The sequence below is a fragment of the Cavia porcellus genome, unplaced genomic scaffold (genome assembly GCF_034190915.1).
Source record: "Cavia porcellus strain 051 isolate PalLab524CR breed Dunkin Hartley unplaced genomic scaffold, mCavPor4.1 scaffold_19, whole genome shotgun sequence".
NCBI lineage: Eukaryota > Metazoa > Chordata > Mammalia > Rodentia > Caviidae > Cavia > Cavia porcellus.
This window is the reverse complement of record NW_026947502.1, coordinates 68,776,505-68,848,593: the sequence shown is the minus strand read 5'-3', so window position 1 is coordinate 68,848,593 and position 72,089 is coordinate 68,776,505.

Sequence of the window (72,089 nt, the reverse complement as noted above, 5' to 3'; positions counted from 1 at the left end):
TGACCTCCCCTTGCTGACCAACCCATGGTGCTTTTCTCTATCGTACATTGTTACTCATGCCTATACTAATTCAGACCCTCCGATTCACACCACCCCATGATGTTTTTCTCACTCCTACTAGTGAATGTAATTTTACAAACCTATACAATGTGCACCACCCGCGATGTTTTTCAGAAACCTATCCTACATTGCCACTGCGTGTTTCCTGACCTCCCCATGCTGACCACTATGTGGTGCTTTTCTCCATCCTACATTGAAACTCACTGCCTATCCTAATTCAGACCCTCCGATTCGCACCACCCCGTAATGTTTTTCTCACTCCTACTAGTGAATGTAATGTTACACACCCATACAATGCGCACCACCCCGCTTTTTTTTTTCAGAAAACTATCCTACATTGCCACTGCATGTTTCCTGATCTCCCCATGCTGACCACCCCGTTGTGCTTTTCTCCATCCTACATTGCCACTCCCTTCCTATCCTAATTCAGATCCTATGATTCACAGAACACCGTGATGTTTTTCTCACTCCTAATATTGAATGTAATGTTACACACCCATTGAATGCGCACCACCCCGCACTGTTTTTCAAAAACCTATCCTACATTTCCACTGCATGTTTCCTGAACTCCCCACGCTGACCACCCCGTGGTGCTTTTCTCCATCCTACATTGACACTCACTGCCTATCCTTATTCAGACACTCCAATTCACAGCACCCCGTGATGTTTTTCTCACTCCTACTAGGGAATGGTCTGTTAGAAAACCTTACAATGCGCACCAGCCCGCTATGTTTTTCAGAAACCTCTCCTACATTGCCACTGCATGTTTCCTGACTTCCCCATGCTGACCACCCCGTGATGCTTTTCTACATCCTACCTTGCCACTCACTGCCTATCCTTATTCAGATCCTATGATTCACACCACCCCGTGATGTGTTTCTCATTCCTACTTGTGAATGAAATGTTAGAAACCCATACAATGTGCACCACCCCATGATGTTTTTCAGAAACCTATCCTAGCTTTCCCCTGCTTGTTTTTTGACCTCCCCATGTTGACCACCCCGTGGTGCTTTTCTCCATACTACATTGCCACTCACTGCGGATCCTCATTCAGATCCTCCGATTCACACCACCACTTGATGTTTTTCTTACTCCTACTAGTGAATGTAATGTTACTCACACATACAATGCGCACCACCCCGCGATGTTTTTCAGAAAGGTATCCTACATTGCCACTGAATGTTTCCTGACCTCCCCATGCTGACCACCCCGTGGTGCTTTTGTCCATCCTACATTGCCACTCCCTGCCTATCCTAATTCAGATCCTATGATTCACAACACCCCGCGATGTGTTTCTCACTCCTACTAGTGAATGTAATGTTACACAACCATACAATGCGCACCACCCCGCGATGTTTTTCAGAAACCTATCCTGCATTGCCAACGCATGTTTCCGGACCTCCCCATGCTGACCACCCCTTGGTGCTGTTCTCCATCCTACATTGCCACTCGCTGCCTATCCTAATTCATACCATCCGTTTCACACCACCTCGTGATGTTTATCTCACTCCTACAAGTGAATATAATGTTACACACCCATACAATGCGCACCACCCTGCGATGTTTTTCAGAAACCTATACTACATTGCCACTGCATGTTTCCTGACCTCCTCATGCTGACCACACCGTGGTGCTTTTCTCCATCCTACATTGCCTCTCACTGCGTATCCTAATTCCGATCCTTTGATTCGCACCACCCCGTGATGTTTTTCTCAATCCTAGTAGTGAATGAAATGTTACACACCCATACAATGCGCACAACCCCTGGATATTATTCAGAAAGCTATCTTACATTGCCACGGCATGTTTCCTGGCCTCCCCATGCTGACCACCACGTGGTTCTTTTCTCCATCCTACATTGCCACTCCCTGCCTATCCTAATTCAGATCCTATGATTCACACCACCCCGTGATGTTTTTCTCACTCCTACTACAGAACGTAATGTTACACACCCATACAATGCACACCACCCCGCGATGTTTTGCAGAAACCTATCCTACATTGCCACTGCATGTTTCCTGACCTCCCCATGCTTACCATACCGTGGTGCTTTTCTCCATCCTACATTGCCACTCACTGCCTATCCTAATTCAGACCCTATGATTCACAACACCCCATGATGTTTTTCTCACTCTTACTAGTGAATGTAATGTTACACACCCATACAATGTGCACCACCCCACGAAGTTTATTTTTAGAAACCGATCCGACATTGCCACTGCATGTTTCCTGACCTCCCCATGCTGACCACCCCATGGTGCTTTTCTCCATGCTACATTGCAACTCACTGCCTATCCTAATTCAGACCCTATGATTCACACCACCCCGTGATGTTTATCTCACTCCTACTAGTGAAGGTAAAGTTACACACCCATACAATGCGCACCACCCCGCGATGTTTTTCAGAAACCTATCCTACAGTGCCACTGCATGTTTTCGGACCTCCCCATGCGGACCACCCCACGGTGCTTTTCTCCATCCTACATTGCCACTCACTGCCAATCCTAATTCAGACCCTATGATACACACCACGCCGTGATGTTTTTCTCACTCCTACTAGTGAAGGTAATGTTACACACCCATAAAATGCGCACCACCCCGCGATGTTTTTCAGAAACCTATCCAATATTGTCACTGCATGTTTCCTGACCTCCGCATGCTGACCACCCCGTGGTGCTTTACTCCATCCTATATTGCCACTCTCTGCGTATCCTAATTCCGATCCTTTGATACACACCACCCCGTGATGTTTTTCTCACTCCTACTAGTGAATGTAATGTTACACACCCATACAATGCGCACCACCCCTGGATGTTATTCAGAAGCTATCTTACATTGCCACGGCATGGTTCCTGGCCTCCCCATGCTGACCACCCCGTGGTTCTTTTCTCCATCCTACATTGCCGCTCACTGCCTATCCTAATACAGACCCTATGATTCACAACACACCGTGATGTTTTTCTCATTCCTACTAGTGTATGTAATGTGAGACACCCATACAATTTGCACCACCCCACGAAGTTTTTTTATAGAAACCGATCCTACATTGCCACTGCATGTTTCCTGACCTCCCCATGCTGAGCACCCCGTGGTGCTTTTCTCCATCCTTCATTGCCGCTCACTGCCTATCCTAATTCAGACCCTATGATTCACAACACCCCGTGATGTTTTTCTCACTCCTACTAGTGAATGTAATGTTACACACCCATACAATGTGCACCACCCCACGAAGTTTTTTTTTAGAAACCGATCCTGCATTGCCAATGCATGTTTCCTGACCTCCCCATGCTGACGACCCCGTAGTGCTTTTCTCCATCCTACATTGCCACTCACTGCCTATCCTAATGCAGACCATATGATTCACACCACCCCGTGATGTTTATCTCACTCCTACTAGTGAATATAATGTTACACACCCATACAATGCGCACCACCCTGCGATGTTTTTCAGAAACCTATACTACATTGCCACTGCATATTTCCTGACCTCCTCATGCTGACCACCCCGTGGTGCATTTCTCCATCCTACATTGCCTCTCACTGCCTATCCTAATTCAGATCCTATGATTCACACCACCCCGTGATGTTTTTCTCACTCCTACTAGAGAACGTAATGTTACACACCCATACAATGCGCACCACCCCGCGATGTTTTGCAGAAACCTATCCTACATTGCCACTGCATGTTTCCTGACCTCCCCATGCTGACCACCCCGTGGGGCTTTTCTCCATCCTATATTGCCACTCACTGCCAATCCTAATTCAGACCCTATGATTCACACCACCCCGTGATGTTTATCTCACTTCTACTAGTGAATATAATGTTACACACCCATACAATGCGCACCACCCCGCGATGTTTTTCAGAAACCTATCCTACATTGCCACTGCATGTTTCCTGACCTGCCCATGCTGACCAACCCGTGGTGCTTTTCTTCATCCTACATTGCCGCTCACTGCCTATCCTAATTCAGACCCTATGATTCACAACACCCCTTGATGTTTTTCTCACTCCTACTAGTGAATGTACTGTTACACACCCATACAATGTGCACCACCCCACGAAGTATTTTTTTTTATAAACCGATCCTACATTGCCACTGCATGTTTCCTGACCTCCCCATGCTGACCACCCCGTGGTGCTTTTCTCCATCCTACATTGCCACTCACTGCCTATCATCATTCAGACCCTATGATTCACACCACCCCGTGATGTTTACCTCACTCCTACTAATGAATATAATGTTACACACCCATACAATGCGCACCATCATGCGATGTTTTTCAGAAACCTATACTACATTGCTACTGCATGTTTCCTGACCTCCTCGTGCTGACCACCCCGTGTTGCTTTTCTCCATCCTACATTTCCACTCACTGCGTATGCTTATTCAGACCCTCCATTTAACACCACCCCGTGATGTTTTTCTCACTCCTACTGGTGAATTTAATGTTACACACCCATACAATGCGCACCACACCGCAATACTTTTCAGAAACATATCCTACATTGCAACTTCATGTTTCCTGACCTCCCCATGCTGACCACCCCGTGGTGCCTTTCTCCATCCTACATTGCTAATAACTGCCTATCTGAATTCAGACTCTATGATACAAACCACGCCGGGATGTTTTTCTAACTCCTACTTGTGAAGGTAATGTTACACACCCATACAATGCACACCACCCCGCGATGTTTTTCAGAAACCTATCCTACATTGCCACTGCATGTTTCCTGACCTCCCGATGCTGACCACCCCATGGTGCTTTACTCCATCCTACATTGCCACTCACTGCGTATCCTAATTCCGATCCTTTGATTCACACCACCCCGTGATGTTTTTCTCACTCCTACTAGTGTATGTAATGTTACACAACCATATAATGCGCACCACCCATGGATGTTATTCAGAAAGCTATCTTACATTGCCAGGGCATGTTTCTTGGCCTCCCCATGCTGACCACCCCGTGGTGCTTTACTCCATCCTACATTGCCACTCACTGCCTATCCTAATTGAGACCCTGTGATTCACACAACCCCGTGATCCTTTTCTCACTCCTACTAGTGAATGTATTGTTACACACCTATACAATGCGCCCCAGCCCGTGATGTTTTTCAGAAACCTATCCTACATTGCCACTGCATATTTCCTGACCTCCTCATGCTGACCACCCCGTGGTGCTTTTCTCCATCCTACATTTCCACTCACTGCCTATGCTTATTAAGACCCTCTGATTCACAACACCGCGTGATGTTTTTCTCACTCCTACTAGTTAATGTAATGTTACACACCCATACAATGCACACCACCCCACGATGTTTTTGAGAATCTTATCCTACATTGCCACTGCATGTTTCCTCACCTCCCCATGCTGACCACCCCATGGTGCTTTTCTCCATCCTACATTGCCACTCACTGCCTATCCTAATTCAGTTCCTATGATTCACACCATCCCGTGATGTTTTTCTCACTCCTACTCATGTAATTAATGTTACACACCCATACAATGTGCAACACCCCGCGATGTTTTTCAGAAACCTATCATACGTTGCCCCTGCATGTTTCATGACCTCCTCATCCTGACCACCCCGTGGTTATTTTCTCCATCCTACATTGCCACTCTCTGCCTATCCTTATTCAGACCCTGCGATTGACACCACCCCTGAAGTTTTTCTCACTCCTACTAGTGAATGTAATTTTACACATCCATACAATGCGCACCACCCCGCGATGTTTTTCAGAAACCTATACTACATTGCCACTGCATTTTTCCTGAAATTCACATGCTGACCACCCCGTGGTGCTTTTCTCCATCCTACATTGCCAATCATTGTATATCCTTATTCAGATCCTATGATTCAAACCACCCCGTGATGTTTTTCTCACTCCTACTAGTGAATGTCATGTTACACACCCACACAATGCGCACCACCCCACGATGTTTTTCAGAAAACTATCCTACATTGCCACTGCATGTTTCCTGACCTCCCCATGCTGACCACTCCGTGGTGCTTTTCCCCATCCTAAATTGCCACTCACTGCCTAACCTAATTCAGATCTTATGATTCACACCACCCCGTGATGTTTTTATCTCTCCAACTAGTGAATGTAATGTTACACACCCATGCAATGCGCACCACCCCGCGATGTTTTTCCGAAAACTATTCTACATTGCCACTGCATGTTTCCTGACTTCCCCATGATGACCACCCCGTGGTGCTTTTCTCCATCCTACATTGCCACTCACTGCCTATCCTTATTCAGCCCCTCCTATTCACACCACCCCGCGATGTTTTTCCGAAACCTATGCTACATTGCAACTGCATGTTTCCTGACTTCCCCATGCTGACCAACCCGTGATGCTTTTCTGCATCCTACATTGACACTCACTGCCTATCCTTATTTAGGCCCTCCAATTCACACCACCCCTGCTGTTTTTCTCACTCCTACTAGTGAATGTAATGTTACATACCCATACAATGCGCACCACCCCTCGATGTTTTTCACAAACCTATCCTACAGTGCCACTGCATGTTTCCTGACCTCCACATGCTGACCACCCCGTGGTGCTTTTCTCCATCCTAAATTGCCACTCACTGCCTATCCTAATTCAGACCCTATGAATCACACCACCCCGTGATGTTTTTCTCACTCCTACTAGTGAATGTAATGTTACACACCCATACAATGCGCACCACCCTGCGATGTTTTTCAGAATCCTATCCTACATTGCCAATGCATGTTTCCTGACCTCCTCATGCTGACCACCCCATGGTGCTTTTCTCCATCCTACATTTCCACTCACTGCGTATGCTTATTCAGACCCTCCGATTCACACCACCCATGATGTTTTTCTCACTCCTAGTAGTGAATGTAATGTTACACACCCATACAATGTGCACCACCCCGCAATACTTTTCAGAAACCTTTCCTACATTGCCCCTGCATGTTTCCTGACCTCCCCATGCTGACCACCCTGTGGTGCTTTTGTCCATCCTACATTGCTACTCACTGCCTATCTGAATGAAGACCCTCTAATTCACACCACCCCGTGATGTTTTTCTGACTCCTACTAGAGAATGTAATGTTACACAACCATATAATGCGCACCACCCTGCAATGTTTTTCAGAAACCTATACTACATTGCCATTGCATGTTTCCTGGCCTCCTTATGCTGACCACCCCGTTCTGCTTTTCTCCATCCTACATTGCCGCTCACTGCCTATCCTAATTCAGACCCTATGATTCACAAAACCCCGTCATGTTTTTCTCACTCCTACTAGTGAATGTATTCTTACACACCCATAAAATGTGCAGAACCCCACGAAGTTTTTTTTTTAGAAACCGATCCTACATTGCCACTGCATGTTTCCTGACCTCCCCATGCTGACCACCCCGTAGTGCTTTTCTCCATCCTACATTGCCACTCACTGCCTATCCTAATTCAGACCCTATGATTCACACCACCCCGTGATGTTTATCTCACTCCTACTAGTGAATATAATGTTACACACCCATACAATGCGTACTACCCTGCGATGTTTTTCAGAAACCTATACTACATTGCCACTGCATGTTTCCTGACCTCCCCATGCTGACCACCACGTGGTGCTTTTCTCCATCCTACATTGCCTCTCACTGCGTATCCTAATTCCGATCCTTTGATTCGCACCACCACGCGATGTTTTTCTCACTCCTACTAGTGAATGTAATGTTACACCCCATACAATGCGCACCACACCTGGATATTATTCAGAAAGCTATCTTACATTGCCACGGCATGTTTCCTGGCCTCCCCATGCTGACCACCACGTGGTTCTTTTCTCCATCCTACATTGCCACGCCCTGCCTATCCTAATTCAGATCCTATGATTCACACCACCCCGTGATGTTTTTCTCACTCCTACTAGTGAATGTAATGTTACACACCCATACAATGCGCCCCACACCGTGATGTTTTTCAGAAACCTATCCTACATTGTCACTGCATGTATCCTGACCTCCCCATGGTGACCACCCCATGGTGCTTTTCTCCATCCTACATTGCCGCTCACTGCCTATCCTAATTCAGACCCTATGATTCACAACACCCCGTGAAATTTTTCTCACTCCTACTAGTGAATGTAATGTTACACACCCATACAATGTGCACCACCCCACGAAGTTTTTTTTTTAGAAACTGATCCTACATTGCCACTGCATGTTTCCTGACCTCCCCATGCTGACCACACCGTGGTGCTTTTCTCCATCCTACATTGCAATTCACTGCCTATCCTAATTCAGACCCTAAGAATCACACCACCCCGTTAGGTTTATCTCACTCCTACTGGTGAATATAATGTTACACACCATTAAAATGCGCACCACCCCACGATGTTTTTCAGAAACCTATCCTACAGTGCCACTGCATGTTTTCGGACCTCCCCATGCTGACCACCCCATGGTGCTTTTCTCCATCCTACATTGCCACTCACTGCCTGTGCTAATTCAGACCCTAGGATACACACCACGCCGTGATGTTTTTCTCACTCCTACTAGTGAAGGTAATGTTACACACCCATACAATGGGCACCACCCCGCGATGTTTTTCAGAAACCTATCCTACATTGCCACGGCATGGTTCCTGGCCTCCCCATGCTGACCACCCCGTGGTTCTTTTCTCCATCCTACATTGCCGCTCACTGCCTATCCAATACAGACCCTATGATTCACAACACACCGTGATGTTTTTCTCATTCCTACTAGTGAATGTAATGTTAGACACCCATACAATGTGCACCACCCCACGAAGTTTTTTCATAGAAACCGATCCTACATTGCCACTGCATGTTTCCTGACCTCCCCATGCTGCCCACCCCATTGTGCTTTTCTCCATCCTACATTGCCACTCACTGCCTATCCTAATTCAGACCCTATGATTCACACCACCCTGTGATGTTTATCTCACTCCTACTAGTGAATATAATGTTACACACCCATACAATGCGCACCACCCCACGATGTTTTTCAGAAACCTATCCTACATTGCCACTGCATGTTTCCTGACCTCCTGATGCTGACCACCCCGTGGTGCTTTTCTCCATCCTACATTGCCGCTCACTGCCTATCCTAATTCAGACCCTATGATTCACAACACCCCGTGATGTTTTTCTCACTCCTACTAGTGAATGTAATGTTACACACCCATACAATGTGCACCACCCCACGAAGTTTTTTTTTTTATAAACCGATCCTACATTGCCACTGCATGTTCCTGACCTCCCCATGGTGACCACCCCGTGGTGCTTTTCTCCATCCTACATTGCCACTCACTGCCTATCCTAATTCAGACCCTATGATTCACACCACCCCGTGATGTTTACCTCAGTCCTACTAGTGAATATAATGTTACACACCCATACAATGCGCACCACCCTGCGATGTTTTTCAGAAACCTATACTACATTGCCACTGCATGTTTCCTGACCTCCTCGTGCTCACCACCCCGTGGTGCTTTTATCCATCCTACATTGCCGCTCACTGCCTATCCTAATTCACACCCTATGATACACACCACGCCGTGATGTTTTTCTCAATCATACTAGTGAAGGTAATGTTACACACCCATACAATGCGCACCACCCCAAATGTTTTTCAGAAACCTATCCTACATTGCCACTGCATGTTTCCTGACCTCCCCATGCTGTCCATCCGTGGTGCTTTTCTCCATCCTACATTGCCACTCACTGTCTATCCTAATTGACAACCTATGATTCACACAACCCCGGGATCCTTTTCTCACTCCTAATAGTGAATGTATTGTTACACACCTATACAATGCACCCCACCCCGCGATGTTTTTCAGAAACCTATCCTACATAGCCACTGTATATTTCCTGACCTCCTCATGCTGACCACCCCGTGGTGCTTTTCTCCATCCTACATTTCCACTCACTGCCTATGCTTATTAAGACCCTCTGATTCACAACATCGCGTGATGTTTTTCTCACTCCAACTAGCGAATGTAATGTTACACACCCATACAATGCGCACCACCCCACGATGTTTTTGAGAATCTAATCCTACATTGCCACTGCATGTTTCCTGACCTCCCCATGCTGACCACCCCGTGGTGCTTTTCCCCATCGTAAATTGCCACTCACTGCCTAACCTAATTCAGATCTTATGATTCACACCACCCCGTGATGTTTTTATCACTCCTACTAGTGAATGTAATGTTACACACCCATACAATGCGCACCACCCCGCGATGTTTTTTCTGAAAACTATTCTACATTGCCACTGCATGTTTCCTGACTTCCCCATGATGACCACCCCGTGGTGCTTTTTTCCATCCTACATTGCCACTCACTGCCTATCCTTATTCAGCCCCTCCTATTCACACCACCCCGCGATGTTTTTCCGAAACCTATTTTACATTGCAACTGCATGTTTCCTGACTTCCCCACGCTAACCAACCCGTGGTACTTTTCTGCATCCTACATTGACACTCACTGCCTAACCTTATTTAGGCCCTCCGATTCACACCACCCCTGATGTTTTTCTCACTCCTACTAGTGAATGTAATGTTACACACCCATACAATGCGCACCACCCCACGATGTTTTTCAGAAAACTATCCTATATTGCCACTGCATGTTTCCTGACCTCCCATGCTGAACACCCCGTGGTGCTTTTCTCCATCCCATGTTGCCGCTCCCTGCCTATCCTAATTCAGATCCAATAATTCACACCACCCCGTGATGTTTTTCTCACTCCTACTAGTGAATGTAATGTTACACACCCATACAATGTGTAGCACCCCGTGATGTTTTTCAGAAACCTATCCTATATTGCCAGTGCATGTTTCCTGACCAACCCATGCTGAACACCCCGTTGTGCTTTTCTCCATCCTAGATTGCCATTCATTGCGTATCCTAATTCCGATCCTATGATTCACACCATCCCGTGATGTGTTTCTCACTGCTACTAGTGAATGTAATGTTACACACCCATACAATGCGCACCACCCCGCGATGTTTTTCAGAAACCTATCCTACATTGCCACTGCATTTTTTCTGACCTCCCCATGCTGACCACCCCGTGGTGTTTTTCTCCATCCTACATTGCCACTCACTGCCTATACTAATTCAGACCCTATGATTTACACCACCCCGTGATGTTTTTCTCACTCCTAGTAGTGAATGTAACGTTACACACCCATACAAAGCGCACCACCCCGTGAAGTTTTTCAGAAACCTATCCTACATTGCCACTGCATGTTTCCTGACATCCCCATGCTGTCCACCCCGTGGTGCTTTTCTCCATCCTACATTGCCACTCACTGCCTATCCTAATTCAGACCCTATGATTCACACCACCCCGTGATGTTTATCTCACACCTACTAGTGAATATAATATTACACACCCATACAATGCGCACCACCCCGCGATGTTTTTCTGAAACCTATCCTACATTGCCACTGCATGTTTCCTGACCTCCCCATGGTGACCACCCCGTGGTGCTTTTCTCCATCCTACATTGCCGCTCACTGCCTATCCTAATTCAGACGCTATGATTCACAACACCCCGTGATGTTTTTCTCACTCCTTCTAGTGAATGTAATGTTACACACCCATACACTGTGCACCACCCCACGAAGTTTTTTTAAGAAACCGATCCTACATTGCCACTGCATATTTCCTGACCTCCCCATGCTGACCACCCCGTTGTGCTTTTCTCCATCCTACATTGCCACTCACTGCCTATCCTAATTCAGACCCTATGATTCACACCAGCCCGTGATATTTATCTCACTCCTACTAGTGAATATAATGTTACACACCCATACAATGCCCACCACCCCGCGATATTTTTCAGAAACCTATCCTACATTGCCACTGCATGTTTCCTGACCTCTCCATGCTGACCACCCCGTGGTGCTTTTCTCCATCCTACATTGCCGCTCAATGCCTATCCTAATTCAGACCCTATGATTCACAACACCCCATGATGTTTTTCTCACTCCTACTTGTGAATGTAATGTTAGAAACCCATACAATGTGCACCACCCCACGAAGTTTATTTTTAGAAACCGATCCTAAATTGCCACTGCATGTTTCCTGACCTCCCCATGCTGACCACCCCGTGGTGGTTTTCTCCATCCTACATTGCCACTCACTGCCTATCCTAATTCAGACGCTATGATTCACACCACCCCGTGATGTTTATCTCACTCCTACTAGTGAATGTAATGTTACACACCAATACAATGCGCACCACCACGCGATGTTTTTCAGAAACCTATCCTACATTGTCACTCCATGTTTCCTGACCTCCCATGCTGACCACCCCTTGTGCTTGTCTCCATCCTATATTGCCATTTACTTCCTATCCTAATTCAGATCCTAAGATTCACATTACCACGGGATGTTTTTCTCACTCTTACTAGTGATTATAATGTTAGAAAGCCATACAATGCGCACCACCTAGCACTGTTTTTTCAGAAACCTGTCCTACATTGCTACTGCATGTTTTCTGACCTCCCCATGTTGACCACCCCGTCGTGCTTTTCTCCATCCTACATTAGCACTCACTGCCTATTCTCATTCAGACCCTCTGATTCACACCACCCCGTGATGTTTTTCTCACTCTTACTAGTGAACGTAAGGTTACACACCCATACAATGCGCACCACACCCTGATGATTTTCCGAAACCTATCCTACATTGCCACTGCATGTTTCCTGAACTCCTCATGCTGACCACCCCGTGGTGCTTTTCTCCATCCTACATTGCCACTCACGGCCTATCCTAATTCAGACCCTCCGATTCGCACCACCCCGTAATGTTTTTCTCACTCCTACTAGTGAATGTAATGTTACACACCCATACAATGCGCACCACACGGCACTGTTTTTCAAAAACCTATCCTACATTTCCACTGCATGTTTCCTGACCTCCCCACGCTGACCACCCCGTGGTGCTTTTCTCCATCCTACATTGACACTCACTGCCTATCCTTATTCAGACACTCCAATTCACAGCACCCCGTGATGTTTTTCTCACTCCTACTAGGGAATGGCCTGTTAGAAAACCTTACAATGCGCACCAGCCCACTAGGTTTTTCAGAAACCTCTCCTACATTGCCACTGCATGTTTCCTGACTTCCCCATGCTGACCACCCCGTGATGCTTTTCTACATCCTACCTTTACACTAACTGCCTATCCTTATTCAGATCCTATGATTCACACCACCCCGTGATGTGTTTCTCATTCCTACTTGTGAATGAAATGTTAGAAACCCATACAATGTGCACCACCCCATGATGTTTTTCAGAAACTTATCCTAGCTTTCCCCTGCTTGTTTTTTGACCTCCCAATGTTGACCACCCCGTGGTGCTTTTCTCCATACTACATTGCCACTCACTGCGGATCCTCATTCAGATCCTCCGATTCACACCACCCCTTGATGTTTTTCTTACTCCTACTAGTGAATGTAATGTTACTCACACATACAATGCGCAACACCCCGCGATGTTTTTCAGAAAGGTATCCTACATTGCCACTGAATGTTTCCTGAACTCCCCATGCTGACCACCCCGTGGTGCTTTTGTCCATTTTACATTGCCACTCCCTGCCTATCCTAATTCAGATCCTATGATTCACACCACCCCGCGATGTGTTTCTCACTCCTACTAGTGAATGTAATGTTACACAACCATACAATGCGCACCACCCCGCGATGTTTTTCAGAAACCTATCCTGCATTGCCAACGCATGTTTCCGGACCTCCCCATGCTGACCACCCCTTGGTGCTGTTCTCAATCCTACATTGCCACTCGCTGCCTATCCTAATTCATACCATCCGTTTCACACCACACCGTGATCTTTTTCTCTCTCCTCCTAGTGAATGTGACGTTACACACCCATAAAATGCGCACCACCCCGCGATGTTTTTCAGAAACCTATCCTACATTGCGACTGCATGTTTCCTGACCTCCCCATGCTGACCACCCCGTGGTGCTTTTCTCCATCCTACATTGCCACACACTGCCTATCCTAATTCAGATCCTATGGTTCACACCACCCCGTGACGTTTTTCTCACTCCTTCTAGTGAATGTAATGTTACATACACATACAATGCGCACCTTCTCGCGATGTTTTTCAGAAACCAATCCCACATTGCCACTGCATGTTTCCTGACCTCCCGATGCTGACCACCCCGAGGTGCTTTACTCCATCCTACATTGCCACTCACTGCCTATCCTAGTTCAGATCCTATGATTCACACCACCCCGTAATATTTTTCTCACTCTTACTAGTGAATGGCCTGTTCGAAACCCTTACAAGGCGTACTACCCCGCGATGTTTTTCAGAAACCTATCCTACATTGCCCCTGCATGTTTCCTGACCTCCCTATGCTGACCAAGCTGTGGTGCTTGTCTCCATCCTACATTGATATTCACTTCCTAACCTAATTCAGATCCTAAGATTCACACCACCTCGGGACGTTTTTCTGACTCTTACTAGTGAATATAATGTTAGAAATCCATACAATGCGCACAACCCCGCGATGTTTTTCAGAAACCTATCCTACATTGCTACTGCACGTTTTCTGACCTCCGCATGCTGACCACCCCGTGGTGCTTTTCTCCATCCACATTGCTGTTCACTTCCTATCCTAATTCAGATCCTAAGATTCACACAACCTCGGGATGTTTTTCTCACTCTTACTAGTGAATATAATGTTAGAAAGTCATACAATGCGCACCACTCCGCGATGTTTTTCAGAAACCTATCCTACATTGCTACTGCACGTTTTCTGACTTCCCCATGCTGACCACCGTGTGGTGCTTTTCTCCATCCTACATTGCCACTCACTGCCTATCCTCATTCAGACCCTCTGATTCACACCACCCCGTGATGTTTTTCTCACTCCTACTAGTGAAAGTAATGTTACACAACCATACAATGCGCACCACCCCGCGATGTTTTTCAGAAACCTATCCTATATTTCCACTACATGTTTCCTGACCTCCCCATGATGCCCACCCCGTGGTGCTTTTCTCCATCCTACATTGCCACTCACTACCTATCCTAATTCAGATCCTATGTTTCACAGCAGCCTGTGATGTGTTTCTCAATCCTACTAGTGAATGTAATGTTACACACCCATACAATGCGCACTACCCCGCGATGTTTTTCAGAAACCTATTATACATTTCCACTGCATGTTTCCTGACCTCCCCTTGCTGACCAACCCATGGTGCTTTTCTCCATCCTACATTGTTACTCATGCCTATACTAATTCAGACCCTCCGATTCACACCACCCCATGATGTTTTTCTCACTCCTACTAGTGAATGTAATTTTACAAACCTATACAATGCACACCACCCGCGATGTTTTTCAGAAACCTATCCTACATTGCCACTGCGTGTTTCCTGACCTCCCCATGCTGACCACTATGTGGTGCTTTTCTCCATCCTACATTGACACTCACTGCCTATCCTAATTCAGACCCTCCGATTCGCACCACCCCGTAATGTTTTTCTCACTCCTACTAGTGAATGTAATGTTACACACCCATACAATGCGCACCACCCCGCTTTTTTTTTCAGAAAACTATCCTACATTGCCACTGCATGTTTCCTGATCTCCCCATGCTGACCACCCCGTTGTGCTTTTCTCCATCCTACATTGCCACTCCCTTCCTATCCTAATTCAGATCCTATGATTCACAGAACACCGTGATGTTTTTCTCACTCCTAATATTGAATGTAATGTTACACACCCATTGAATGCGCACCACCCCGCACGTTTTTCAAAAACCTATCCTACATTTCCACTGCATGTTTCCTGAACTCCCCACGCTGACCACCCCGTGGTGCTTTTCTCCATCCTACATTGACACTCACTGCCTATCCTTATTCAGACACTCCAATTCACAGCACCCCGTGATGTTTTTCTCACTCCTACTAGGGAATGGCCTGTTAGAAAACCTTACAATGCGCACCAGCCCGCTATGTTTTTCAGAAACCTCTCCTACATTGCCACTGCATGTTTCCTGACTTCCCCATGCTGACCACCCCGTGATGCTTTTCTACATCCTACCTTGCCACTCACTGCCTATCCTTATTCAGATCCTATGATTCACACCACCCCGTGATGTGTTTCTAATTCCTACTTGTGAATGAAATGTTAGAAACCCATACAATGTGCACCACCCCATGATGTTTTTCAGAAACCTATCCTAGCTTTCCCCTGCTTGTTTTTTGACCTCCCCATGTTGACCACCCCGTGGTGCTTTTCTCCATACTACATTGCCACTCACTGCGGATCCTCATTCAGATCCTCCGATTCACACCACCCCTTGATGTTTTTCTTACTACTACTAGTGAATGTAATGTTACTCACACATACAATGCGCACCACCCCGCGATGTTTTTCAGAAAGGTATCCTACATTGCCACTGAATGTTTCCTGACCTCCCCATGCTGACCACCCCGTGGTGCTTTTGTGCATCCTACATTGTCACTCCCTGCCTATCCTAATTCAGATCCTATGATTCACACCACCCCGCGATGTGTTTCTCACTCCTACTAGTGAATGTAATGTTACACAACCATACAATGCGCACCACCCCGCGATGTTTTTCAGAAACCTATCCTGCATTGCCAACGCATGTTTCCGGACCTCCCCATGCTGACCACCCCTTGGTGCTGTTCTCCATCCTACATTGCCACTCGCTGCCTATCCTAATTCATACCATCCGTTTCACACCACCTCGTGATGTTTTTCTCTCTCCTCCTAGTGAATGTGACGTTACACACCCATAAAATGCGCACCACCCCGCGATGTTTTTCAGAAACCTATCCTACATTGCGACTGCATGTTTCCTGACCTCCCCATGCTGACCACCCCGTGGTGCTTTTCTCCATCCTACATTGCCACACACTGCCTATTCTAATTCAGATCCTATGGTTCACACCACCCCGTGAAGTTTTTCTCACTCCTTCTGGTGAATGTAATGTTACACACACATACAATGCGCAACATCCAGCGATGTTTTTCAGAAACCAATCCCACATTGCCACTGCATGTTTCCTGACCTCCCCATGCTGACCACCCCGAGGTGCTTTACTCCATCCTACATTGCCACTCACTGCCTATCCTAGTTCAGATCCTATGATTCACACCACCCCGTAATATTTTTCTCACTCTTACTAGTGAATGGCCTGTTCGAAACCCTTACAAGGCGAACTACCCCGCGATGTTTTTCAGAAACCTATCCTACATTGCCACTGCATGTTTCCTGACCTCCCTATGCTGACCAACCCGTGGTGCTTCTCTCCATCCTACATTGATATTCACTTCCTAACCTAATTCAGATCCTAAGATTCACACCACCTCGGGATGTTTTTCTGACTCTTACTAGTGAATATAATGTTAGAAAGCCATACAATGCGCACAACCCCGCGATGTTTTTCAGAAACCTATCCTACATTGCTACTGCACGTTTTCTGACCTCCGCATGCTGACCACCCCGTGGTGCTTTTCTCCATCCTACATTGCCACTCACAGCCTATCCTCATTCAGACCCTCTGATTCACACCACCCCGTGTTGTTTTTCTCACTATTACTAGTGAGAGTAATGTTACACACCCATACAATGCGCACCACCCCGGGATGTTTTTCAGAAACCTATCCTACATTGCCACTGCATGTTTCCTGACCTAACCATGCAGACCACCCCATGGTGATTTTCTCCATCCTACATTGCCACTCCCTGCCTATCCTAATTCAGATCCTATGATTCACACCACACCGTGATGTTTTTCTCACTCCTACTAGTGAATGTAATGTTACACACCAATTCAATGCGCACCACACTGCGATGTTTTTTAGAAACCTATCCTATAGTGCCACTGAATGTTTCCTTCCCGCCCCATGCTGTCCAACCTTGGTGCTTTTCTCCATCCTGCATTGCCACTCACTGCCTATCCTTATTCAGACAGTCCGATTCACAACAGCCCGTGATGTTTTTCTCACTGCTACTAGTGAATGGCCTGTTAGAAACCCATACAATGTGCACCCCCCCGCTTTTTTTTCAGAAAACTATCCTACATTTCCATTGCATGTTATCTGCCGTCCCCATGCTGCCCACCCCGTGGTACTTTTCTCCATCCTACATTGCCACTCACTGCCTAACCTTATTCAGATCTTATGATTCACACCACCCCGTGATGTTTTTTTCACTCCTACTAGTGAATGTAATGTTACACACCCATACAATGCGCACCACCCCGCGATGTTTTTCAGAAACCTATCCTACATTGCCACTGCATGTTTCCTGACCTCCCCATGCTGACCACCCCGTGGTGCTTTTCTCCATCCTACATTGCCACACACTGCCTATCCTAATTCAGTTCCTATGAATCACACCACCCCGTGATGTTTTTCTCACTCCTACTAGTGAATGTAATGTTACACACACATACAATGCGCACCACCCCGCGATGTTTTTCAGAAACCTATCCTAAATTGACACTGCATGTTTCCGGACCTTCCCATGCTGAGCACCCTGTGGTGCTTTTCTCCATCTTACATTGCAACTCACTGCCTATCCTAGTTCAGATCCTATGATTCACACGAACCCGTGATATTTTTCTGACTCCTACTAGTGAATGTAATGTTAGCAACCCATACAATATGCACCACCCCGCGATGTTTTTCAGAAACCTATCCTACATTGCCACTGCATGTTTCCTGACATCCCCATCCTGACCACCCAGTGGTGCTTTTCTCCATCCTACATTGACACTCACTGCCTATCCTTATTTAGACACTCCAATTCACAGCACCCCGTGATGTTTTTCTCACTCTTAATAGTGAATGGCCTGTACGAAAGCCTTAAATGCGCACTACCCCGCGATGTTTTTCAGAAACCTATCCTATATTGCCACTGCATGTTTCCGGTCCTCCCCATGTGGACCACCCCGTGGTGCTTGTCTCCATCCACATTGCTGTTCACTTCCTATCCTAATTCAGATCCTAAGATTCACACAACCTCGGGATGTTTTTCTCACTCTTACTAGTGAATATAATGTTAGAAAGTCATACAATGCGCACCACCCCGCGATGTTTTTCAGAAACCTATCCTACATTGCTACTGCACGTTTTCTGACTTCCCCATGCTGACCACCGTGTGGTGCTTTTCTCCATCCTACATTGCCACTCACTGCCTATCCTCATTCAGACCCTCTGATTCACACCACCCCGTGATGTTTTTCTCACTCCTACTAGTGAAAGTAATGTTACACAACCATACAATGCGCACCACCCCGCGATGTTTTTCAGAAACCTATCCTATATTTCCACTGCATGTTTCCTGACCTCCCCATGATGCCCACCCCGTGGTGCTTTTCTCCATCCTACATTGCCACTCACTACATATCCTAATTCAGATCCTATGTTTCACAACAGCCTGTGATGTGTTTCTCAATCCTACTAGTGAATGTAATGTTACACACCCATACAATGCGCACCACCCCGCGATGTTTTCAGAAACCTATTATACATTTCCACTGCATGTTTCCTGACCTCCCCTTGCTGACCAACCCATGGTGCTTTTCTCCATCCTACATTGTTACTCATGCCTATACTAATAAAGACCCTCCGATTCACACCACCCCAAGATGTTTTTCTCACTCCTACTAGTGAATGTAATTTTACAAACCTATACAATGCACACCATCCGCGATGTTTTTCAGAAACCTATCCTACATTGCCACTGCGTGTTTCCTGACCTCCCCATGCTGACCACTATGTGGTGCTTTTCTCCATCCTACATTGCCACTCACTGCCTATCCTAATTCAGACCCTCCGATTCGCACCACCCCGTAATGTTTTTCTCACTCCTACTAGTGAATGTAATGTTACACACCCATACAATGCGCACCACCCCGCTTTTTTTTTTCAGAAAACTATCCTACATTGCCACTGCATGTTTCCTGATCTCCCCATGCTGACCACCCCGTTGTGCTTTTCTCCATCCTACATTGCCACTCCCTGCCTATCCTAATTCAGATCCTATGATTCACAGCACCCCGTGATGTTTTTCTCACTCCTAATATTGAATGTAATGTTACACACCCATTGAATGCGCACCACCCCGCACTGTTTTTCAAAAACCTATCCTACATTTCCACTGCATGTTTCCTGAACTCCCCACGCTGACCACCCCGTGGTGCTTTTCTCCATCCTACATTGACACTCACTGCCTATCCTTATTCAGACACTCCAATTCACAGCACCCCGTGATGTTTTTCTCACTCCTACTAGGGAATGGCTTGGTAGAAAACCTTACAATGCGCACCAGCCCTCTATGTTTATCAGAAACCTCTCCTACATTGCCACTGCATGTTTCCTGACTTCCCCATGCTGACCACACCGTGATGCTTTTCTACATCCTACTTTGCCACTCACTGCCTATCCTTATTCAGATCCTATGATTCACACCACCCTGTGATGTGTTTCTCATTCCTACTTGTGAATGAAATGTTAGAAACCCATACAATGTGCACCACCCCATGATGTTTTTCAGAAACCTATCCTAGCTTTCCCCTGCTTGTTTTTTGACCTCCCCATGTTGACCACCCCGTGGTGCTTTTCTCCATACTACATTGCCACTCACTGCGGATCCTCATTCAGATCCTCCGACTCACACCACCCCTTGATGTTTTTCTTACTCCTACTAGTGAATGTAATGTTACTCACACATACAATGCGCACCACCCCGCGATGTTTTTCAGAAAGGTATCCTACATTGCCACTGAATGTTTCCTGAACTCCCCATGCTGACCACCCCGTGGTGCTTTTGTCCATCCTACATTGCCACTTCCTGCCTATCCTAATTCAGATCCTATGATTCACACCACCCCGCGATGTGTTTCTCACTCCTACTAGTGAATGTAATGTTACACAACCATACAATGCGCACCACCCCGCGATGTTTTTCAGAAACCTATCCTGCATTGCCAACGCATGTTTCCGGACCTCCCCATGCTGACCACCCCTTGGTGCTGTTCTCCATCCTACATTGCCACTCGCTGCCTATCCTAATTCATACCATCCGTTTCACACCACCTCGTGATGTTTTTCTCTCTCCTCCTAGTGAATGTGACGTTACACACCCATAAAATGCGCACCACCCCGCGATGTTTTTCAGAAACCTATCCTACATTGCGACTGCATGTTTCCTGACCTCCCCATGCTGACCACCCCGTGGTGCTTTTCTCCATCCTACATTGCCACACACTGCCTATTCTAATTCAGATCCTATGGTTCACACCACCCCGTGAAGTTTTTCTCACTCCTTCTAGTGAATGTAATGTTACACACACATACAATGCGCACCATCCAGCGATGTTTTTCAGAAACCAATCCCACATTGCCACTGCATGTTTCCTGACCTCCCGATGCTGACCACCCCGAGGTGCTTTACTCCATCCTACATTGCCACTCACTGCCTATCCTAGTTCAGATCCTATGATTCACACCACCCCGTAATATTTTTCTCACTCTTACTAGTGAATGGCCTGTTCGAAACCCTTACAAGGCGAACTACCCCGCGATGTTTTTCAGAAACCTATCCTACATTGCCACTGCATGTTTCCTGACCTCCCTATGCTGACCAACCCGTGGTGCTTCTCTCCATCCTACATTGATATTCACTTCCTAACCTAATTCAGATCCTAAGATTCACACCACCTCGGGATGTTTTTCTGACTCTTACTAGTGAATATAATGTTAGAAAGCCATACAATGCGCACAACCCCGCGATGTTTTTCAGAAACCTATCCTACATTGCTACTGCACGTTTTCTGACCTCCGCATGCTGACCACCCCGTGGTGCTTTTCTCCATCCTACATTGCCACTCACAGCCTATCCTCATTCAGACCCTCTGATTCACACCACCCCGTGTTGTTTTTCTCACTATTACTAGTGAGAGTAATGTTACACACCCATACAATGCGCACCACCCCGGGATGTTTTTCAGAAACCTATCCTACATTGCCACTGCATGTTTCCTGACCTAACCATGCAGACCACCCCATGGTGATTTTCTCCATCCTACATTGCCACTCCCTGCCTATCCTAATTCAGATCCTATGATTCACACCACACCGTGATGTTTTTCTCACTCCTACTAGTGAATGTAATGTTACACACCAATACAATGCACACCACACCGCGATGTTTTTTAGAAACCTATCCTATATTGCCACTGAATGTTTCCTTCCCGCCCCATGCTGTCCAACCTTGGTGCTTTTCTCCATCCTGCATTGCCACTCACTGCCTATCCTTATTCAGACAGTCCGATTCACAACAGCCCGTGATGTTTTTCTCACTGCTACTAGTGAATGGCCTGTTAGAAACCCATACAATGTGCACCCCCCCGCTTTTTTTTCAGAAAACTATCCTACATTTCCATTGCATGTTATCTGCCGTCCCCATGCTGCCCACCCCGTGGTACTTTTCTCCATCCTACATTGCCACTCACTGCCTAACCTTATTCAGATCTTATGATTCACACCACCCCGTGATGTTTTTTTCACTCCTACTAGTGAATGTAATGTTACACACCCATACAATGCGCACCACCCCGCGATGTTTTTCAGAAACCTATCCTACATTGCCACTGCATGTTTCCTGACGTCCCCATGCTGACCACCCCGTGGTGCTTTTCTCCATCCTACATTGCCACACACTGCCTATCCTAATTCAGTTCCTATGAATCACACCACCCCGTGATGTTTTTCTCACTCCTACTAGTGAATGTAATGTTACACACACATACAATGCGCACCACCCCGCGATGTTTTTCAGAAACCTATCCTAAATTGACACTGCATGTTTCCGGACCTTCCCATGCTGAGCACCCTGTGGTGCTTTTCTCCATCTTACATTGCAACTCACTGCCTATCCTAGTTCAGATCCTATGATTCACACGAACCTGTGATATTTTTCTGACTCCTACTAGTGAATGTAATGTTAGCAACCCATACAATATGCACCACCCCGCGATGTTTTTCAGAAACCTATCCTACATTGCCACTGCATGTTTCCTGACATCCCCATCCTGACCACCCAGTGGTGCTTTTCTCCATCCTACATTGACACTCACTGCCTATCCTTATTTAGACACTCCAATTCACAGCACCCCGTGATGTTTTTCTCACTCTTAATAGTGAATGGCCTGTACGAAAGCCTTAAATGCGCACTACCCCGCGATGTTTTTCAGAAACCTATCCTATATTGCCACTGCATGTTTCCGGTCCTCCCCATGTGGACCACCCCGTGGTGCTTGTCTCCATCCACATTGCTGTTCACTTCCTATCCTAATTCAGATCCTAAGATTCACACAACCTCGGGATGTTTTTCTCACTCTTACTAGTGAATATAATGTTAGAAAGTCATACAATGCGCACCACCCCGCGATGTTTTTCAGAAACCTATCCTACATTGCTACTGCACGTTTTCTGACTTCCCCATGCTGACCACCGTGTGGTGCTTTTCTCCATCCTACATTGCCACTCACTGCCTATCCTCATTCAGACCCTCTGATTCACACCACCCCGTGATGTTTTTCTCACTCCTACTAGTGAAAGTAATGTTACACAACCATACAATGCGCACCACCCCGCGATGTTTTTCAGAAACCTATCCTATATTTCCACTGCATGTTTCCTGGCCTCCCCATGATGCCCACCCCGTGGTGCTTTTCTCCATCCTACATTGCCACTCACTACATATCCTAATTCAGATCCTATGTTTCACAACAGCCTGTGATGTGTTTCTCAATCCTACTAGTGAATGTAATGTTACACACCCATACAATGCGCACCACCCCGCGATGTTTTTCAGAAACCTATTATACATTTCCACTGCATGTTTCCTGACCTCCCCTTGCTGACCAACCCATGGTGCTTTTCTCCATCCTACATTGTTACTCATGCCTATACTAATAAAGACCCTCCGATTCACACCACCCCAAGATGTTTTTCTCACTCCTACTAGTGAATGTAATTTTACAAACCTATACAATGCACACCATCCGCGATGTTTTTCAGAAACCTATCCTACATTGCCACTGCGTGTTTCCTGACCTCCCCATGCTGACCACTATGTGGTGCTTTTCTCCATCCTACATTGCCACTCACTGCCTATCCTAATTCAGACCCTCCGATTCCCACCACCCCTTGATGTTTTTCTCACTCCTCCTAGTGAATTGCCTGTTATAAACCCATACAATGCGCACGACCCAGCGATGTTTTGGAGAAACCTATCCTACATTGCCAGTGCATGTTTCTTGACCTCCCCATGCTGACCACCCCTTGCTGCTTTTCTCCATCCTACATTGCCACTCACTGCCTATCCTAATTCAGACCCTGCATTTCACACCACCCCGTGATGTTTTTCTCTCTCCTACTAGTGAATGTAATGTTACACACCCATACAATGCGCACGACCCCGCGATGTGTTTCAGAAACCTATCCTACATTGCACTGCATGTTTCCTGACCTCCCCATGCTGACCACCCCGTGGTGCTTTTCTCCATCCTTCCATGGCACACACTGCCTATTCTAATTCAGTTGCTATGATTCACACCAACCCGTGATGGTTGTCTCACTCCTACTAGTGAATGCCCTTTTAGAAAGCCTTACAATGCGCACTACCCCGCGATGTTTTTCAAAATCTATCCTACATTGCCACTGCATGTTTCCTGACCTCACCATGATGACCACCCCGTGGTGCTTTTCTCCATCCTACATTGCCACTCACTGCGTATCCTTATTCAGCCCCTCCTATACACACCACCCCGCGATGTTTCTCAGAAACCTATCCTACATTGTCACTTCATGTTTCCTGACCTCCACATGCTGACAACCCCGTGGTGCTTTTCTCCATCCTACATTGCCACTAACTGCCTATCCTTATTCAGACCCTCTGATTCACACCACCCCATGATGTTTTTCTCAATCCTACTAGTGAATGTAATGTTACACACCCATACAATGCGCACCACCCCGCTTTTTTTTTTCAGAAAACTATCCTACATTGCCACTGCATGTTTCCTGATCTCCCCATGCTGACCACCCCGTTGTGCTTTTCTCCATCCTACATTGCCACTCCCTGCCTATCTTAATTCAGATCCTATGATTCACAGCACCCCGTGATGTTTTTCTCACTCCTAATATTGAATGTAATGTTACACACCCATTGAATGCGCACCACCCCGCACTGTTTTTCAAAAACCTATCCTACATTTCCACTGCATGTTTCCTGAACTGCCCACGCTGACCACCCCGTGGTGCTTTTCTCCATCCTACATTGACACTCACTGCCTATCCTTATTCAGACACTCCAATTCAGAGCACCCCGTGATGTTTTTCTCACTCCTACTAGGGAATGGCCTGGTAGAAAACCTTAAAATGCGCACCAGCCCGCTATGTTTATCAGAAACCTCTCCTACATTGCCACTGCATGTTTCCTGACTTCCCCATGCTGACCACACCGTGATGCTTTTCTACATCCTACTTTGCCACTCACTGCCTATCCTTATTCAGATCCTATGATTCACACCACCCTGTGATGTGTTTCTCATTCCTACTTGTGAATGAAATGTTAGAAACCCATACAATGTGCACCACCCCATGATGTTTTTCAGAAACCTATCCTAGCTTTCCCCTGCTTGTTTTTTGACCTCCCCATGTTGACCACCCCGTGGTGCTTTTCTCCATACTACATTGCCACTCACTGCGGATCCTCATTCAGATCCTCCGACTCACACCACCCCTTGATGTTTTTCTTACTCCTACTAGTGAATGTAATGTTACTCACACATACAATGCGCACCACCCCGCGATGTTTTTCAGAAAGGTATCCTACATTGCCATTGAATGTTTCCTGAACTCCCCATGCTGACCACCCCGTGGTGCTTTTGTCCGTCCTACATTGCCACTCCCTGCCTATCCTAATTCAGATCCTATGATTCACACCACCCCGCGATGTGTTTCTCACTCCTACTAGTGAATGTAATGTTACACAACCATACAATGCGCACCACCCCACGATGTTTTTCAGAAACCTATCCTGCATTGCCAACGCATGTTTCCGGACCTCCCCATGCTGACCACCCCTTGGTGCTGTTCTCCATCCTACATTGCCACTCGCTGCCTATCCTAATTCATACCATCCGTTTCACACCACCTCGTAATGTTTTTCTCTCTCCTCCTAGTGAATGTGACGTTACACACCCATAAAATGCGCACCTCCCCGCGATGTTTTTCAGAAACCTATCCTACATTGCGACTGCATGTTTCCTGACCTCCCCATGCTGACCACCCCGTGGTGCTTTTCTCCATCCTACATTGCCACACACTGCCTATTCTAATTCAGATCCTATGGTTCACACCACCCCGTGAAGTTTTTCTCACTCCTTCTAGTGAATGTAATGTTACACACACATACAATGCGCACCATCCCGCGATGTTTTTCAGAAACCAATCCCACATTGCCACTGCATGTTTCCTGACCTCCCGATGCTGACCACCCCGAGGTGCTTTACTCCATCCTACATTGCCACTCACTGCCTATCCTAGTTCAGGTCCTATGATTCACACCACCCCGTAATATTTTTCTCACTCTTACTAGTGAATGGCCTGTTCGAAACCCTTACAAGGTGTACTACCCCGCGATGTTTTTCAGAAACCTATCCTACATTGCCACTGCATGTTTCCTGACCTCCCCATGCTGACCACCCCGTGGTGCTTTTCTCCAGCCTACATTGCCACACACTGCCTATCCTAATACAGATCCTATGAATCACACCACCCCGTGATGTTTTTCTCACTCCTACTAGTGAATGTAATGTTACACACACATACAATGCGCACCACCCCGCGATGTTTTTCAGAAACCTCTCCTAAATTGACACTGCATGTTTCCGGACCTCCCCATGTTGAGCACCCTGTGGTGCTTTTCTCCATCCTACATTGCAACTCACTGCCTATCCTAGTTCAGATCCTATGATTCCCACGAACCAGGGATATTTTTCTGACTCCTACTAGTGAATGTAATGTTAGCAACCCATACAATATGCACCACCCCGCGATGTTTTTCAGAAACCTATCCTACATTGCCACTGCATGTTTCCTGACATCCCCATCCTGACCACCCAGTGGTGCTTTTCTCCATCCTACATTGACACTCACTGCCTATCCTTATTTAGACACGCCAATTCGCAGCACCCCGTGATGTTTTTTTTACTCTTAATAGTGAATGGCCTGTACGAAACCCTTAAATGCGCACTACCCCGCGATGTTTTTCAGAAACCTATCCTATATTGCCACTGCATGTTTCCGGACCTCCCCATGCGGACCACCCCGTGGTGCTTGTCTCCATCCACATTGCTGTTCACTTCCTATCCTAATTCAGATCCTAAGATTCACACAACCTCGGGATGTTTTTCTCACTCTTACTAGTGAATATAATGTTAGAAAGTCATACAATGCGCACAACCCCGCGATGTTTTTCAGAAACCTATCCTACATTGCTACTACACGTTTTCTGACCTTCCCATGCTGACCACCGTGTGGTGCTTTTCTCCATCCTACATTGCCACTCACTGCCTATCCTCATTCAGACCCTCTGATTCACACCACCCCGTGATGTTTTTCTCACTCCTACTAGTGAAAGTAATGTTACACAACCATACAATGCGCACCACCCCGCGATGTTTTTCAGAAACCTATCCTATATTTCCACTGCATGTTTCCTGACCTCCCATGCTGACCACACCTTGGTACTTTTCTCATTCGTACATTGCCACTCACTGTATATCCTAATTCAGATCCTATGATTCACACCACCCCGTGATGTTTTTCAACTCCTACTAGTGAATGTAATGTTACACACCCACACAATGCGCACCATCCCTCGATGTTTTTCAGAAAACTATCCTACACTGCCACTGCATGTTTCCTGACCTCCCCATGCTGACCACCCCGTGGTGCTTTTCTCCATCCTACATTGCCACTCACTGCCAAACCTAATTCAGATCTTCTGATTCACACCACCCCATGATGTTTGTCGCACTCCTACTAGTGAATGTAATGTTACACACCCATACAACGCGCACCAACCCACGATGTTTTTCAGAAACCTATCCTACATTGCCACTGCATGTTTCCTGACCTCCCCATGATGACCACCCCGTGGTGCTTTTCTCTATCCTACATTGCCACTCGCTGCCTATCCTTATTCAGCCCCTCCTATTCACACCACCCCGCGATGTTTTTCAGAATCCTATCCTACATTGCCACTTCATGTTTCCTGACTTCCCCATGCTGACCACCCCGTGGTGCTTTTCTCCATCCTATATTGCCACTCACTGCTTAACCTAATTCAGATCTTATGATTCACACCACCCGTGATGTTTTTTTCACTCCTACTAGTGAATATAATGTTACACAGCCATACAATGCGCACCACCCCGCGATGTTTTTCAGAAACCTATCCTACATTGCCACTGCATGTTTCCTGACCTCACCATGATGACCACCCCGTGGTGCTTTTCTCCATCCTACATTGCCACTCACTGCGTATCCTTATTCAGTCCCTCCTATTCACACCACCGCGCGATGTTTTTCTCAATCCTACTAGTTAATATAATGTTACACACCCATACAATGCGTACCACCCCACCATGTTTTTCAGAAACCTATCCTATATTGCAACTGCATGTTTCCTTACCTCCCCATGCTGACCACCCCGTGGTGCTTTTCTTCATTCTACATTGCCACTCCCTGCCTATCCTTGTTCAGATCCTATGATTCACACCACCCTGTGATATTTTTTCACTCCTACTAGTGAATGTAATGTTAGAAACCCATACAATGCGCACCACCCCGCGATGTTTTTCAGAAACCTCTCCTACATTGCCACAGCATTTTTCCTGACCTCCTCATGCTGACCACCCAGTGGTGCTTTTCTCCATCCTACATTGCCACTCACTGCCTATCCTTATTCAGATCCTATGATTCACACCACCCCGTGAAGTTTTTCTCACTCCTTCTAGTGAATGTAATGTTACACACACATACAATGCGCACCATCCAGCGATGTTTTTCAGAAACCAATCCCACATTGCCACTGCATGTTTCCTGACCTCCCGATGCTGACCACCCCGAGGTGCTTTACTCCATCCTACATTGCCACTCACTGCCTATCCTAGTTCAGATCCTATGATTCACACCACCCCGTAATATTTTTCTCACTCTTACTAGTGAATGGCCTGTTCGAAACCCTTACAAGGCGAACTACCCCACGATGTTTTTCAGAAACCTATCCTACATTGCCACTGCATGTTTCCTGACCTCCCTATGCTGACCAACCCGTGGTGCTTCTCTCCATCCTACATTGATATTCACTTCCTAACCTAATTCAGATCCTAAGATTCACACCACCTCGGGATGTTTTTCTGACTCTTACTAGTGAATATAATGTTAGAAAGCCATACAATGCGCACAACCCCGCGATGTTTTTCAGAAACCTATCCTACATTGCTACTGCACGTTTTCTGACCTCCGCATGCTGACCACCCCGTGGTGCTTTTCTCCATCCTACATTGCCACTCACAGCCTATCCTCATTCAGACCCTCTGATTCACACCACCCCGTGTTGTTTTTCTCACTATTACTAGTGAGAGTAATGTTACACACCCATACAATGCGCACCACCCCGCGATGTTTTTCAGAAACCTATCCTACATTGCCACTGCATGTTTCCTGACCTAACCATGCAGACCACCCCATGGTGATTTTCTCCATCCTACATTGCCACTCCCTGCCTATCCTAATTCAGATCCTATGATTCACACCACACCGTGATGTTTTTCTCACTCCTACTAGTGAATGTAATGTTACACACCAATACAATGCACACCACACCGCGATGTTTTTTAGAAACCTATCCTATATTGCCACTGAATGTTTCCTTCCCGCCCCATGCTGTCCAACCTTGGTGCTTTTCTCCATCCTGCATTGCCACTCACTGCCTATCCTTATTCAGACAGTCCGATTCACAACAGCCCGTGATGTTTTTCTCACTGCTACTAGTGAATGGCCTGTTAGAAACCCATACAATGTGCACCTCCCCGCTTTTTTTTCAGAAAACTATCCTACATTTCCATTGCATGTTATCTGCCGTCCCCATGCTGCCCACCCCGTGGTACTTTTCTCCATCCTACATTGCCACTCACTGCCTAACCTTATTCAGATCTTATGATTCACACCACCCCGTGATGTTTTTTTCACTCCTACTAGTGAATGTAATGTTACACACCCATACAATGCGCACCACCCCGCGATGTTTTTCAGAAACCTATCCTACATTGCCACTGCATGTTTCCTGACCTCCCCATGCTGACCACCCCGTGGTGCTTTTCTCCATCCTACATTGCCACACACTGCCTATCCTAATTCAGTTCCTATGAATCACACCACCCCGTGATGATTTTCTCACTCCTACTAGTGAATGTAATGTTACACACACATACAATGCGCACCACCCCGCGATGTTTTTCAGAAACCTATCCTAAATTGACACTGCATGTTTCCGGACCTTCCCATGCTGAGCACCCTGTGGTGCTTTTCTCCATCTTACATTGCAACTCACTGCCTATCCTAGTTCAGATCCTATGATTCACACGAACCCGTGATATTTTTCTGACTCCTACTAGTGAATGTAATGTTAGCAACCCATACAATATGCACCACCCCGCGATGTTTTTCAGAAACCTATCCTACATTGCCACTGCATGTTTCCTGACATCCCCATCCTGACCACCCAGTGGTGCTTTTCTCCATCCTACATTGACACTCACTGCCTATCCTTATTTAGACACTCCAATTCACAGCACCCCGTGATGTTTTTCTCACTCTTAATAGTGAATGGCCTGTACGAAAGCCTTAAATGCGCACTACCCCGCGATGTTTTTCAGAAACCTATCCTATATTGCCACTGCATGTTTCCGGTCCTCCCCATGTGGACCACCCCGTGGTGCTTGTCTCCATCCACATTGCTGTTCACTTCCTATCCTAATTCAGATCCTAAGATTCACACAACCTCGGGATGTTTTTCTCACTCTTACTAGTGAATATAATGTTAGAAAGTCATACAATGCGCACCACCCCGCGATGTTTTTCAGAAACCTATCCTACATTGCTACTGCACGTTTTCTGACTTCCCCATGCTGACCACCGTGTGGTGCTTTTCTCCATCCTACATTGCCACTCACTGCCTATCCTCATTCAGACCCTCTGATTCACACCACCCCGTGATGTTTTTCTCACTCCTACTAGTGAAAGTAATGTTACACAACCATACAATGCGCACCACCCCGCGATGTTTTTCAGAAACCTATCCTATATTTCCACTGCATGTTTCCTGGCCTCCCCATGATGCCCACCCCGTGGTGCTTTTCTCCATCCTACATTGCCACTCACTACATATCCTAATTCAGATCCTATGTTTCACAACAGCCTGTGATGTGTTTCTCAATCCTACTAGTGAATGTAATGTTACACACCCATACAATGCGCACCACCCCGCGATGTTTTTCAGAAACCTATTATACATTTCCACTGCATGTTTCCTGACCTCCCCTTGCTGACCAACCCATGGTGCTTTTCTCCATCCTACATTGTTACTCATGCCTATACTAATAAAGACCCTCCGATTCACACCACCCCAAGATGTTTTTCTCACTCCTACTAGTGAATGTAATTTTACAAACCTATACAATGCACACCATCCGCGATGTTTTTCAGAAACCTATCCTACATTGCCACTGCGTGTTTCCTGACCTCCCCATGCTGACCACTATGTGGTGCTTTTCTCCATCCTACATTGCCACTCACTGCCTATCCTAATTCAGACCCTCCGATTCCCACCACCCCTTGATGTTTTTCTCACTCCTCCTAGTGAATTGCCTGTTATAAACCCATACAATGCGCACGACCCAGCGATGTTTTGGAGAAACCTATCCTACATTGCCAGTGCATGTTTCTTGACCTCCCCATGCTGACCACCCCTTGCTGCTTTTCTCCATCCTACATTGCCACTCACTGCCTATCCTAATTCAGACCCTGCATTTCACACCACCCCGTGATGTTTTTCTCTCTCCTACTAGTGAATGTAATGTTACACACCCATACAATGCGCACGACCCCGCGATGTGTTTCAGAAACCTATCCTACATTGCACTGCATGTTTCCTGACCTCCCCATGCTGACCACCCCGTGGTGCTTTTCTCCATCCTTCCATGGCACACACTGCCTATTCTAATTCAGTTGCTATGATTCACACCAACCCGTGATGGTTGTCTCACTCCTACTAGTGAATGCCCTTTTAGAAAGCCTTACAATGCGCACTACCCCGCGATGTTTTTCAAAATCTATCCTACATTGCCACTGCATGTTTCCTGACCTCACCATGATGACCACCCCGTGGTGCTTTTCTCCATCCTACATTGCCACTCACTGCGTATCCTTATTCAGCCCCTCCTATACACACCACCCCGCGATGTTTCTCAGAAACCTATCCTACATTGTCACTTCATGTTTCCTGACCTCCACATGCTGACAACCCCGTGGTGCTTTTCTCCATCCTACATTGCCACTAACTGCCTATCCTTATTCAGACCCTCTGATTCACACCACCCCATGATGTTTTTCTCAATCCTACTAGTGAATGTAATGTTACACACCCATACAATGCGCACCACCCCGCTTTTTTTTTTCAGAAAACTATCCTACATTGCCACTGCATGTTTCCTGATCTCCCCATGCTGACCACCCCGTTGTGCTTTTCTCCATCCTACATTGCCACTCCCTGCCTATCTTAATTCAGATCCTATGATTCACAGCACCCCGTGATGTTTTTCTCACTCCTAATATTGAATGTAATGTTACACACCCATTGAATGCGCACCACCCCGCACTGTTTTTCAAAAACCTATCCTACATTTCCACTGCATGTTTCCTGAACTGCCCACGCTGACCACCCCGTGGTGCTTTTCTCCATCCTACATTGACACTCACTGCCTATCCTTATTCAGACACTCCAATTCAGAGCACCCCGTGATGTTTTTCTCACTCCTACTAGGGAATGGCCTGGTAGAAAACCTTAAAATGCGCACCAGCCCGCTATGTTTATCAGAAACCTCTCCTACATTGCCACTGCATGTTTCCTGACTTCCCCATGCTGACCACACCGTGATGCTTTTCTACATCCTACTTTGCCACTCACTGCCTATCCTTATTCAGATCCTATGATTCACACCACCCTGTGATGTGTTTCTCATTCCTACTTGTGAATGAAATGTTAGAAACCCATACAATGTGCACCACCCCATGATGTTTTTCAGAAACCTATCCTAGCTTTCCCCTGCTTGTTTTTTGACCTCCCCATGTTGACCACCCCGTGGTGCTTTTCTCCATACTACATTGCCACTCACTGCGGATCCTCATTCAGATCCTCCGACTCACACCACCCCTTGATGTTTTTCTTACTCCTACTAGTGAATGTAATGTTACTCACACATACAATGCGCACCACCCCGCGATGTTTTTCAGAAAGGTATCCTACATTGCCATTGAATGTTTCCTGACCTCCCCATGCTGACCACCCCGTGGTGCTTTTGTCCGTCCTACATTGCCACTCCCTGCCTATCCTAATTCAGATCCTATGATTCACACCACCCCGCGATGTGTTTCTCACTCCTACTAGTGAATGTAATGTTACACAACCATACAATGCGCACCACCCCGCGATGTTTTTCAGAAACCTATCCTGCATTGCCAACGCATGTTTCCGGACCTCCCCATGCTGACCACCCCTTGGTGCTGTTCTCCATCCTACATTGCCACTCGCTGCCTATCCTAATTCATACCATCCGTTTCACACCACCTCGTAATGTTTTTCTCTCTCCTCCTAGTGAATGTGACGTTACACACCCATAAAATGCGCACCTCCCCGCTATGTTTTTCAGAAACCTATCCTACATTGCGACTGCATGTTTCCTGACCTCCCCATGCTGACCACCCCGTGGTGCTTTTCTCCATCCTACATTGCCACACACTGCCTATTCTAATTCAGATCCTATGGTTCACACCACCCCGTGAAGTTTTTCTCACTCCTTCTAGTGAATGTAATGTTACACACACATACAATGCGCACCATCCCGCGATGTTTTTCAGAAACCAATCCCACATTGCCACTGCATGTTTCCTGACCTCCCGATGCTGACCACCCCGAGGGGCTTTACTCCATCCTACATTGCCACTCACTGCCTATCCTAGTTCAGATCCTATGATTCACACCACCCCGTAATATTTTTCTCACTCTTACTAGTGAATGGCCTGTTCGAAACCCTTACAAGGTGTACTACCCCGCGATGTTTTTCAGAAACCTATCCTACATTGCCACTGCATGTTTCCTGACCTCCCCATGCTGACCACCCCGTGGTGCTTTTCTCCAGCCTACATTGCCACACACTGCCTATCCTAATACAGATCCTATGAATCACACCACCCCGTGATGTTTTTCTCACTCCTACTAGTGAATGTAATGTTACACACACATACAATGCGCACCACCCCGCGATGTTTTTCAGAAACCTCTCCTAAATTGACACTGCATGATTCCGGACCTCCCCATGTTGAGCACCCTGTGGTGCTTTTCTCCATCCTACATTGCAACTCACTGCCTATCCTAGTTCAGATCCTATGATTCCCACGAACCAGTGATATTTTTCTGACTCCTACTAATGAATGTAATGTTAGCAACCCATACAATATGCACCACCCCGCGATGTTTTTCAGAAACCTATCCTACATTGCCACTGCATGTTTCCTGACATCCCCATCCTGACCACCCAGTGGTGCTTTTCTCCATCCTACATTGACACTCACTGCCTATGCTTATTTAGACACTCCAATTCGCAGCACCCCGTGATGTTTTTCTCACTCTTAATAGTGAATGGCCTGTACAAAACCCTTAAATGCGCACTACCCCGCGATGTTTTTCAGAAACCTATCCTATATTGCCACTGCATGTTTCCGGACCTCCCCATGCGGACCACCCCGTGGTGCTTGTCTCCATCCACATTGCTGTTCACTTCCTATCCTAATTCAGATCCTAAGATTCACACAACCTCGGGATGTTTTTCTCACTCTTACTAGTGAATATAATGTTAGAAAGTCATACAATGCGCACCACCCCGCGATGTTTTTCAGAAACCTATCCTACATTGCTACTACACGTTTTCTGACCTTCCCATGCTGACCACCGTGTGGTGCTTTTCTCCATCCTACATTGCCACTCACTGCCTATCCTCATTCAGACCCTCTGATTCACACCACCCCGTGATGTTTTTCTCACTCCTACTAGTGAAAGTAATGTTACACAACCATACAATGCGCACCACCCCGCGATGTTTTTCAGAAACCTATCTTATATTTCCACTGCATGTTTCCTGACCTCCCATGCTGACCACACCTTGGTACTTTTCTCAATCGTACATTGCCACTCACTGTATATCCTAATTCAGATCCTATGATTCACACCACCCCGTGATGTTTTTCAACTCCTACTAGTGAATGTAATGTTACACACCCACACAATGCGCACCATCCCTCGATGTTTTTCAGAAAACTATCCTACACTGCCAATGCATGTTTCCTGACCTCCCCATGCAGACCACCCCGTGGTGCTTTTCTCCATCCTACATTGCCACTCACTGCCAAACCTAATTCAGATCTTTTGATTCACACCACCCCATGATGTTTTTCGCACTCCTACTAGTGAATGTAATGTTACACACCCATACAACGCGCACCAACCCACGATGTTTTTCAGAAACCTATCCTACATTGCCACTGCATGTTTCCTGACCTCCCCATGATGACCACCCCGTGGTGCTTTTCTCTATCCTACATTGCCACTCGCTGCCTATCCTTATTCAGCCCCTCCTATTCACACCACCCCGCGATGTTTTTCAGAATCCTATCCTACATTGCCACTTCATGTTTCCTGACTTCCCCATGCTGACCACCCCGTGGTGCTTTTCTCCATCCTATATTGCCACTCACTGCTTAACCTAATTCAGATCTTATGATTCCCACCACCCGTGATGTTTTTTTCACTCCTACTAGTGAATATAATGTTACACAGCCATACAATGCGCACCACCCCGCGATGTTTTTCAGAAACCTATCCTACATTGCCACTGCATGTTTCCTGACCTCACCATGATGACCACCCCGTGGTGCTTTTCTCCATCCTACATTGCCACTCACTGCGTATCCTTATTCAGTCCCTCCTATTCACACCACCCCGCGATGTTTTTCTCAATCCTACTAGTGAATGTAATGTTACACACCCATACAATGCGCACCACCCCACCATGTTTTTCAGAAACCTATCCTATATTGCAACTGCATGTTTCCTTACCTCCCCATGCTGACCACCCCGTGGTGCTTTTCTTCATTCTACATTGCCACTCCCTGCCTATCCTTGTTCAGATCCTATGATTCACACCACCCTGTGATATTTTTTCACTCCTACTAGTGAATGTAATGTTAGAAACCCATACAATGCGTACCACCCCGTGATGTTTTTCAGAAACCTCTCCTACATTGCCACAGCATTTTTCCTGACCTCCTCATGCTGACCACCCAGTGGTGCTTTTCTCCATCCTACATTGCCACTCACTGCCTATCCTTATTCAGATCCTATGATTCACACCACCCCGTGATGGTTTTCTCACTCCTACTAGTGAATGTAATGTTAGAAACCCATACAATGCACACCACCTGATGACGTTTCTCAGAAACCTATCCTACCTTGCCACTGCTTGTTTCCTGCTCTCCCCATGCGGACCACCCCGTGGTGCTTTTCTCCATCCTACATTGCCACTCAATGCCGATCCACATTCAGATCCTCCGATTCATACCAGCCCGTGATGCTTTTCTCACTCCTACTAGTGAAAGTAGTGTTACACACCCATACAATGCGCACAACCCCGCGATGTTTTTCAGAAACCTATCCTATATTGCCACTGCATGTTTCTTGACCTCCGAATGCTGACAACCCAGTGGTGCATTTCTCCATCCTTAATTGCCACTCCCTGCCTATCCTAATTCAGATCCTATGATTCCCACCACCCCTTGATGTTTTTCTCACTCCTACTAGTGAATTGCCTGTTATAAACCCATACAATGCGCACGACCCAGCGATGTTTTTGAGAAACCTATCCTACATTGCCACTGCATGTTTCTTGACCTCCCCATGCTGACCACCCCTTGCTGCTTTTCTCCATCCTACATTGCCACTCACTGCCTATCCTAATTCAGACCCTGCATTTCACACCACCCCGTGATGTTTTTCTCTCTCCTACTAGTGAATGTAATGTTACACACCCATACAATGCGCACGACCCCGCGATGTGTTTCAGAAACCTATCCTACATTGCACTGCATGTTTCCTGACCTCCCCATGCTGACCACCCCGTGGTGCTTTTCTCCATCCTTCCATGGCACACACTGCCTATTCTAATTCAGATGCTATGATTCACACCAACCCGTGATGGTTTTCTCACTCCTACTAGTGAATGCCCTGTTAGAAACCCTTACAATGCGCACTACCCCGCGATGTTTTTCAAAATCTATCCTACATTGCCACTGCATGTTTCCTGACCTCACCATGATGACCACCCCGTGGTGCTTTTCTCCATCCTACATTGCCACTCACTGCGTATCCTTATTCAGCCCCTCCTATACACACCACCCCGCGATGTTTCTCAGAAACCTATCCTACATTGTCACTTCATGTTTCCTGACCTCCACATGCTGACAACCCCGTGGTGCTTTTCTCCATCCTACATTGCAACTAACTGCCTATCCTTATTCAGACCCTCTGATTCACACCACCCCGTGATGTTTTTCTCAATCCTACTAGTGAATGTAATGTTACACACCCATACAATGCGCACCACCCCGCTTTTTTTTTTCAGAAACCTATCCTACATTGCCACTGCATGTTTCCTGACCTCCCCATGCTGACCACCCCGTGGTGCTTTTCTCCATTCTACATTGCCACTCACTGCCTATCCTTGTTCAGATCCTATGATTCACACCACCCTGTGATATTTTTCTCATTCCTACTAGTGAATGTAATGTTAGAAACCCATACAATGCCTCCCACCCCGCGATGTTTTTCAGAAACCTAACCTACATTGCCACAGCATGTTTCCTGACCTCCTCATGCTGACCACCCAGTGGTGCTTTTCTCCATCCTACATTGACACTCACTGCCTAACCTTATTCAGACACTCCAATTCACAGCACAACGTGATGTTTTTCTCACTCCTACTAGTAAATGTCCTGTTTGAAAACCTTACAATGCGCACCACCCCGCGATGTTTTTCAGAAAACTCTCCTACATTGCCACAGCATGTTTCCTGACTTCCCCATGCTGACCACCCCGTGGTGCTTTTCTCCATCCTACATTGCCATTCACTGCCTATCCTTATTCAGATCCTATGATTCACACCACCCCGTGATGGTTTTCTCACTCCTACTAGTGAATGTAATGTTACACACACATACAATGCGCACCACCCCGCGATGTTTTTCAGAAACCTATCCTAAATTGACACTGCATGTTTCCGGACCTTCCCATGCTGAGCACCCTGTGGTGCTTTTCTCCATCTTACATTGCAACTCACTGCCTATCCTAGTTCAGATCCTAAGATTCACACGAACCCGTGATATTTTTCTGACTCCTACTAGTGAATGTAATGTTAGCAACCCATACAATATGCACCACCCCGCGATGTTTTTCAGAAACCTATCCTACTTTGCCACTGCATGTTTCCTGACATCCCCATCCTGACCACCCAGTGGTGCTTTTCTCCATCCTACATTGACACTCACTGCCTATCCTTATTTAGACACTCCAATTCACAGCACCCCGTGATGTTTTCTCACTCTTAATAGTGAATGGCCTGTACGAAAGCCTTAAATGCGCACTACCCCGCGATGTTTTTCAGAAACCTATCCTATATTGCCACTGCATGTTTCCGGTCCTCCCCATGTGGACCACCCCGTGGTGCTTGTCTCCATCCACATTGCTGTTCACTTCCTATCCTAATTCAGATCCTACGATTCACACAACCTCGGGATGTTTTTCTCACTCTTACTAGTGAATATAATGTTAGAAAGTCATACAATGCGCACCACCCCGCGATGTTTTTCAGAAACCTATCCTACATTGCTACTGCACGTTTTCTGACTTCCCCATGCTGACCACCGTGTGGTGCTTTTCTCCATCCTACATTGCCACTCACTGCCTATCCTCATTCAGACCCTCTGATTCACACCACCCCGTGATGTTTTTCTCACTCCTACTAGTGAAAGTAATGTTACACAACCATACAATGCGCACCACCCCGCGATGTTTTTCAGAAACCTATCCTATATTTCCACTGCATGTTTCCTGACCTCCCCATGATGCCCACCCCGTGGTGCTTTTCTCCATCCTACATTGCCACTCACTACATATCCTAATTCAGATCCTATGTTTCACAACAGCCTGTGGTGTGTTTCTCAATCCTACTAGTGAATGTAATGTTACACACCCATACAATGCGCACCACCCCGCGATGTTTTTCAGAAACCTATTATACATTTCCACTGCATGTTTCCTGACCTCCCCTTGCTGACCAACCCATGGTGCTTTTCTCCATCCTACATTGTTACTCATGCCTATACTAATAAAGACCCTCCGATTCACACCACCCCAAGATGTTTTTCTCACTCCTACTAGTGAATGTAATTTTACAAACCTATACAATGCACACCATCCGCGATGTTTTTCAGAAACCTATCCTACATTGCCACTGCGTGTTTCCTGACCTCCCCATGCTGACCACTATGTGGTGCTTTTCTCCATCCTACATTGCCACTCACTGCCTATCCTAATTCAGACCCTCCGATTCCCACCACCCCTTGATGTTTTTCTCACTCCTACTAGTGAATTGCCTGTTATAAACCCATACAATGCGCACGACCCAGCGATGTTTTTGAGAAACCTATCCTACATTGCCACTGCATGTTTCTTGACCTCCCCATGCTGACCACCCCTTGCTGCTTTTCTCCATCCTACATTGCCACTCACTGCCTATCCTAATTCAGACCCTGCATTTCACACCACCCCGTGATGTTTTTCTCTCTCCTACTAGTGAATGTAATGTTACACACCCATACAATGCGCACGACCCCGCGATGTGTTTCAGAAACCTATCCTACATTGCACTGCATGTTTCCTGACCTCCCCATGCTGACCACCCCGTGGTGCTTTTCTCCATCCTTCCATGGCACACACTGCCTATTCTAATTCAGATGCTATGATTCACACCAACCCGTGATGGTTTTCTCACTCCTACTAGTGAATGCCCTGTTAGAAACCCTTACAATGCGCACTACCCCGCGATGTTTTTCAAAATCTATCCTACATTGCCACTGCATGTTTCCTGACCTCACCATGATGACCACCTCGTGGTGCTTTTCTCCATCCTACATTGCCACTCACTGCGTATCATTATTCAGCCCCTCCTATACACACCACCCCGCGATGTTTCTCAGAAACCTATCCTACATTGTCACTTCATGTTTCCTGACCTCCACATGCTGACAACCCCGTGGTGCTTTTCTCCATCCTACATTGCCACTAACTGCCTATCCTTATTCAGACCCTCTGATTCACACCACCCCGTGATGTTCTTCTCAATCCTACTAGTGAATGTAATGTTACACACCCATACAATGCGCACCACCCCGCTTTTTTTTTTCAGAAAACTATCCTACATTGCCACTGCATGTTTCCTAACCTCCCCATGCTGACCACCCCGTTGTGCTTTTCTCCATCCTACATTGCCACTCCCTGCCTATCCTAATTCAGATCCTATGATTCACAGCACCCCGTGATGTTTTTCTCACTCCTAATATTGAATGTAATGTTACACACCCATTGAATGCGCACCACCCCGCACTGTTTTTCAAAAACCTATCCTACATTTCCACTGCATGTTTCCTGAACTGCCCACGCTGACCACCCCGTGGTGCTTTTCTCCATCCTACATTGACACTCACTGCCTATCCTTATTCAGACACTCCAATTCACAGCACCCCGTGATGTTTTTCTCACTCCTACTAGGGAATGGCCTGGTAGAAAACCTTAAAATGCGCACCAGCCCGCTATGTTTATCAGAAACCTCTCCTACATTGCCACTGCATGTTTCCTGACTTCCCCATGCTGACCACACCGTGATGCTTTTCTACATCCTACTTTGCCACTCACTGCCTATCCTTATTCAGATCCTATGATTCACACCACCCTGTGATGTGTTTCTCATTCCTACTTGTGAATGAAATGTTAGAAACCTATACAATGTGCACCACCCCATGATGTTTTTCAGAAACCTATCCTAGCTTTCCCCTGCTTGTTTTTTGACCTCCCCATGTTGACCACCCCGTGGTGCTTTTCTCCATACTACATTGCCACTCACTGCGGATCCTCATTCAGATCCTCCGACTCACACCACCCCTTGATGTTTTTCTTACTCCTACTAGTGAATGTAATGTTACTCACACATACAATGCGCACCACCCCGCGATGTTTTCCAGAAAGGTATCCTACATTGCCACTGAATGTTTCCTGAACTCCCCATGCTGACCACCCCGTGGTGCTTTTGTCCGTCCTACATTGCCACTCCCTGCCTATCCTAATTCAGATCCTATGATTCACACCACCCCGCGATGTGTTTCTCACTCCTACTAGTGAATGTAATGTTACACAACCATACAATGCGCACCGCCCCGCGATGTTTTTCAGAAACCTATCCTGCATTGCCAACGCATGTTTCCGGACCTCCCCATGCTGACCACCCCTTGGTGCTGTTCTCCATCCTACATTGCCACTCGCTGCCTATCCTAATTCATACCATCCGTTTCACACCACCTCGTGATGTTTTTCTCTCTCCTCCTAGTGAATGTGACGTTACACACCCATAAAATGCGCACCACCCCGCGATGTTTTTCAGAAACCTATCCTACATTGCGACTGCATGTTTCCTGACCTCCCCATGCTGACCACCCCGTGGTGCTTTTCTCCATCCTACATTGCCACACACTGCCTATTCTAATTCAGATCCTATGGTTCACACCACCCCGTGAAGTTTTTCTCACTCCTTCTAGTGAATGTAATGTTACACACACATACAATGCGCACCATCCCGCGATGTTTTTCAGAAACCAATCCCACATTGCCACTGCATGTTTCCTGACCTCCCGATGCTGACCACCCCGAGGTGCTTTACTCCATCCTACATTGCCACTCACTGCCTATCCTAGTTCAGATCCTATGATTCACACCACCCCGTAATATTTTTCTCACTCTTACTAGTGAATGGCCTGTTCGAAACCCTTACAAGGTGTACTACCCCGCGATGTTTTTCAGAAACCTATCCTACATTGCCCCTGCATGTTTCCTGACCTCCCCATGCTGACCACCCCGTGGTGCTTTTCTCCAGCCTACATTGCCACACACTGCCTATCCTAATACAGATCCTATGAATCACACCACCCCGTGATGTTTTTCTCACTCCTACTAGTGAATGTAATGTTACACACACATACAATGCGCACCACCCCGCGATGTTTTTCAGAAACCTCTCCTAAATTGACACTGCCTGTTTCCGGACCTCCCCATGTTGAGCACCCTGTGGTGCTTTTCTCCATCCTACATTGCAACTCACTGCCTATCCTAGTTCAGATCCTATGATTCCCACGAACCAGTGATATTTTTCTGACTCCTACTAGTGAATGTAATGTTAGCAACCCATACAATATGCACCACCCCGCGATGTTTTTCAGAAACCTATCCTACATTGCCACTGCATGTTTCCTGACATCCCCATCCTGACCACCCAGTGGTGCTTTTCTCCATCCTACATTGACACTCACTGCCTATCCTTATTTAGACACTCCAATTCGCAGCACCCCGTGATGTTTTTCTCACTCTTAATAGTGAATGGCCTGTACGAAACCCTTAAATGCGCACTACCCCGCGATGTTTTTCAGAAACCTATCCTATATTGCCAATGCATGTTTCCAGACCTCCCCATGCGGACCACCCCGTGGTGCTTGTCTCCTCCACATTGCTGTTCACTTCCTATCCTAATTCAGATCCTAAGATTCACACAACCTCGGGATGTTTTTCTCACTCTTACTAGTGAATATAATGTTAGAAAGTCATACAATGCGCACCACCCCGCGATGTTTTTCAGAAACCTATCCTACATTGCTACTACACGTTTTCTGACCTTCCCATGCTGACCACCGTGTGGTGCTTTTCTCCATCCTACATTGCCACTCACTGCCTATCCTCATTCAGACCCTCTGATTCACACCACCCCGTGATGCTTTTCTCACTCCTACTAGTGAAAGTAATGTTACACAACCATACAATGCGCACCACCCCGCGATGTTTTTCAGAAACCTATTCTATATTTCCACTGCATGTTTCCTGACCTCCCATGCTGACCACACCTTGGTACTTTCCTCAATCGTACATTGCCACTCACTGTATATCCTAATTCAGATCCTATGATTCACACCACCCCGTGATGTTTTTCAACTCCTACTAGTGAATGTAATGTTACACACCCACACAATGCGCACCATCCCTCGATGTTTTTCAGAAACCTATCCTACACTGCCACTGCATGTTTCCTGACCTCCCCATGCTGACCACCCCGTGGTGCTTTTCTCCATCCTACATTGCCACTCACTGCCAAACCTAATTCAGATCTTCTGATTCACACCACCCCATGATGTTTTTCGCACTCCTACTAGTGAATGTAATGTTACACACCCATACAACGCGCACCAACCCACGATGTTTTTCAGAAACCTATCCTACATTGCCACTGCATGTTTCCTGACCTCCCCATGATGACCACCCCGTGGTGCTTTTCTCTATCCTACATTGTCACTCGCTGCCTATCCTTATTCAGCCCCTCCTATTCACACCACCCCGCGATGTTTTTCAGAATCCTATCCTACATTGCCACTTCATGTTTCTTGACTTCCCCATGCTGACCACCCCGTGGTGCTTTTCTCCATCCTATATTGCCACTCACTGCTTAACCTAATTCAGATCTTATGATTCACACCACCCGTGATGTTTTTTTCACTCCTACTAGTGAATATAATGTTACACAGCCATACAATGCGCACCACCCCGCGATGTTTTTCAGAAACCTATCCTACATTGCCACTGCATGTTTCCTGACCTCACCATGATGACCACCCCGTGGTGCTTTTCTCCATCCTACATTGCCACTCACTGCGTATCCTTATTCAGTCCCTCCTATTCACACCACCCCGCGATGTTTTTCTCAATCCTACTAGTGAATGTAATGTTACACACCCATACAATGCGCACCACCCCACCATGTTTTTCAGAAACCTATCCTATATTGCAACTGCATGTTTCCTTACCTCCCCATGCTGACCACCCCGTGGTGCTTTTCTTCATTCTACATTGCCACTCCCTGCCTATCCTTGTTCAGATCCTATGATTCACACCACCCTGTGATATTTTTTCACTCCTACTAGTGAATGTAATGTTAGAAACCCATACAATGCGTACCACCCCGCGATGTTTTTCAGAAACCTCTCCTACATTGCCACAGCATTTTTCCTGACCTCCTCATGCTGACCACCCAGTGGTGCTTTTCTCCATCCTACATTGCCACTCACTGCCTATCCTTATTCAGATCCTATGATTCACACCACCCCGTGATGGTTTTCTCACTCCTACTAGTGAATGTAATGTTAGAAACCCATACAATGCACACCACCTGATGACGTTTCTCAGAAACCTATCCTACCTTGCCACTGCTTGTTTCCTGCTCTCCCCATGCGGACCACCCCGTGGTGCTTTTCTCCATCCTACATTGCCACTCAATGCCGATCCACATTCAGATCCTCCGATTCATACCAGCCCGTGATGTTTTTCTCACTCCTACTAGTGAAAGTAGTGTTACACACCCATACAATGCGCACAACCCCGCGATGTTTTTCAGAAACCTATCCTATATTGCCACTGCATGTTTCTTGACCTCCGAATGCTGACCACCCAGTGGTGCATTTCTCCATCCTTAATTGCCACTCCCTGCCTATCCTAATTCAGATCCTATGATTCCCACCACCCCTTGATGTTTTTCTCACTCCTACTAGTGAATTGCCTATTATAAACCCATACAATGCGCACGACCCAGCGATGTTTTTGAGAAACCTATCCTACATTGCCACTGCATGTTTCTTGACCTCCCCATGCTGACCACCCCGTGGTGCTTTTCTCCATCCTTCCATGGCACACACTGCCTATTCTAATTCAGATGCTATGATTCACACCAACCCGTGATGGTTTTCTCACTCCTACTAGTGAATGCCCTGTTAGAAACCTTACAATGCGCACTACCCCGCGATGTTTTTCAAAATCTATCCTACATTGCCACTGCATGTTTCCTGACCTCACCATGATGACCACCCCGTGGTGCTTTTCTCCATCCTACATTGCCACTCACTGCGTATCCTTATTCAGCCCCTCCTATACACACCACCCCGCGATGTTTCTCAGAAACCTATCCTACATTGTCACTTCATGTTTCCTGACCTCCACATGCTGACAACCCCGTGGTGCTTTTCTCCATCCTACATTGCCACTAACTGCCTATCCTTATTCAGACCCTCTGATTCACACCACCCCGTGATGTTTTTCTCAATCCTACTAGTGAATGTAATGTTACACACCCATACAATGCGCACCACCCCGCGATGTTTTTCAGAAACCTATCCTACATTGCCACTGCATGTTTCCTGACCTCCCGATGCTGACCACCCCGTGGTGCTTTTCTCCATTCTACATTGCCACTCACTGCCTCTCCTTGTTCAGATCCTATGATTCACACCACCCCGTGATATTTTTCTCACTCCTACTAGTGAATGTAATGTTAGAAACCCATACAATGCATACCACCCCGCGATGTTTTTCAGAAACCTATCCTACATTGCCACAGCATGTTTCCTGACCTCCTCATGCTGACCACCCAGTGGTGCTTTTCTCCATCCTACATTGACACTCACTGCCTAACCTTATTCAGACACTCCAATTCACAGCACAACGTGATGTTTTTCTCACTCCTACTAGTAAATGTCCTGTTTGAAAACCTTACAATGCGCACCACCCCGCGATGTTTTTCAGAAACCTCTCCTACATTGCCACAGCATGTTTCCTGACTTCCCCATGCTGACCACCCCGTGGTGCTTTTCTCCATCCTACATTGCCATTCACTGCCTATCCTTATTCAGATCCTATGATTCACACCACCCCGTGATGGTTTTCTCACTCCTACTAGTGAATGTAATGTTAGAAGCCCATACAATGCACACCACCTGATGACATTTCTCAGAAACCTATCCTACCTTGCCACTGCTTGTTTCCTGCTCTCCCAATGCTGACCACCCCGTGGTGCTTTTCTCCATCCTACATTGCCACTCACTGCCGATTCTCATTCAGATCCTCCGATTCATACCAGCCCGTGATGTTTTTCTCACTCCTACTAGTGAAAGTAGTGTTACACACCCATACAATGCGCACCACCCCGCGATGTTTTTCAGAAACCTATCCTACATTGCCACTGCATGTTTCTTGACCTCTGCATGCTGACCACCCAGTGGTGCATTTCTCCATCCTACATTGCCACTCCCTGCCTATCCTAATTCAGATCCTATGATTCACACCACCCCTTCATGTTTTTCTCACTCCTAGTAGTGAATTGCCTGTTATAAACCCATACAATGCGCACGACCCAGCGATGTTTTTCAGAAACCTATCCTACATTGCCACTGCATGTTTCTTGACCTCCCCATGCTGAACACCCCGTGGTGCTTTTCTCCATCCTACATTGCCACTCACTGCCTATCCTTATTCAGCCCCTCCTATTCACACCACCACGCGATGTTTTTCAGAAACCTATCCTACATTGCCACTGCATGTTTCCTGACCTCCCCATGCTGAACACCCCGTGGTGCTTTTCTCCATCCTACATTGCCACTCACTGCCTATCCTAATTCAGACCCTCCGATTCGCACCACCCTGCAATGTTTTTCTCACTCCTACTAGTGAATGTAATGTTACACACCAATAAAATGCACACTACCCCGCGATGTTTTTCCGAAAACTATCCTACATTGCCACTGCATGTTTCCTGTCTTCCTCATGCTGACCACCCCGTGATGCTTTTCTGCATCCTACATTGCCACTCACTGCCTAACCTAATTCAAATCTTATTATTCACACCACCCCGTGATGTTTTTTTCACTCCTACTAGTGAATGTAATGTTACACACCCATACAATGCGCACCACCCCGCGATGTTTTTCAGAAACCTATCCTACATTGCACTGCATGTTTCCTAACCTCCCCATGCTGACCACCCCGTGGTGCTTTTCTCCATCCTACCATGGCACACACTGCCTATTCTAATTCAGATGCTATGATTCACACCAACCCGTGATGGTTTTCTCACTCCTACTAGTGAATGGCCTGTTAGAAACCCTTACAATGTGCACTACCCCGCGATGTTTTTCAGAAATCTATCCTACATTGCCACTGCATGTTTCCTAACCTCCACATGCTGACCACCCCATGATGATATTCTCCATCCTACATTGCCCCTCCCTGCCTATCCTAATTCAGATCCTATGATTCACACCACCCCGTGATGTTTTCCTCACTCCTACAAGTGAATGTAATGTTACACCCCAATACAATATGCCCCACCCTGCGATGTTTTTCAGAAACCTATCCTACATTGCCACTGAATGTTTCCTGACCTCCCCATGCTGACCACCCCGTGGTGCTTTTCACCATCCTACCATGGAACACACTGCATATCCTAACTCAGATGCTATGATTCACAGCACCCCGTGATGTATTTCTCACTCCTACTAGTGAATGGCCTGTTAGAAACCCTTACAATGCGCACTACGCCGCGATGTTTTTCAGAAACCTATCCTACACTGCCACTGCATGTTTCCTGACCTCCCCATGCTGACCACCCCGTGGTGCTTTTGTCCATCCTACATTGCCACTCACTTCCTATCCTTATTCAGACACTCCGATTCTCACCACCCCGTGATATTTTCTCACTCCTACTAGTAAATGGCCTGTTAGAAACCCTTACAATGCGCACCACCACGCAATGTTTATCCGAATCCTATCCTGTATTGCCACTGAATATTTCCTGATCTCCCCATGCTGAGCACCCCGTGGTGCTTTTCTCCATCCTACATTGCCACTCACGGTCTATACTTATTTAGATCCTATGATTCACACCACCCCGTTATGTTTTTCTCACTCCTACTAGTGAATGTAATGTTAGAAAAACATACAATGCACACCACTCCGAGATGTTTTTCGGAAAACAATCCTACATTGCCCCTGAATGTTTCCTACCTCCCCATGCTGACCACCCCGTGGTGCTTTTCTCCATCCTAAATTGCAACTCACTGCCTAGCCTAATTCAGATCCTATGATTCACAGCACCCGTGATGTTTATCTCAATCCTACTAGTGAATGAAAATTTACACTGCCATACAATGCGCACCACCACGCGATGTTTTTCAGAAGCCTATCCTACATTGCCATTGCATGTTTCCTGACCTCGCCATGCTGACCAACCCGTGGTGCTTTTCTGCATCCAACATTGCCACTCACTGCCTATCCTAATTTAGATCGTATGATTCACATCACCCCGTGATGATATTCTCACTCCTACTAGTGAATGTAATGTTAGAAACCCATACAATGCGCACCACCACACGATGTTTTTCAGAAACCTATCTTACATTGTCACTGCATGTTTCCTAACCTCCCCATGCTGACCACCCTGTGGTGATTTTCTCCATCCTACATTGCCACTCACTGCCTATCCTAATTCAGATCCTATGATTCACACCACGCCGTGATTTTTCTCACTCCTACTAGTGAATGTAATGTTAGAAACACATACAATGCGCACCACTCCGCAATGTTTTTCAGAAACCTATCCTACATTGCCACTGCATGTTTCCTGACCTCGCCATGCTGACCACCCCGTGGTGCTTAACTCGATCCTACATTGCCACTCACTGCCTATCCTCATTCAGACCCTCCGATTCACACCACCCCGTGATGTTTTTCTCACTCCTTCTAGTGAATGTAATGTTACACACCCATACAATGCGCAGCACCGCGCAATGTTTTTCAGAAACCTATCCTACATTGCCACTGCATGTTTCCTGACCTCCCCATGCTGACCACCCCGTGGTGCTTTTCTCCATCCTATATTGCCACTCACTGCTTAACCTAATTCAGATCTTATGATTCACACCACCCGTGATGTTTTTTTCACTCCTACTAGTGAATATAATGTTACACAGCCATACAATGCGCACCACCCCGCGATGTTTTTTAGAAACCTATCCTACATTGCCACTGCATGTTTCCTGACCTCACCATGATGACCACCCCGTGGTGCTTTTCTCCATCCTACATTGCCACTCACTGCGTATCCTTATTCAGTCCCTCCTATTCACACCACCCCGCGATGTTTTTCTCAATCCTACTAGTGAATGTAATGTTACACACTCATACAATGCGCACCACCCCACCATGTTTTTCAGAAACCTATCCTATATTGCAACTGCATGTTTCCTTACCTCCCCATGCTGACCACCCCGTGGTGCTTTTCTTCATTCTACATTGCCACTCCCTGCCTATCCTTGTTCAGATCCTATGATTCACACCACCCTGTGATATTTTTTCACTCCTACTAGTGAATGTAATGTTAGAAACCCATACAATGCGTACCACCCCGCGATGTTTTTCAGAAACCTCTCCTACATTGCCACAGCATTTTTCCTGACCTCCTCATGCTGACCACCCAGTGGTGCTTTTCTCCATCCTACATTGCCACTCACTGCCTATCCTTATTCAGATCCTATGATTCACACCACCCCGTGATGGTTTTCTCACTCCTACTAGTGAATGTAATGTTAGAAACCCATACAATGCACACCACCTGATGACGTTTCTCAGAAACCTATCCTACCTTGCCACTGCTTGTTTCCTGCTCTCCCCATGCGGACCACCCCGTGGTGCTTTTCTCCATCCTACATTGCCACTCAATGCCGATCCACATTCAGATCCTCCGATTCATACCAGCCCGTGATGTTTTTCTCACTCCTACTAGTGAAAGTAGTGTTACACACCCATACAATGCGCACAACCCCGCGATGTTTTTCAGAAACCTATCCTATATTGCCACTGCATGTTTCTTGACCTCCGAATGCTGACCACCCAGTGGTGCATTTCTCCATCCTACATTGCCAGTCCCTGCCTATCCTAATTCAGATCCTATGATTCCCACCACCCCTTGATGTTTTTCTCACTCCTACTAGTGAATTGCCTGTTATAAACCCATACAATGCGCACGACCCAGCGATGTTTTTGAGAAACCTATCCTACATTGCCACTGCATGTTTCTTGACCTCCCCATGCTGACCACCCCTTGCTGCTTTTCTCCATCCTACATTGCCACTCACTGCCTATCCTAATTCAGACCCTGCATTTCACACCACCCCGTGATGTTTTTCTCTCTCCTACTAGTGAATGTAATGTTACACACCCATACAATGCGCACGACCCCGCGATGTGTTTCAGAAACCTATCCTACATTGCACTGCATGTTTCCTGACCTCCCCATGCTGACCACCCCGTGGTGCTTTTCTCCATCCTTCCATGGCACACACTGCCTATTCTAATTCAGATGCTATGATTCACACCAACCCGTGATGGTTTTCTCACTCCTACTAGTGAATGCCCTGTTAGAAACCCTTACAATGCGCACTACCCCGCGATGTTTTTCAAAATCTATCCTACATTGCCACTGCATGTTTCCTGACCTCACCATGATGACCACCCCGTGGTGCTTTTCTCCATCCTACATTGCCACTCACTGCGTATCCTTATTCAGCCCCTCCTATACACACCACCCCGCGATGTTTCTCAGAAACCTATCCTACATTGTCACTTCATGTTTCCTGACCTCCACATGCTGACAACCCCGTGGTGCTTTTCTCCATCCTACATTGCCACTAACTGCCTATCCTTATTCAGACCCTCTGATTCACACCACCCCGTGATGTTTTTCTCAATCCTACTAGTGAATGTAATGTTACACACCCATACAATGCGCACCACCAAGCGATGTTTTTCAGAAACCTATCCTACATTGCCACTGCATGTTTCCTGACCTCCCCATGCTGACCAACCGTGGTGCTTTTCTCCATTCTACATTGCCACTCACTGCCTATCCTTGTTCAGATCCTATGATTCACACCACCCCGTGATATTTTTCTCACTCCTACTAGTGAATGTAATGTTAGAAACCCATACAATGCCTACCACCCCGCGATGTTTTTCAGAAACCTATCCTACATTGCCACAGCATGTTTCCTGACCTCCTCATGCTGACCACCCAGTGGTGCTTTTCTCCATCCTACATTGACACTCACTGCCTAACCTTATTCAGACACTCCAATTCACAGCACAACGTGATGTTTTTCTCACTCCTACTAGTAAATGTCCTGTTTGAAAACCTTACAATGCGCACCACCCCGCGATGTTTTTCAGAAACCTCTCCTACATTGCCACAGCATGTTTCCTGACTTCCCCATGCTGACCACCCCGTGGTGCTTTTCTCCATCCTACATTGCCATTCACTGCCTATCCTTATTCAGATCCTATGATTCACACCACCCCGTGATGGTTTTCTCACTCCTACTAGTGAATGTAATGTTAGAAGCCCATACAATGCACACCACCTGATGACATTTCTCAGAAACCTATCCTACCTTGCCACTGCTTGTTTCCTGCTCTCCCAATGCTGACCACCCCGTGGTGCTTTTCTCCATCCTACATTGCCACTCACTGCCGATTCTCATTCAGATCCTCCGATTCATACCAGCCCGTGATGTTTTTCTCACTCCTACTAGTGAAAGTAGTGTTACACACCCATACAATGCGCACCACCCCGCGATGTTTTTCAGAAACCTATCCTACATTGCCACTGCATGTTTCTTGACCTCCGCATGCTGACCACCCAGTGGTGCATTTCTCCATCCTACATTGCCACTCCCTGCCTATCCTAATTCAGATCCTATGATTCACACCACCCCTTCATGTTTTTCTCACTCCTAGTAGTGAATTGCCTGTTATAAACCCATACAATGCGCACGACCCAGCGATGTTTTTCAGAAACCTATCCTACATTGCCACTGCATGTTTCTTGACCTCCCCATGCTGACCACCCCGCGGTGATTTTCTCCATCCTACATTGCCAATCACTGCCTATCCTTATTCAGCCCCTCCTATTCACACCACCACGCGATGTTTTTCAGAAACCTATCCTACATTGCCACTGCGTGTTTCCTGACCTCCCCATGCTGAACACCCCGTGGTGCTTTTCTCCATCCTACATTGCCACTCACTGCCTATCCTAATTCAGACCCTCCGATTCGCACCACCCTGCAATGTTTTTCTCACTCCTACTAGTGAATGTAATGTTACACACCAATAAAATGCACACTACCCCGCGATGTTTTTCCGAAAACTATCCTACATTGCCACTGCATGTTTCCTGTCCTCCTCATGCTGACCACCCCGTGATGCTTTTCTGCATCCTACATTGCCACTCACTGCCTAACCTAATTCAAATCTTATTATTCACACCACCCCGTGATGTTTTTTTCACTCCTACTAGTGAATGTAATGTTACACACCCATACAATGCGCACCACCCCGCGATGTTTTTCAGAAACCTATCCTACATTGCACTGCATGTTTCCTAACCTCCCCATGCTGACCACCCCGTGGTGCTTTTCTCCATCCTACCATGGCACACACTGCCTATTCTAATTCAGATGCTATGATTCACAGCACCCCGTGATGGTTTTCTCACTCCTACTAGTGAATGGCCTGTTAGAAACCCTTACAATGTGCACTACCCCGCGATGTTTTTCAGAAATCTATCCTACATTGCCACTGCATGTTTCCTAACCTCCACATGCTGACCACCCCATGATGATATTCTCCATCCTACATTGCCCCTCCCTGCCTATCCTAATTCAGATCCTATGATTCACACCACCCCGTGATGTTTTCCTCACTCCTACAAGTGAATGTAATGTTACACCCCAATACAATATGCCCCACCCTGCGATGTTTTTCAGAAACCTATCCTACATTGCCACTGAATGTTTCCTGACCTCCCCATGCTGACCACCCCGTGGTGCTTTTCACCATCCTACCATGGAACACACTGCATATCCTAACTCAGATGCTATGATTCACAGCACCCCGTGATGTATTTCTCACTCCTACTAGTGAATGGCCTGTTAGAAACCCTTACAATGCGCACTACGCCGCGATGTTTTTCAGAAACCTATCCTACACTGCCACTGCATGTTTCCTGACCTCCCCATGCTGACCACCCCGTGGTGCTTTTGTCCATCCTACATTGCCACTCACTTCCTATCCTTATTCAGACACTCCGATTCTCACCACCCCGTGATATTTTCTCACTCCTACTAGTAAATGGCCTGTTAGAAACCCTTACAATGCGCACCACCACGCAATGTTTTTCCGAATCCTATCCTGTATTGCCACTGAATATTTCCTGATCTCCCCATGCTGAGCACCCCGTGGTGCTTTTCTCCATCCTACATTGCCACTCACGGTCTATACTTATTTAGATCCTATGATTCACACCACCCCGTTATGTTTTTCTCACTCCTACTAGTGAATGTAATGTTAGAAAAACATACAATGCACACCACTCCGAGATGTTTTTTGGAAAACAATCCTACATTGCCACTGAATGTTTCCTACCTCGCCATGCTGACCACCCCGTGGTGCTTTTCTCCATCCTAAATTGCAACTCACTGCCTAGCCTAATTCAGATCCTATGATTCACACCACCCGTGATGTTTATCTCAATCCTACTAGTGAATGAAAATTTACACTGCCATACAATGCGCACCACCACGCGATGTTTTTCAGAAGCCTATCCTACATTGCCATTGCATGTTTCCTGACCTCGCCATGCTGACCAACCCGTGGTGCTTTTCTGCATCCAACATTGCCACTCACTGCCTATCCTAATTTAGATCGTATGATTCACATCACCCCGTGATGATATTCTCACTCCTACTAGTGAATGTAATGTTAGAAACCCATACAATATGCACCACCCCGCGATGTTTTTCAGAAACCTATCCTACATTGCCACTGCATGTTTCCTGACATCCCCATCCTGACCACCCAGTGGTGCTTTTCTCCATCCTACATTGACACTCACTGCCTATCCTTATTTAGACACTCCAATTCGCAGCACCCCGTGATGTTTTTCTCACTCTTAATAGTGAATGGCCTGTACGAAACCCTTAAATGCGCACTACCCCGCGATGTTTTTCAGAAACCTATCCTATATTGCCAATGCATGTTTCCAGACCTCCCCATGCGGACCACCCCGTGGTGCTTGTCTCCATCCACATTGCTGTTCACTTCCTATCCTAATTCAGATCCTAAGATTCACACAACCTCGGGATGTTTTTCTCACTCTTACTAGTGAATATAATGTTAGAAAGTCATACAATGCGCACCACCCCGCGATGTTTTTCAGAAACCTATCCTACATTGCTACTACACGTTTTCTGACCTTCCCATGCTGACCACCGTGTGGTGCTTTTCTCCATCCTACATTGCCACTCACTGCCTATCCTCATTCAGACCCTCTGATTCACACCACCCCGTGATGTTTTTCTCACTCCTACTAGTGAAAGTAATGTTACACAACCATACAATGCGCACCACCCCGCGATGTTTTTCAGAAACCTATCCTATATTTCCACTGCATGTTTCCTGACCTCCCATGCTGACCACACCTTGGTACTTTTCTCAATCGTACATTGCCACTCACTGTATATCCTAATTCAGATCCTATGATTCACACCACCCCGTGATGTTTTTCAACTCCTACTAGTGAATGTAATGTTACACACCCACACAATGCGCACCATCCCTCGATGTTTTTCAGAAAACTATCCTACACTGCCACTGCATGTTTCCTGACCTCCCCATGCTGACCACCCCGTGGTGCTTTTCTCCATCCTACATTGCCACTCACTGCCAAACCTAATTCAGATCTTCTGATTCACACCACCCCATGATGTTTTTCGCACTCCTACTAGTGAATGTAATGTTACACACCCATACAACGCGCACCAACCCACGATGTTTTTCAGAAACCTATCCTACATTGCCACTGCATGTTTCCTGACCTCCCCATGATGACCACCCCGTGGTGCTTTTCTCTATCCTACATTGTCACTCGCTGCCTATCCTTATTCAGCCCCTCCTATTCACACCACCCCGCGATGTTTTTCAGAATCCTATCCTACATTGCCACTTCATGTTTCCTGACTTCCCCATGCTGACCACCCCGTGGTGCTTTTCTCCATCCTATATTGCCACTCACTGCTTAACCTAATTCAGATCTTATGATTCACACCACCCGTGATGTTTTTTTCACTCCTACTAGTGAATATAATGTTACACAGCCATACAATGCGCACCACCCCGCGATGTTTTTCAGAAACCTATCCTACATTGCCACTGCATGTTTCCTGACCTCACCATGATGACCACCCCGTGGTGCTTTTCTCCATCCTACATTGCCACTCACTGCGTATCCTTATTCAGTCCCTCCTATTCACACCACCCCGCGATGTTTTTCTCAATCCTACTAGTGAATGTAATGTTACACACCCATACAATGCGCACCACCCCACCATGTTTTTCAGAAACCTATCCTATATTGCAACTGCATGTTTCCTTACCTCCCCATGCTGACCACCCCGTGGTGCTTTTCTTCATTCTACATTGCCACTCCCTGCCTATCCTTGTTCAGATCCTATGATTCACACCACCCTGTGATATTTTTTCACTCCTACTAGTGAATGTAATGTTAGAAACCCATACAATGCGTACCACCCCGCGATGTTTTTCAGAAACCTCTCCTACATTGCCACAGCATTTTTCCTGACCTCCTCATGCTGACCACCCAGTGGTGCTTTTCTCCATCCTACATTGCCACTCACTGCCTATCCTTATTCAGATCCTATGATTCACACCACCCCGTGATGGTTTTCTCACTCCTACTAGTGAATGTAATGTTAGAAACCCATACAATGCACACCACCTGATGACGTTTCTCAGAAACCTATCCTACCTTGCCACTGCTTGTTTCCTGCTCTCCCCATGCGGACCACCCCGTGGTGCTTTTCTCCATCCTACATTGCCACTCAATGCCGATCCACATTCAGATCCTCCGATTCATACCAGCCCGTGATGTTTTTCTCACTCCTACTAGTGAAAGTAGTGTTACACACCCATACAATGCGCACAACCCCGCGATGTTTTTCAGAAACCTATCCTATATTGCCACTGCATGTTTCTTGACCTCCGAATGCTGACCACCCAGTGGTGCATTTCTCCATCCTTAATTGCCACTCCCTGCCTATCCTAATTCAGATCCTATGATTCCCACCACCCCTTGATGTTTTTCTCACTCCTACTAGTGAATTGCCTATTATAAACCCATACAATGCGCACGACCCAGCGATGTTTTTGAGAAACCTATCCTACATTGCCACTGCATGTTTCTTGACCTCCCCATGCTGACCACCCCGTGGTGCTTTTCTCCATCCTTCCATGGCACACACTGCCTATTCTAATTCAGATGCTATGATTCACACCAACCCGTGATGGTTTTCTCACTCCTACTAGTGAATGCCCTGTTAGAAACCTTACAATGCGCACTACCCCGCGATGTTTTTCAAAATCTATCCTACATTGCCACTGCATGTTTCCTGACCTCACCATGATGACCACCCCGTGGTGCTTTTCTCCATCCTACATTGCCACTCACTGCGTATCCTTATTCAGCCCCTCCTATACACACCACCCCGCGATGTTTCTCAGAAACCTATCCTACATTGTCACTTCATGTTTCCTGACCTCCACATGCTGACAACCCCGTGGTGCTTTTCTCCATCCTACATTGCCACTAACTGCCTATCCTTATTCAGACCCTCTGATTCACACCACCCCGTGATGTTTTTCTCAATCCTACTAGTGAATGTAATGTTACACACCCATACAATGCGCACCACCCCGCGATGTTTTTCAGAAACCTATCCTACATTGCCACTGCATGTTTCCTGACCTCCCGATGCTGACCACCCCGTGGTGCTTTTCTCCATTCTACATTGCCACTCACTGCCTCTCCTTGTTCAGATCCTATGATTCACACCACCCCGTGATATTTTTCTCACTCCTACTAGTGAATGTAATGTTAGAAACCCATACAATGCATACCACCCCGCGATGTTTTTCAGAAACCTATCCTACATTGCCACAGCATGTTTCCTGACCTCCTCATGCTGACCACCCAGTGGTGCTTTTCTCCATCCTACATTGACACTCACTGCCTAACCTTATTCAGACACTCCAATTCACAGCACAACGTGATGTTTTTCTCACTCCTACTAGTAAATGTCCTGTTTGAAAACCTTACAATGCGCACCACCCCGCGATGTTTTTCAGAAACCTCTCCTACATTGCCACAGCATGTTTCCTGACTTCCCCATGCTGACCACCCCGTGGTGCTTTTCTCCATCCTACATTGCCATTCACTGCCTATCCTTATTCAGATCCTATGATTCACACCACCCCGTGATGGTTTTCTCACTCCTACTAGTGAATGTAATGTTAGAAGCCCATACAATGCACACCACCTGATGACATTTCTCAGAAACCTATCCTACCTTGCCACTGCTTGTTTCCTGCTCTCCCAATGCTGACCACCCCGTGGTGCTTTTCTCCATCCTACATTGCCACTCACTGCCGATTCTCATTCAGATCCTCCGATTCATACCAGCCCGTGATGTTTTTCTCACTCCTACTAGTGAAAGTAGTGTTACACACCCATACAATGCGCACCACCCCGCGATGTTTTTCAGAAACCTATCCTACATTGCCACTGCATGTTTCTTGACCTCTGCATGCTGACCACCCAGTGGTGCATTTCTCCATCCTACATTGCCACTCCCTGCCTATCCTAATTCAGATCCTATGATTCACACCACCCCTTCATGTTTTTCTCACTCCTAGTAGTGAATTGCCTGTTATAAACCCATACAATGCGCACGACCCAGCGATGTTTTTCAGAAACCTATCCTACATTGCCACTGCATGTTTCTTGACCTCCCCATGCTGAACACCCCGTGGTGCTTTTCTCCATCCTACATTGCCACTCACTGCCTATCCTTATTCAGCCCCTCCTATTCACACCACCACGCGATGTTTTTCAGAAACCTATCCTACATTGCCACTGCATGTTTCCTGACCTCCCCATGCTGAACACCCCGTGGTGCTTTTCTCCATCCTACATTGCCACTCACTGCCTATCCTAATTCAGACCCTCCGATTCGCACCACCCTGCAATGTTTTTCTCACTCCTACTAGTGAATGTAATGTTACACACCAATAAAATGCACACTACCCCGCGATGTTTTTCCGAAAACTATCCTACATTGCCACTGCATGTTTCCTGTCCTCCTCATGCTGACCACCCCGTGATGCTTTTCTGCATCCTACATTGCCACTCACTGCCTAACCTAATTCAAATCTTATTATTCACACCACCCCGTGATGTTTTTTTCACTCCTACTAGTGAATGTAATGTTACACACCCATACAATGCGCACCACCCCGCGATGTTTTTCAGAAACCTATCCTACATTGCACTGCATGTTTCCTAACCTCCCCATGCTGACCACCCCGTGGTGCTTTTCTCCATCCTACCATGGCACACACTGCCTATTCTAATTCAGATGCTATGATTCACACCAACCCGTGATGGTTTTCTCACTCCTACTAGTGAATGGCCTGTTAGAAACCCTTACAATGTGCACTACCCCGCGATGTTTTTCAGAAATCTATCCTACATTGCCACTGCATGTTTCCTAACCTCCACATGCTGACCACCCCATGATGATATTCTCCATCCTACATTGCCCCTCCCTGCCTATCCTAATTCAGATCCTATGATTCACACCACCCCGTGATGTTTTCCTCACTCCTACAAGTGAATGTAATGTTACACCCCAATACAATATGCCCCACCCTGCGATGTTTTTCAGAAACCTATCCTACATTGCCACTGAATGTTTCCTGACCTCCCCATGCTGACCACCCCGTGGTGCTTTTCACCATCCTACCATGGAACACACTGCATATCCTAACTCAGATGCTATGATTCACAGCACCCCGTGATGTATTTCTCACTCCTACTAGTGAATGGCCTGTTAGAAACCCTTACAATGCGCACTACGCCGCGATGTTTTTCAGAAACCTATCCTACACTGCCACTGCATGTTTCCTGACCTCCCCATGCTGACCACCCCGTGGTGCTTTTGTCCATCCTACATTGCCACTCACTTCCTATCCTTATTCAGACACTCCGATTCTCACCACCCCGTGATATTTTCTCACTCCTACTAGTAAATGGCCTGTTAGAAACCCTTACAATGCGCACCACCACGCAATGTTTATCCGAATCCTATCCTGTATTGCCACTGAATATTTCCTGATCTCCCCATGCTGAGCACCCCGTGGTGCTTTTCTCCATCCTACATTGCCACTCACGGTCTATACTTATTTAGATCCTATGATTCACACCACCCCGTTATGTTTTTCTCACTCCTACTAGTGAATGTAATGTTAGAAAAACATACAATGCACACCACTCCGAGATGTTTTTCGGAAAACAATCCTACATTGCCACTGAATGTTTCCTACCTCCCCATGCTGACCACCCCGTGGTGCTTTTCTCCATCCTAAATTGCAACTCACTGCCTAGCCTAATTCAGATCCTATGATTCACACCACCCGTGATGTTTATCTCAATCCTACTAGTGAATGAAAATTTACACTGCCATACAATGCGCACCACCACGCAATGTTTTTCAGAAGCCTATCCTACATTGCCATTGCATGTTTCCTGACCTCGCCATGCTGACCAACCCGTGGTGCTTTTCTGCATCCAACATTGCCACTCACTGCCTATCCTAATTTAGATCGTATGATTCACATCACCCCGTGATGATATTCTCACTCCTACTAGTGAATGTAATGTTAGAAACCCATACAATGCGCACCACCACACGATGTTTTTCAGAAACCTATCTTACATTGTCACTGCATGTTTCCTAACCTCCCCATGCTGACGACCCTGTGGTGATTTTCTCCATCCTACATTGCCACTCACTGCCTATCCTAATTCAGATCCTATGATTCACACCACGCCGTGATTTTTCTCACTCCTACTAGTGAATGTAATGTTAGAAACACATACAATGCGCACCACTCCGCAATGTTTTTCAGAAACCTATCCTACATTGCCACTGCATGTTTCCTGACCTCGCCATGCTGACCACCCCGTGGTGCTTAACTCGATCCTACATTGCCACTCACTGCCTATCCTCATTCAGACCCTCCGATTCACACCACCCCGTGATGTTTTTCTCACTCCTTCTAGTGAATGTAATGTTACACACCCATACAATGCGCAGCACCGCGCAATGTTTTTCAGAAACCTATCCTACATTGCCACTGCATGTTTCCTGACCTCCCCATGCTGACCACCCCGTGGTGCTTTTCTCCATCCTATATTGCCACTCACTGCTTAACCTAATTCAGATCTTATGATTCACACCACCCGTGATGTTTTTTTCACTCCTACTAGTGAATATAATGTTACACAGCCATACAATGCGCACCACCCCGCGATGTTTTTTAGAAACCTATCCTACATTGCCACTGCATGTTTCCTGACCTCACCATGATGACCACCCCGTGGTGCTTTTCTCCATCCTACATTGCCACTCACTGCGTATCCTTATTCAGTCCCTCCTATTCACACCACCCCGCGATGTTTTTCTCAATCCTACTAGTGAATGTAATGTTACACACTCATACAATGCGCACCACCCCACCATGTTTTTCAGAAACCTATCCTATATTGCAACTGCATGTTTCCTTACCTCCCCATGCTGACCACCCCGTGGTGCTTTTCTTCATTCTACATTGCCACTCCCTGCCTATCCTTGTTCAGATCCTATGATTCACACCACCCTGTGATATTTTTTCACTCCTACTAGTGAATGTAATGTTAGAAACCCATACAATGCGTACCACCCCGCGATGTTTTTCAGAAACCTCTCCTACATTGCCACAGCATTTTTCCTGACCTCCTCATGCTGACCACCCAGTGGTGCTTTTCTCCATCCTACATTGCCACTCACTGCCTATCCTTATTCAGATCCTATGATTCACACCACCCCGTGATGGTTTTCTCACTCCTACTAGTGAATGTAATGTTAGAAACCCATACAATGCACACCACCTGATGACGTTTCTCAGAAACCTATCCTACCTTGCCACTGCTTGTTTCCTGCTCTCCCCATGCGGACCACCCCGTGGTGCTTTTCTCCATCCTACATTGCCACTCAATGCCGATCCACATTCAGATCCTCCGATTCATACCAGCCCGTGATGTTTTTCTCACTCCTACTAGTGAAAGTAGTGTTACACACCCATACAATGCGCACAACCCCGCGATGTTTTTCAGAAACCTATCCTATATTGCCACTGCATGTTTCTTGACCTCCGAATGCTGACCACCCAGTGGTGCATTTCTCCATCCTACATTGCCAGTCCCTGCCTATCCTAATTCAGATCCTATGATTCCCACCACCCCTTGATGTTTTTCTCACTCCTACTAGTGAATTGCCTGTTATAAACCCATACAATGCGCACGACCCAGCGATGTTTTTGAGAAACCTATCCTACATTGCCACTGCATGTTTCTTGACCTCCCCATGCTGACCACCCCTTGCTGCTTTTCTCCATCCTACATTGCCACTCACTGCCTATCCTAATTCAGACCCTGCATTTCACACCACCCCGTGATGTTTTTCTCTCTCCTACTAGTGAATGTAATGTTACACACCCATACAATGCGCACGACCCCGCGATGTGTTTCAGAAACCTATCCTACATTGCACTGCATGTTTCCTGACCTCCCCATGCTGACCACCCCGTGGTGCTTTTCTCCATCCTTCCATGGCACACACTGCCTATTCTAATTCAGATGCTATGATTCACACCAACCCGTGATGGTTTTCTCACTCCTACTAGTGAATGCCCTGTTAGAAACCCTTACAATGCGCACTACCCCGCGATGTTTTTCAAAATCTATCCTACATTGCCACTGCATGTTTCCTGACCTCACCATGATGACCACCCCGTGGTGCTTTTCTCCATCCTACATTGCCACTCACTGCGTATCCTTATTCAGCCCCTCCTATACACACCACCCCGCGATGTTTCTCAGAAACCTATCCTACATTGTCACTTCATGTTTCCTGACCTCCACAGGCTGACAACCCCGTGGTGCTTTTCTCCATCCTACATTGCCACTAACTGCCTATCCTTATTCAGACCCTCTGATTCACACCACCCCGTGATGTTTTTCTCAATCCTACTAGTGAATGTAATGTTACACACCCATACAATGCGCACCACCAAGCGATGTTTTTCAGAAACCTATCCTACATTGCCACTGCATGTTTCCTGACCTCCCCATGCTGACCAACCGTGGTGCTTTTCTCCATTCTACATTGCCACTCACTGCCTATCCTTGTTCAGATCCTATGATTCACACCACCCCGTGATATTTTTCTCACTCCTACTAGTGAATGTAATGTTAGAAACCCATACAATGCCTACCACCCCGCGATGTTTTTCAGAAACCTATCCTACATTGCCACAGCATGTTTCCTGACCTCCTCATGCTGACCACCCAGTGGTGCTTTTCTCCATCCTACATTGACACTCACTGCCTAACCTTATTCAGACACTCCAATTCACAGCACAACGTGATGTTTTTCTCACTCCTACTAGTAAATGTCCTGTTTGAAAACCTTACAATGCGCACCACCCCGCGATGTTTTTCAGAAACCTCTCCTACATTGCCACAGCATGTTTCCTGACTTCCCCATGCTGACCACCCCGTGGTGCTTTTCTCCATCCTACATTGCCATTCACTGCCTATCCTTATTCAGATCCTATGATTCACACCACCCCGTGATGGTTTTCTCACTCCTACTAGTGAATGTAATGTTAGAAGCCCATACAATGCACACCACCTGATGACATTTCTCAGAAACCTATCCTACCTTGCCACTGCTTGTTTCCTGCTCTCCCAATGCTGACCACCCCGTGGTGCTTTTCTCCATCCTACATTGCCACTCACTGCCGATTCTCATTCAGATCCTCCGATTCATACCAGCCCGTGATGTTTTTCTCACTCCTACAAGTGAAAGTAGTGTTACACACCCATACAATGCGCACCACCCCGCGATGTTTTTCAGAAACCTATCCTACATTGCCACTGCATGTTTCTTGACCTCCGCATGCTGACCACCCAGTGGTGCATTTCTCCATCCTACATTGCCACTCCCTGCCTATCCTAATTCAGATCCTATGATTCACACCACCCCTTCATGTTTTTCTCACTCCTAGTAGTGAATTGCCTGTTATAAACCCATACAATGCGCACGACCCAGCGATGTTTTTCAGAAACCTATCCTACATTGCCACTGCATGTTTCTTGACCTCCCCATGCTGACCACCCCGCGGTGATTTTCTCCATCCTACATTGCCAATCACTGCCTATCCTTATTCAGCCCCTCCTATTCACACCACCACGCGATGTTTTTCAGAAACCTATCCTACATTGCCACTGCGTGTTTCCTGACCTCCCCATGCTGAACACCCCGTGGTGCTTTTCTCCATCCTACATTGCCACTCACTGCCTATCCTAATTCAGACCCTCCGATTCGCACCACCCTGCAATGTTTTTCTCACTCCTACTAGTGAATGTAATGTTACACACCAATAAAATGCACACTACCCCGCGATGTTTTTCCGAAAACTATCCTACATTGCCACTGCATGTTTCCTGTCCTCCTCATGCTGACCACCCCGTGATGCTTTTCTGCATCCTACATTGCCACTCACTGCCTAACCTAATTCAAATCTTATTATTCACACCACCCCGTGATGTTTTTTTCACTCCTACTAGTGAATGTAATGTTACACACCCATACAATGCGCACCACCCCGCGATGTTTTTCAGAAACCTATCCTACATTGCACTGCATGTTTCCTAACCTCCCCATGCTGACCACCCCGTGGTGCTTTTCTCCATCCTACCATGGCACACACTGCCTATTCTAATTCAGATGCTATGATTCACAGCACCCCGTGATGGTTTTCTCACTCCTACTAGTGAATGGCCTGTTAGAAACCCTTACAATGTGCACTACCCCGCGATGTTTTTCAGAAATCTATCCTACATTGCCACTGCATGTTTCCTAACCTCCACATGCTGACCACCCCATGATGATATTCTCCATCCTACATTGCCCCTCCCTGCCTATCCTAATTCAGATCCTATGATTCACACCACCCCGTGATGTTTTCCTCACTCCTACAAGTGAATGTAATGTTACACCCCAATACAATATGCCCCACCCTGCGATGTTTTTCAGAAACCTATCCTACATTGCCACTGAATGTTTCCTGACCTCCCCATGCTGACCACCCCGTGGTGCTTTTCACCATCCTACCATGGAACACACTGCATATCCTAACTCAGATGCTATGATTCACAGCACCCCGTGATGTATTTCTCACTCCTACTAGTGAATGGCCTGTTAGAAACCCTTACAATGCGCACTACGCCGCGATGTTTTTCAGAAACCTATCCTACACTGCCACTGCATGTTTCCTGACCTCCCCATGCTGACCACCCCGTGGTGCTTTTGTCCATCCTACATTGCCACTCACTTCCTATCCTTATTCAGACACTCCGATTCTCACCACCCCGTGATATTTTCTCACTCCTACTAGTAAATGGCCTGTTAGAAACCCTTACAATGCGCACCACCACGCAATGTTTTTCCGAATCCTATCCTGTATTGCCACTGAATATTTCCTGATCTCCCCATGCTGAGCACCCCGTGGTGCTTTTCTCCATCCTACATTGCCACTCACGGTCTATACTTATTTAGATCCTATGATTCACACCACCCCGTTATGTTTTTCTCACTCCTACTAGTGAATGTAATGTTAGAAAAACATACAATGCACACCACTCCGAGATGTTTTTTGGAAAACAATCCTACATTGCCACTGAATGTTTCCTACCTCGCCATGCTGACCACCCCGTGGTGCTTTTCTCCATCCTAAATTGCAACTCACTGCCTAGCCTAATTCAGATCCTATGATTCACACCACCCGTGATGTTTATCTCAATCCTACTAGTGAATGAAAATTTACACTGCCATACAATGCGCACCACCACGCGATGTTTTTCAGAAGCCTATCCTACATTGCCATTGCATGTTTCCTGACCTCGCCATGCTGACCAACCCGTGGTGCTTTTCTGCATCCAACATTGCCACTCACTGCCTATCCTAATTTAGATCGTATGATTCACATCACCCCGTGATGATATTCTCACTCCTACTAGTGAATGTAATGTTAGAAACCCATACAATGCGCACCACCACACGATGTTTTTCAGAAACCTATCTTACATTGTCACTGCATGTTTCCTAACCTCCCCATGCTGACCACCCTGTGGTGCTTTTCTCCATCCTACATTGCCACTCACTGCCTATCCTAATTCAGATCCTATGATTCACACCACGCCGTGATTTTTCTCACTCCTACTAGTGAATGTAATGTTAGAAACACATACAATGCGCACCACTCCGCAATGTTTTTCAGAAACCTATCCTACATTGCCATTGCATGTTTCCTGACCTCGCCATGCTGACCACCCCGTGGTGCTTAACTCGATCCTACATTGCCACTCACTGCCTATCCTCATTCAGACCCTCCGATTCACACCACCCCGTGATGTTTTTCTCACTCCTTCTAGTGAATGTAATGTTACACACCCATACAATGCGCAGCACCGCGCAATGTTTTTCAGAACCCTATCCTACATTGCCACTGCATGTTTCCTGACCTCCCCATGCTGACCACCCCGTGGTGCTTTTCTCCATCCCACATTGCCACTCACTGCCTATCCTTATTCAGATGCTATGATTCACACCACCCCGTGATGTTTTTATCACTCCTACTAGTGAATGTAATGTTAGAAACCCATGCAATGCGCACCACCCCGCGATGTTTTTCAGAAACCTATCCTACATTGCCAATGCATGTTTACTGACCTCCCCATGCTGACCAACCCGTGGTGCTTTTCTCCATCCTATATTGCCACTCACTGCCTAACCTAATACACATCTTATGATTCACACCGCCCCGTGATGTTTTTCGCACTCCTACTAGTGAATGTAATGCTACACACCCATACAACGCGCACCACCCCGCGATGTTTTTCGGAAACCTATCTTACATTGCCACTGCATGTTTCCTGACCTCCCCATGATGACCACCCCGTGGTGCTTTCCTCCATCCTACATTGCCACTCACTGCCTATCCTTATTCAGCCCCTCCTATTCACACCACCCCGCGATGTTTTTCAGAATCCTATCCTACATTGCCACTTCATGTTTCCTGACTTTCCGATGCTGACCACCCCGTGGTGCTTTTCTCCATCCTACATTGCCACTCACTGCTCAACCTAATTCAGATCTTATGATTCACACCACCGGTGATGTTTTTTTTCACTCCTACTAGTGAATGTAATGTTACACAGCCATACAATGCGCACCACCCCGCGATGTTTTTCAGAAACCTATCCTACATTGCCACTGCATGTTTTCTGACCTCACCATGATGACCACCCCGTGGTGCTTTTCTCCATCCTACATTGCCACTCACTGCGTATCCTTATTCAGAACCTCCTATTCACAGCACCCCGTGATGTTTCTCAAAAACCTATCCTACATTGCCAATTCATGTTTCCTGACCTCCCCATGCTGACAACCCCGTGGTGCTTTTCTCCATCCTACATTGCCACTCACTGCCTATTCTTATTCAGACCCTCTGATTCACACACCCCGTGATGTTTTTCTCAATCCTACTAGTGAATGTAATGTTACACACCCATACAATGCGCACCACCCCGCGATGTTTTTCAGAAACCTATCCTAAATTACCACTGCATGTTTCCTGACCTCCCCATGCTGACCACCCCTTGGTGCTTTTCTCCAATCTACATTGCCACTCACTGCCTAGACTTGTTAAGATCCTATGATTCACACCACCCTGTGATATTTTTCTCACTCCTACTAGTGAATGTAATGTTAGAAACCCACACAATGCGCACCACCCCGCGATGTTTTTCAGAAACCTATCCTACATTGCCACAGCATGTTTCCTGACCTCCACATGCTGACCACCCCGTGGTGCTTTTCTCCATCCTACATTGACACTCACTGCCTAATCTTATTCAGACACTCCAATTCACAGCACAACGTGATGTTTTTCTCACACCTACTAGTAAATGTCCTGTTTGAAAACCCTACAATGCGCACCACCCCGCGATGTTTTTCAGAAACCTCTCCTACATTGCCACTGCATGTTTCCTGACTTCCCCATGCTGAGCACCCCGTGGTGCTTTTCTCCATCCTACATTGCCACTCACTGCCGATCCTCATTCAGATCCTCCGATTCATACCAGCCCGTGATGTTTTTCTCACTCCTACTAGTGAAAGTAGTGTTACACACCAATACAACGCGCACCAACCCGCGATGTTTTTCAGAAATCTATCCTACATTGCCACTGCATGTTTCTTGACCTGCGCGTGCTGACCACCCAGTGGTGCATTTCTCCATCCTACATTGCCACTCCCTGCCTATCCTAATTCAGATCCTATGATTCACACCACCCGTTGATGTTTTTCTCACTTCTACTAGTGAATTGCCTGTTAGAAACCCATACAATGGGCACGACCCAGTGATGTTTTTCAGAAACCTATCCTACATTGCCACTGCATGTTTCTTGACCTCCCCATGCTGACCACCCCTTGGTGCTTTTCTCCATCCTACATTGCCACTCACTTCCTATCCTAATTCAGACCCTCCTATTCACACCACCCCGCGATGTTTTTCAGAATCCTATCCTACATTGCCACTTCATGTTTCCTGACTTCCCCATGCTGACCACCCCGTGGTGCTTTTCTCCATCATAAATTGCCACTCACTGCTTAACCTAATTCAGATCTTATGATTCACACCACCCGTGATGTTTTTTTCACTCCTACTAGTGAATATAATTTTACACAGCCATACAATGCGCACCACCCCGCGATGTTTTTCAGAAACCTATCCTACATTGCCACTGCATGTTTCCTGACCTCACCATGATGACCATCCCGTGGTGCTTTTCTCCATCCTACATTGCCACTCACTGCGTATCCTTATTCAGCCCCTCCTATTCACACAACCCCGCGATGTTTTTCTCAATCCTACTAGTGAATGTAATGTTACACACCCATACAATGCGCACCACCCCACCATGTTTTTCTGAAACCTATCCTGTATAGCCACTATATGTTTCCTTACCTCCCCATGCTGACCACCCCGTGGTGCTTTTCTTCATTCTACATTGCCACTCACTGCCTATCCTTGTTCAGATCCTATGAATCACACCACCCTGTGATATTTTTCTCACTCCTACTAGTGAATGTAATGTTAGAAACCCATACAATGCGTACCACCCCGCGATGTTTTTCAGAAACCTATCCTACATTGCCACAGCATGTTTCCTGACCTCTTCATGCTGACCACCCAGTGGTGCTTTTCTCCATCCTACATTGCCACTCACTTCCTATCCTAATTCAGACCCTCCGTTTCACACCACCCCGTGATGTTTTTCTCTCTCCTACTAGTGAATGTAATGTTAGAAACCCATGCAATGTGCACCACCCCGCGATGTTTTTCAGAAACCTATCCTACAATGCCAATGCATGTTTACTGACCTCCCCATGCTGACCAACCCGTGGTGCTTTTCTCCATCCTACATTGCCACTCACTGCCTAACCTAATTCAGATCTTATGATTCACACCACCCCGTGATGTTTTTCCCACTCCTACTAGTGAATGTAATGTTACACACCAATACAACGCGCACCACACCGCGATGTTTTTCAGAAACCTATCCTACATTGCCAATGCATGTTTCCTGACCTCCCCATGCTGACCAACCCGTGGTGCTTTGCTCCATCCTACATTGCCACTCACTGCCTATCCTTATTGAGACCCCCCGATTCACACCACCCCGTGATGTAATTCTCACTCCTACTAGTGAATGGCCTGTTAGAAACCCTTAAAATGCGCACTACCCCGCGATGTTTTTCAGAAACCTATCTTACATTGCCACTGCATGTTTCCTGACCTCCACATGATGACCACCCCGTGTTGCTTTTCTCCGTCCTACATTGCCATTCACTGCCTATCCTTATTCAGCCCCTCCTATTCACACGACCCCGCGATGTTTTTGAGAATCCTATCCTACATTGCCACTTCATGTTTCCTGACTTCCCCATGCTGACCACCCCGTGATGCTTTTCTCTATCCTACATTGCCACTCACTGCCTAACCTAACTCAGATCTTATGATTCACACCACCCGTGATGTTTTTTTCACTCCTACTAGAGAATGTAATGTTACACACCCATACAATGCGCACTACCCCGCGATGTTTTTCAGAAACCTATCCTACATTGCCACTGCATGTTTCCTGACCTCCCCATGCTGACCACCCCGTGGTGCTTTTCTCGATCCTACGTTGCAACTCACTGCCTATCCTAATTCAAATCCTATGACTCACACCTCCCCGTGATGTTTTTCTCACTCCTACCTGTGAATGGCCTGTTAGAAACCCTTACAATGTGCGCTACCATGCTATGATATTCAGAAAGCTATCCTACATTGCCACTGCAGGTTTCCTGACCTCCCCATGATTACCACCCCGTGGTGCTTTTCTTCATCCTACATTGTCACTCACTGAATATCCTAATTCAAATCCTATGACACACAACCCCGTGATGTTTTTCTCAGTGCTACTAGTCAATGTAATATTATACACAATACAATGCGCACCACCCCGCGATGTTTTTCAGAAACCTATCCTATATTGCCACTGCATGTTTCCTGACCTCCCCATGCTGATCACCCCGTGGTGGTTTTCTCCATCCTACATTGCCACTCACTGCCTATCCTCATTCAGACCCTCTGATTCACACCACCCCGTGATGTTTTTCTCACTCCTACTAGTGAAAGTAATGTTACACAACCATACAATGCGCACCACCCCGCGATGTTTTTCAGAAACCTATCCTATATTTCCACTGCATGTTTCCTGACCTCCCATGCTGACCACACCTTGGTACTTTTCTCAATCGTACATTGCCACTCACTGGCTATCCCTATTCAGATCCTATGATCCACACCACCCCGTGATGTTTTTCTCACTCCTACTAGTGAATGTAACGTTATACACCCGTACATTGCGCACCACCACGCGATGTTTTTCAGAAAACTCTCCTACATTACCACTGCATATTTCCTGACATCCTCATTCTGACCACCCCGTGGTGCTTTTCTACATCCTACATTGCCACTCACTGCCTATCCTTATTCACATCCTAAGATTCCCACCACCCCGTGATGTTTTTCTCACTCCTACTAGTGAATGTAATGTTAGAAACCCATACAATGCGCATAACCCCACGATGTTTTTCAGAAATCTGTCCTACGTTGCCACCGCATGTTTCCTGACAACCACATGCTCACAACCCGTTGGTCCTTTGCTCCTTCCTACATTGTCACTCACTGCCTATCCTAATTCAGACCCTCCGTTTAACACCACCCGTGATGTTTTTCTCTCTCCTCCTAATAAATGTAACGTTACACACCCTTACGATGCGCAACACCCCGCGATGTTTTTCAGAAACCTGTCCTACATTGCCACTGCATGTTTCCTGAACTCCCCAAGCTGACCACGACGTGGTGCTTTTCTCCATTCTACATTGCCACTCACTGTATATCCTAATTCAGATCCTATGATTCACACCACCCCGTGATGTTTTTCTCACTCCTACTAGTGAATGTAATGTTACACACCCACACAATGCGCACCATCCCTCGATGTTTTTCAGAAAACTATCCTACACTGCCACTGCATGTTTCCTGACTTCCCCATGCTGACCACCCCGTGGTGCTTTTCTCCATCCTACATTGCCACTCACTGCCTAACCTAATTCAGATCTTCTGATTCACACCACCCCATGATGTTTTTCACACTCCTACTAGTGAATGTAATGTTACACACCCATACAACGAGCACCAACCCACGATGTTTTTCAGAAACCTATGCTACAATGCCACTGCATGTTTCCTGACCTCCCCATGATGACCACCCCGTGGTGCTTTTCTCTATCCTACATTGCAACTCACTGCCTATCCTTATTCAGCCCCTCCTATTCACACCACCCCGCGATGTTTTTCAGAATCCTATCCTACATTGCCACTTCATGTTTCCTGACTTCCCCATGCTGACCACCCCGTGGT